The following is a 69,492-nucleotide window of genomic DNA, read 5'->3' on the forward strand; positions in this document are numbered from 1 at the left end:
TCGAAGAAAACCAGAATGCTTTTGTTTCCTTCAAGCTCTGCAGGCCGGTCCTCGCGTCCTGGCCAGAGCTGGCGTGAGCCCTGACCTGCTCCCCCAGCCCAGTGCTGCTCCTCGGGCATGGGGACTTTTCAGATCCCGACAGCCTCCAGATAGAGAGATGACGTTTCTAAAATACTAAACTTCTTATATTGCTTAAATATCTTAGTGTATGTCTGGCCAGAGAGGCCGGAGTCTCGGCGGAGCAAGCGGGGAGGCAGGGAGCGGGCAGGGCTGGCGTGCTTTGGGCGATCCCCCAGCCCGGGCAGAGCAGCGCAAGGGAAAGTCGTTTCGTGCCAGAAAGGTTTCAGCAATTTATTTTCCCACGGTGGGGGAGCAGGACTAGCCTTAGCCTTCGAAAGATGTTCTTCCTCCAGTCTTCGCTGAATGTAAGGCACGTGAAATTTAGGGTTAGTGAAGTTTACGGTGTTAAGAAATCGATGCTGGACAAATACCAAGCCGCTGGTATCAGTTTCAGCTATAGCTGCTTTTTCTGTGACGGCGAGAGACAAGCTCACGTACAATGAATCTGGAAGGAATAAAAGCCAAGTTTGGAAGTACTTGTGAGGCTAATTAATTAGTTATAAAGCCATTGCCGATAGAATTAAAGCTGTACAAGCAGCTCTCTCATTCATGCAAATACAGCTTTGAGAATTGGAAATTAATTTTTTTTTGCAACAAATGAGAAGTGATTTTTGAAAATCTTAAGTGAATTGGAAAGCTGATCACACAGTGTTTAGATTCACATGTGTTTCATGTGACACACACCATGAGGTTTCAATCAGCTTTTGAGCAATCTTACACTAAAAAGCAATGCAACCGAACAAAAGGTGGTTTTAAATACAAACCAGTATTGCCTCATTTGTTAACCGTCAAAATGAAATCGCTGAAAACTCGTCAAATGTTTTTGGTCAGCCCAAAGCTGTATTTTGCAAGGGATTTTTGTCTGAAAACTTAGTGTGATCATAGCCAGCGTATTTCTGGGGGCAGAAAAGGGCATCGACATCATCATTATCTTACAGACAGCAGCAGCAAGTCTGAAATTTGCACTCACCCCGCAGGAAAATAACACCCTGGTGCCCGCTGTGACTGCGGGTGAGCACTGAGCCACTTTCAGCTGCTCTGCTGCAAACCCTGCTCGATGCCTGGCATCGCCTTCAGGGCATCCTGCTGCGGGGTGATTTGTGGGTCCAGCTCAGGTGCTTTAATTAGCAGCAGATGAACATCCCTGAACAAATGGCAGCAGCTAATGAGGATGGTGAGTTTCCAGATGAGAATGGGATGGAGGTGTCATCTGAGGGCTGCAGGAGTCAGTGGGAGAGTTTAGTTTGGTGGCTGTTACAGAGGTCTAAGGTGAGGAGGGTGGGGGGCCCCTCAGATTCGGAGCCAGATGAGACGACTTGCATCTTTGGGCCACGTCTCTTGCAGAGCAGCTTGGATCCGGCCCAGCTGAAGCCCCCGACCTCTCAAGGCGCTGTGCTGTATTTTCAACCGGACCCGCATTTTCTGTCCTTTCCTTTCTGCGCTCACCGATAACCAGCGCAGTGCCTGAGCCCCATCCCCGGCGCCGGAGCTGCCCCGTTCGTGACGGGTGGCTGAGGATCAGGTTTGCTGGGTTTCCCTCCTGCCGGCACAGAGCCATGCCGGACGGCAGCAGCCGACGCCGTGGTGGCTGTTCCAGCTCCCCGTGCACAAACCGCCAGTTCCCAGGCTTGCCTCAGACCCCGGGTTTACTACCACAGCTCTGCTGCTCATCTTTGCTTTTATCTTTCTTTTACTGAAGCAAATATAGCACTCGATGGACAGGCCCACTAAGCCCATTTGGTTGCTGGGCCCAGATGAAGGTCACCAAGCAAAACACGCGTAATTCCAGTTCAGCGCTATAAATATGCACCTGATTCATTGTCCCCTGTCCCTTCCATTGCGGGGGACGGGAGAGGCATGCTGGCAGCCCCCCCATGCCTCCCTGCGGAGCTGTGACTCACTCTCACGGCTCTGACGCTTCATCAGAGCAGTATTATTCGGTAATAATTGTAATTTATGCTCCGAAAGTATCGGGGGAGTTCAGGGCTCCCCGGGATGTGGTGGCCGAGGGTCGGGCAGGGGTGAAGTAGGGGCGTTTGCTCGGAGTGGGGGGGTCTGGCTCCCCTGGGAGCCCCTGGAGAAGACGCTCCTGGGTGATTAGAACCTCCCCCGAGCATCGGTGGCTCCGTGCCCGGGGTGGGACCGCGCGTCCCCCGCACCCAGGACCACCGGCACACGCGGCTGCCCCCAGAACCCTGCCGCAGGGGGCGTGGCCCTGCCGGCGGAGGCGGGGTTGGGGCGTGGCCCTGCCGGCGGAGGCGGGGTTAGGGCGTGGCCCTGCCGGCGGAGGCGGGGTTGGGGCGTGGCCCTGCCGGCGGAGGCGGGGTTGGGGCGGGGCTCTGGCGGCGGAGGCGGGGCCCGTCCTGACGCGGTGACGGCGGCGGCGGCGGGACGCAGGAGGGCGCCGCCATGGCGAGCCAGTCGCAGGGCATCCAGCAGCTGCTGCAGGCCGAGAAGCGCGCCGCCGAGAAGGTGGCCGAGGCCCGCAAGCGTGAGTACGGCCCGGCCCGGCCCGGCCCGGCCGCCTCCGGCCTCTCGGGCCCAGCCGCCGCGGGGAGCGCGGAGGTGCCGCCGGGGCGCGGGTAGGCCGGGAGAAGGCCGCTGGCCCGCCTGGGAGGGGAGCGAGAGCGGCGCGGGCCCAGCCGTTGCGAGCGGGGCCTGGGGCCTGCGGGGAGCCGGCGGCTACGCTGAGGCGGGGCGGGGGGACCCGGGCTCCCGCAGAGGCCTGCGCGGCTCTCGGAGGAGCTCGGCGGCTCCCGGGCTGCCGTCGGGGCCCGGGCCTTCCCCGCAGCGGGGGCTGCTCTGCCTCTGGCCTCCCGCTAACTCTTCTTTTCTCGTGGATGAGAAGGGTGCGCTTCCACGCTGGTGATCGGGCTCTCACCGAGCTGAGGGTGCTGCTCCTTGGGCAGCCAGGTTCGCTTTTCCAGTCAAGCAGGAGAAATTCTGGTTAGAAAGATCCCCACCTTTACAAATCTTTCCTGCTTTAAGCATGTGTATATATATAAAAATATATATATATTTAGTTTTTTTAGTGAAGTTGCCCTGTCTTGTGGTTCTGCCCCCTGACAGTGCTGTAGCTCGCTCTGGCGCTGGCAGCCTTGGCGAGGAGGGCGTGCTGGAAAGCCCAAGAGGGGAAGCTGATGCAGCAGCCAATTTTTCTGTCGATTGCACAACTTTCCTGAGACAAAACTGAGAATGTTCTTTCTGCTGTGCTCTTTGGGATCATTTGAGGATGTTGCACGCTCACGTGAGCAAGGCTGGACCTGCCGGTTGGCTAATGCATCCCCTGGCTCGGAGAACATCTCCATCTCTTGCTGGTGGAAGCTCACTGTGAGCTTGGCGGTGGTTCGGCGGCACGTGAGGTGACCTCATGCTCCCGAGGCCAGCTGACAGCGCAGAGCTGGAGGGGCTGCGAGGGTGTGCGGTGCCCTGCTGATGCCTCCTGCGGATCGTCGTGCGTCGGGTCGCTGGAGAGGTGTGGGGAGATATGCTCGCAATATTTCCACTTCTTCATTTCGTTTGGTGTGTCCTTTGAAAACAGGGAAGAATCGGAGGCTGAAGCAGGCGAAGGAAGAAGCCCAGGCGGAGATTGAGCAGTACCGCCTGCAGAGGGAGAAGGAGTTCAAAGCCAAGGAAGCAGCGGTTTGTGTTCTAGACCACTCACTGTTACCTACCCAGCCCCTCAGCCTGGCCTTTGGGGTTACTTGCCCTGAGAGCAGCCCTCGGGGTGGAATGTCTTGCTGGAGGAGCGTTTCCCTGACTGCTTTCCTCTGATGCACAGCCACGTGTCACGGAAAAACTAGTGGAAGTGAATCAGAACATGGTGTATTGCGTCTCAACAGGCAGAACCGTTGGCTGGCAGTGAAGTGGCTTATTAAGCTCATGTCCTGGCTGGTGCCCTGATGGGTGGCAGCCTCCCAAAACGGCGCGTATGTAACGGCATCAAAAAAAGAGCTGGTTTCTGAGGTGCTAACGTGGTAGAAACCGCTTGCCTCGTAGATGCTGCTCTCTTGCTGAAGGAGTTGTAAGGCTTGTGTTCTGCTTAGCAGTCTTGCCTGCTGTGTGCCAAGGGGTGTGTTTTCCTTTCCCTCCGATCAAGAGGAGGTATTCCCAAAAGGCGCAGCTGAGGGCTGTAGCACAGTCAGGATGTTTCCACTGTTGGTGTGCCCCTGTCAGCTCTGAAATCTTCAGAAAATGACCTGGCAACGCTCCCCTCTACCCATCTTCTGGTTAGCATGGTACCACCTCCTCTGTTCTTCTGCACAACAGCCTCCATGTCAGTAGGTCAAGATTAATTTTTTACAATCACTTGTTAGCTGTGTTCACTGGGCATATGATACCAGCCAGTTCCAGACTAATAAACTGGACTTCACTGCCTGTCAGTTGGTTCTGGTTTCTTTATCCCTCTCCAGAGAGAGAAGCTCTTTGGATTTGAGTCCCAGTCTCCTTCAGCGTAGTTTTCCTGTGCCTTTTCCCCCCACTTGCAGTGGCAGTTTGCGCTCTCTGCCCTTGCTTATGGGGCAAGAAGGACCCTGCAAGCTGTGAGAGACTCCTCGCTGTGCCTGTTGCGGTGCCCACAGTCCTGTTAGGAGGCAGAGCTTTTTATAAAGATTCTCCAAGAACAGAAGCAATGATGTGAAGACTATGCTTAAACTAAATCATGAGTACTACTTTTCTAACAGTATCTTGTACAGTAGTGCCCAGGGCGTCCTGGTTCCAGTCACCAGTAGAGCAGGACCTTTATTTCAGGCATTCTTTAGAAGCCCATGCTCTAAACTGATAGGTAATGAATGAAGAGAGGATAAAAGGCATGGGCAAGTTTATATAAATATTTTTAAATATAAACTGAGCAAGTTTAGTGGGAAATCTCAGCAGAGAATCCCAACAGGACTTTTTTTTGCTGCAGTTCTTCCCTCAGCCAAGATTAACAGCTGAGATGCAGTGAGGCAGCCTGGAATAACACAATCCAGAGCTAGGCATAGCGTTTTCTGTGTCAGACTACTTGCATCTGAGCTTTCTCCTTTGCTATTTGTAGGCACTTGGATCTCATGGCAGCTGCACCACTGAAGTTGAGAAAGAGACCCAGGAAAAGATGAGCGTGATCCAGCAGAACTTCCATAAGAACCGTGATGTGGTCCTCTCCCAGCTGTTGTCACTAGTGTGTGACATCAAACCTGAAATCCATGTGAATTACCGCATCAATGGGTAGTAGAGGAAGAAGGAAGAAGCATACTGGAAATGCTGGTAGTAACGTCTGAGCTTCAGGTGGAATGTACAGCCCTTAGCCATAGCTTCACTGTTCTCCCTGTATATGTGTTAAATTATTTCAGTGAGTTGCAAGTCGGCGATACCTTGTTGCAGTTCTGTTACTTTCTCTCTTGATACGGGTTCAGAGCTTATTCAAACTTTAAATGGCGATGTCTCCAATCTGTGCTAAGTTATTAAATATGTATTCAAGTAGGCACGTGAATGCTCCCTTTTTATCTGGATAGTGTTCAGTGAGACGCTGTCCTCTGAAGCAGAGAGAGAGATGCTGGCCAGGTTTAAGCGGAGAGCCTGTGTCAGTAATTTAGACCTGTGTAACTGTATTCTGGTTGACCAAAATGCATTTTTCAGTGTGTTGTTATCCTTTATACAGGGGTTAAACCTTGTAAGAAGAATTCTCTGACTGTATAGTGTTGGCTGATAATTTTCAGGTGCTTGAGTTTCTCTGTATTGAATATCCTCTGTATATTCTGCTGTTAGCTTGAGTTACAAGTCTGGCATTATGACACTTGAAAGTAAAACCACTTATTTAACTCCAGAGTCTCTAGTCAGTCTTGTTGTTCCTGCTAACTTGTTCCGAGAGCACTGGCAGGTCCCGCTCTGTTGCATGGTTGTCTGGACTCTGAAGAGTGAGTATCAAGTATTGAGAAAAGCAAGAGTAAGAGATACAGCAAATGTCTGAAGGTCGCAGCAGGTGAGGTAAGGTAAGAACCCATTACAGAGCTCCTCCTCTTGGCTCCAGTCTGATGCTTTACCTGCCAGATCATTCTGAAAACCTCTCGGGAACAAATGTTCTTGTGACCATTAGGGGAAAGAAAATGTTGCCAGTTCACCAGGATAGTTTGATAGCCAGGTGCTGTGCAGTAATTACCCTTCCTTTAGTCAAGTACTGGTCGCTGCTTGTTTGTACCAAGGTCGTACGGTATCCTGCAGCATCCTGCTGTACCTGGGAACAGTGTGAAATACGTGCATGGGGATTGTCTGTGCATCGCTTTCTAGCTCTTTAATGAAGAGTACACACAAGTACATCAAGAGGCTTCATGTTTCAGCGGTTTCTTCCTTTCCCTCTCTCACCAGCAGAATATTAAATGTAGCTTTCCTTTTTTTGTTGAGTTCAGTTTAAGGCTTTTTGCAGATAAGACCTCAATGAGCACGTACCTGATCAGACCCAAGAGTCATACAGTTGGGGATCTAAGAAAGAAACATTATTGACGCTGTTCCTCAGGCAGAACATCCTAGATTCCCACACACCCTCAGCATGGCATTGAAAAGCCTCTCGGACCTCTAGAGTTTAACTGTGGTTGGGAGGGAGGAAAGCAGGATGGATGAAAGTCGTAACAAAGGAACGAATGGCTGCCTGCAGTCCCACGGGGCAAGAAGAGAGCAGACTGCTGTGGTGTCTCCTGGTGTAATATTTTACGGAAGCGTACTGTAGTTCTGAAAGGGTATCTTCAGGAATTCAAGCTGTTAAAAGGGCTGTAAAATTGAAACAAAAGCTGCCTGCAAAGTCAGAAGTGGCAGGCTGGGGAAGAAGCCAGGTCGGTACAAGGAGAACAGGATCAAAGCAGTTTTAATCAGTCTGGTCTAATGACGGAGAGGTGCTATGGCCTCGTAAAAGGTTGTGGCCATGCTAATTGTGGTCTGTCCTTTGGAGAAGGAATGTTTCTTCCCCTTGAGAACAGGTGCTCAGACTCCAGCGTGATACTTCTCATAAAAGTCCTGCTAGCCCCAGGCTGTAATTAGTAGTTTCATCCCGCTTGTTTATCAGTAAATACTGCTGCGCTGCCCAGAAAAAAATACAGCCTGCGCCCCACTTTCGCATATTGGTTCATAAGTTTCCCTTTGTTAATGAGGACTTTCTATCCTTACTCTCTAGCACAGTAAGAGGCAGGAGAAAAGGAAAAAACCCTTTCCTGGTTATTTCTGCTTGGCAAAAGGTGAAGACTCTCTCTTTAGAGCAACGTGCTGCAAGAACATACATTTTTCTGTAATATTTCCCTGAAACAGAACTGTTGAGAGTTACCTGGCTCCATAACTTTGCACAGAAGAAAGTCTTTCCAATTACTGCTCTCCAGGAAGGATGGCTTTGTTTGGAGTGTGGATAATTTGTTTTGAATTGAGATTCTCTCATCTTCCACTGTGAGGCCCCGAGAATGGGAGACCTGCTGCTGTCTTCGTGCCTAAGCCAGAAAAATACTCTGCAGGGAACAGTCTTCTACTGACAGAGGTATGGAGTTTGGGCACACAGCTGCTTGCCTCTGAAATCTGATTTTTCTAGATTTTTCTGCTGCAGGTTTGCTTGATCAGAGTAAAACCTGCACCAGCTGCTAGTACAAATTGGTGTCTGAAGTCTCCCTGCTGCTGGTCTGCCTCCATCCCTCGGAGATGTGGCCCCGTGCACAGGAGCCATAGCTTGCCCTTGTACCGCAGGAAGGGCCAGAAGCTGCTTTGGGCATGCACACTGCTGTTTGTTTCCCTTAATTTGAGCTCTCACCCCTGGAAATACTGGCCGACTGCCGGGACGGTCAGGGTCCTGGTGCTGTGGGGAGGTAAGAAGTGGTCAGAGCTCGTGTCTTGTTCGGTTCGTGCCATGCCAAGGGAGTGGCTACTGCTGTTCATTGCTCCTAGTCAAAACTGTTTGCAAATAAGCACTTTCCTGGGATCAGTGCAGGCACATTAGGATTTACACAGCGCTGCTTCGCTCCAGTCACGTCCATGTTCATCCACAATGGTTTGTGCTTGATTTTTGTAGAATTACTTTTCAGACATTATCTACGTGTTTATGGAGTTGATACATTTCACTGGTAAAACGCCACTGAGCAGGCGTGTCACCTGTACCAGCACCAGATGGACAAACGGCTTATGAACACCAGAGCACGAGTGTCACCTGGGCGGCTTGACGTGCAGTACGAGCTACAATTGGGACGCGCATTTGTGCTGCTTGAAGCCAGAGTTCAGTTTTTCAGACACGTCTGTGTTGGCAGAGCTTGCTCCCTGCTTAGCTCGTGCTGTTCGCTCTGAAGGTCGACATCTCCTCGCTGCTGCCTGTTGAAGGGCAGTTGGAGAGCTCAGCACCCCTCGGGGAGGGGAGGCAGAGGGGAAATCAAAGCCCGTGATCCTGCCCAGGTCTGCCAGCTCTGCCTAATGATGCTTGATATTTTTTTTGGTCAGTTCAGAGCTAGTATGGGTTTGATGCCCTGCACATTTTTGGCAGCTAAATCCCAAAACATGCAAGAAGGGTCTAGCACCGGGCAGGAGGGATGAAGCGTGGTGTGTACAGGGAGGGAAGGGAGGTCCCTCCCTGATCATCCACAGCCTGGGTGATCCCACATGGGCTGCAGAAAGCAGGCGAAGGGCAAGGCAGTGAGCGCCGCTGGAGGATTTGTTCGGTGTGGAATGGCAGGGGAGCCTGCTGCTTTCTGCCTCTGGTTCGTGGGGCTTCCTGTGACACAAGAACAATATCATTGAATTATTTTTATGGGAGCATTTTGTGTGATATTTAACTTGTAATTTTTTTTCTTTGTTGCAGAGAAAGTAATTTTCCCCTCTAGAGATCCCCCTGCCCTTTTCCCTTCCTCCCTTTCTAGGGTCTGAACAGAGAAATAAAGGAGGGCAATCCCCCCCAACCCTGTATCTGGAGTCCACGAGTTTGAGAGAACTTTCATTCAGAGGGGAGCAATTTTGGCTGCCAGTGCTTTGTCAGAAGCTCCCCAGGCAGCCTAATCAGGGCAGCTTCAGAACCACAAGAGAGGACCCAAAACTCTCCCAGTGCCATGGGTACTGCTGGAGGTCGGTGAGCCATTCCTCGTTCTGCTTTGCGGTGACAGGCTGGCTGCTGGATGGTCCCATCAGTATGCCTTGTACGAATTGTTCGAGGCATTCCAGTGCGTAAGTCCAAACTTGACCACCTTAAATTGCTCATTTTTCTGTGTGAGGTGCCTACACAAGTCCTGATGATCTTTAATAAAGCTGGGGCTTTTTTAATGCTAGCTATAAGCCCACCAAGCTGCTGGCAGTCCCTCTCCCCTCCCTTCCATCCGCAGCGTTGGGCTCTGCTCTGTTCCCCATCCGACCCCAGAATGAGTGGGGTTAGCTGGCTGTAAGTAACCCTACAGAAAACCAGCAGTTTCTGGCCTGCGAGGCAGCTCGTGGGAGATGGGGGTGGTGTGGTGGTGTGTCCCAGCAATAGCTGCTGCAGAGCAGCTGGGCTCAGTCTTATGAAATCACGCCCGAATTTTGGCTGACCTGAATACTCCCGTGCTCTCTTGCCGTTCTGGGGTGCTGTCGCGCAGTCCCTTCTGTGGGTTACAGACAGCTGTGGGAAAGGCGTGCTGTTCTGCTTCCTGCTCTCTGTAGGAAGCCTGCTCCTGTCTCCATTTTATCTGTTTTCCTCATCTGGAGTCTCTTTCCCTTTTGCCTGATATCAGTAGTTCTTGCATTAATGCAGAATAAGAAAGACAAGCCTAGAACCCACTGATGCCAGCTGAGGTTTTGGATTCAGAATATTAAAAGAAAAGACCATCAAGAACCCTCAAGATCGATGTTTTGTTGAAAAAGTTCCCCAAAATAATCCAGGAGCACAGTGTTATCTTTCTTTGAGGTTGAAAGGAGAAAGTACTAATTCTATGCAGAAAAGATTGTATCTTGGACTGGCATAGGAACAGAAAATAAATAGGTATTAAATTGCATTTGGCTCCCTCAAAATAATCTAATAAAGTATCTGCTGGATCAATAGCAGAATTGTTATCCAAGGCACATAGCAAGCTTTCCCTTTTGTAATTTGAGATGCAAGAAAGGTTTTTGCATTACCATAATAAAAGGAATAATCCTTTAAGTCTTCACAGGAAAAAGACAGAAGTAGGGGAGAAAACAAGAACCACACTTTATGCCTTAAGCAAGTGTCATTTTTCATTTGAAACATGCAATTTAGGAATATTGTGAAATAAATTTTTTGTATTTAATGACTGTCAATCTGTCAGCTTTGCTGAGCTGTTTGACAAAAAAAAAATCCCAACCCACAGTCCGTGAAGAAAGCTCTGTGTGTGGGAAGAGAGGCAGGGCAAGACAAGGCTTTCAACAACTTCGTTCTCCTAATTAAGGCTTACTGGAAAAAAAAAAAGATGGAACAGTTATCCACTGAAAATGTGGTTTCACCAAGAGAAAATGAGATCTGCCCGTGCTGGCGGCTGCTCACTGCCGTGGCGTGCACAGCCATGAACAAGCCTGATGTAGGGAGAGACTGCAATTGCATGCGGACCGCTGCAAGTAAGGCGGGAAGCACAGTGATGTGCTGTGAGCCTTTCAAGTAGTGCAAAAAACGTGTATCAAATCACATAATAAATATACAGAGGAAAATCTGGTCTTGGGAGTCAGACTAGAAAAAAGCAGACTAACGAGTATGTGTCTCAGTATTTAAAGCAGTGGGACTTGAAGTAGTGGAGAGTGATCTGAGGAATGGTATTGAGAAAGTGATAGAGGATGGGGTTGTCCCAGAGGACAGGAGGTATCGGTGGTTACTGTGGGTCTGGGAAGGCACTTCAAGTGCAGATTTTCTTTTTTTACTGGAATCAGGTTCCCTGTAATACATTCATTAATGCACCATGATGGAATAGGGAGTACAGTTATAGTATATGTCCAGGGCACCAAGCTGGGAAGCGATACAAACTGTACAGAGGACTGCATTACAGTTCAAAATGATCTTGATGAATGGGAGAAATGATCTGAAACCAATAGCACGAGAATCCCTGAAGAGAAGCTTAACGCTGAACGAAGAAAGGTGAAATCAAATACGCAAACCCCAAGCAGTCCCTAACCAGCTGTACAGCACTGCCGAAACTGTGAGACTGAGGGTGAGCTCCCCCAGACTCGGCAGATGTTTTGAAATGAAGTCACCACCGTACAGTGTATTGATACGAGTGTCCTCTGTCAGAAGGTGAGAGAGAGTAGTTGTGCTCATGAATGTGGGGAGGTCTCCGTGTCCTGTTCGAACACTGAGCTTTGAAAGAGATGAAAATAAACTGCCCCATCTGCAGTACTGTGTCCAGTTCTGGGCTCCCCACTTCAAGAAAGATGAGGAGCTACTGGAGAGAGTCCAGCAGAGGGCTACGAGGATGAGGAGGGGACTCCTCTCCTACGAGGAAAGGCTGAGGGAGCTGGGCTTGTTCAGCCTGGAGAAGAGAAGGCTGAGAGGGGACCTTAGAAATGCCCATAAATATCTGCAGGGTGGGTGGCAGGAGGATGGGGCCAGACTCTGTTCAGTGGTGCCCAGCAACAGGACAAGGGGCACCGGGCACAAACTGAAGCAGAGGAAGCTCCAGCTGAACGCGAGGAAGAACTTCTTCCCTCTGAGGGTGATGGAGCCCTGGCCCAGGCTGCCCAGGGAGGCTGTGGAGTCTCCTTCTCTGGAGATATTCAAGACCTGCCTGGACGCGGTGCTGTGCAGCCTGCTCTGGGTGACCCTGCTTCGGCAGGGGGGGTTGGACTGGGTGACCCACAGAGGTCCCTTCCAACCCCTACCATGCTGGGATTCTGTGAAATTGCTCTTTGAGTAGAGCATGGAAGGGCCCAGGGAGGTTTGGCCAATGCGGCTCAGAGCGACAATGATGGGGAGGTAAGGGATTATTTAGTCTAAAGTCTCCATCACAGAACGAAGAAGACTTGAAATAAATTAGAGGTTGTTTCAAAGAGGACAGATGTTTAATTTTCACCGGGTTCACTGAGGCTAGAAGAAATAATCAGCTTCATATGAAATGGGATAGATTTAGTTTTTAACTGCCCTTCACCTGGGAGGTTGAGGGGCAGCGGAGGCTCCGGCATCACCACCGCCGGAGTTCTGCAGAGAAATCTGCATCTGCATTCACTTCCAATTCATTCCTTCTCATTTCAGTTTTTGGAAGACTCTTTTTAAACGTGGCTGGTTTCAGAGGGTGTCAGCTGGGCTCCGCGAAACAGAAGCACCTCCAGTCTGCCTAGGGATCCTGCCAGCGTCCGCTTTCTGTTTCACAGTCAAATAGTTCCCTCTTTCATGTGAGCCTTTGTCTCTCTCCAAATGTCTTTTGAGTTTACTGATTGGCTTTGTGTTTGCTGTTAATTACAGTTCTCCCTGTTTTCTTTAAGAGGGTTAAATTTCTAATTGCACAGGTTTTGGTAGGGCCATTAATAGGTGGGGTAGGAATGTTATGGATGCATCTTTGCATTTCAGAAGCCCAGATATAAAGGCATGTGTGCAAATACAATAGCAACTTCTTGTCCAGATAGAATCTCAAATGTGTTGTTTATTGGAATATATTAATCATTTAATATTTTGTAGACTCTTCTGTTGGAACTATGACTACAAATACCTACTTGGATTGAGAAGATACCTGGTAGGATCTCGCCTGCCTGACAGAATCATCAAAATTATGCCCAAATAAGGTGATCAGAAAACTAACACCTGCCAAAGGTTTCTGAGCATGTGGTTTGATGACCGTTTTTGAAGTTGGGGTGGGAGACCTTGACTCCTTACAGCCTGACCTGCAGATCTGTCATCTCCTTTGGGCCAGAGCTGCAGGTTCAGGGAGGTGGCTGGGTGTAAAACTATCTCGGAAAAACAACTAGATAACCTTGCCTTTGATTTTGGTCGCTTTAGGCCGCTGTGGAGTTTCCTCCTTGGTTCCATAGATAGGCATGAAACAGATGCGTTGAAAACTTTCAGAGGGGGAGCCTGCCAGTCTTAAGTCCTAAAAACTTAATGGTGTGTGGCCTTTTTGCTGTTTCAGAGCAGCAAAACTGGAATTGCTTTGAACCTAAACTTTTCTTTTTTCCTTTGGGGTTGTGGTGGGTTTTTTTCTTCTTTTTGTCTTGCAACATCCCTCCCAAACAAGCAGGATTTTTCTGCTTGTGCTGATGGGATGAGGCGAGGATGCCAAAATCAGCTCATACACACACATCTTGCTAAACAAGACCTTTACGGTGTCTGCGCTGCAGGTAATTACGAGTGCTGCTTTCAAGTTTATTGCCCCCACAGAGTTTTGCCTCAGGCATTTTTTTGCAGTGAGCTGACAGGGCTCTTTCTAAGCACTCTGGTTGTCGTATTCTCCCTCTGTCAGGATCCTTGTGTGGGCGAGCAGAGGAGGAAACAAAGCCAAAGCTTTTGATGAGGAGAGTTTGCAAAAGAACCTAAAGCTTTGCATGGCGCTGTCTTGGGTGGGGATTCGAGCTCAGCCTTGAGCTAGTGACAACAGCAAGAAGGTTTATCTGATTTTTCTCAGTACCTGGACGAGGTTACTATGTGAGTTGCCAGTTTCCAGTGTAACAAGATCCCATGTGGGTAAGCGGTTTTGAAGTCAGTTCTGTTCCCCATGCAGCCACGTGATGTAATGAACACATTGCTCAGCAATGTCTGGAGCAAGCAGGGTTGCATAAATTCATCCCTCCGAGAGAAGAACAGCATTTTCTCCAGGAAGCGTACACGGGCACTGCAATGAAGCTTTTTGTTTTTTTAAACTGTTCACTAACAGTCGTTCAGATACTTGATTCACTCTGCTCCTAGCCTCCATTGATCCTCCAGCTTTCCATGAGCCGTGAAACTGTGATTCCTAGGCTAAGGAGTCTTCTCTCCTGTGGCATCGCTCAGCATTATCTCTTTGCATGAAAGCAAATGAAGCGGTTCTGGGGGTCTGTCTGATCTTGTGTCTGAGCCTACTGCTTTTCTTCCAAGTCCAGCAGCTGGAGAGGAAGCTCACACCCGCCCTCCGTACCAGCGCAGCCTCCAGTTTTGAGGAGGGCTACGATTCCCACCCTGCGTGTTATCCCTGTTGCTCTGTGCTGTAACATGACCTTTTGCTAAATATGCAGTGACCCGTTCTCGGCCTTCCGATCTTCGTTCACCTCTTCTGATTTCTCCAGCCTGGTCATCGTTGCTTGGCTTTGACTAATATATTCACGGCAACTAATCTGACGCAACTTTGGGATTTGTACTTCCTGAGTCCTGCCCGGCTGATCGAGGAGGAGGAGGGCAGCCTTCTGCCTGTGCCGTTCTTCAGCTCATCACAGCCTAGGGTCCAGCTCTGGACCCCCACCCTGCAAAAGGTGAGGATAACTCCTGCAGCAAGATCTCATCCCATGCCTGTGCCTTCTGTGGGGGAGCGCTTTTGAGGAACTCGAGAGGGTTAAAACCACATTTCTGAAACCAGCCTAGGGGAAAAGTCACATGCACAAGGGAGATTTTGCAAGTTGGTGCTTGCAGCTCAGAGTAATGAGAAGGAGCGTGGGGGTGAAGGCTTCTTGCCTTGGGTTTGCTCTGCCTGGTTAGTCTGTGGTCCCCAGGAGACGCAGGGAAGATTGGGAACTTCTCTGGCACAGGCTGGAGACCTCCCTGCTCGGCGGTGGGACAGCGCGGCGCCTGGGCAGTGCAGAGTGGGACGATGGCAGATAAAGGACAGGGAGGAGGGAGCTGAGCTGGCTCTCCAGGGGCAGGACGTGAGCTGGACCAGGTAAGCCTCTGCCAGCCGCTCTGGAAATGAAGCGGAAGGGCTTGCCAACTCTTCCTCTGCTGTTTAGCTAAGGCGACCTATAACAAAGGTCCATAGCCTGAAGTAGGCAGTCACCAGAGAGACGTTGGCACTGCAGAGAGAAGAAGAAGAGATGTAGAGGGACACAGAGCCCTGGGAGTGCAGGAGATGAGAGGACGCCACTTGCATTAGCACAGGAGGAGGCAGAGGAAGGTAAGGGGTGATGGATCTCTGAAAGCGGGCAGTCATTTTGCAGTAAAAGGCAAAGAGCCAAACAAGTCTATGCTGCACAAAGAGGTAAAAGCAAAGCTGCTTTTGCTGACGGCCTTGTCCCGGTTAGGGAAGGCTGAGCTGCCCCGACCCTGCTGCACCCTTCGCTGTCGTCTCCTGGGGACTGTCCTCCAAAGACTCAAAATTCGTGACGTTTAAGCCAGAGAGCCTTGATTCATCTCTAACTTCACATGACAGCAGCAATGACAGGGTGGTAGGTTTTAATTGCATTTTCCTTTTGTTTCCTCTGGTTTTTCATTCTCTGTTTTGCTGCTGTTCTGTGCAGGCTTTTCTGTCTTGTTTTTCATATTCCTTCCTGTTCTAAGCTAACCTGAAGGGATTGAAGGCAAAAGGGGGAAAGCAGTGAGCAAATTCACTGTCTGAATCCACCTTTTGGTGCTGGGAGATGTGCTCTGTAACACGTGGCTGCCCATGCTCAGCAAGAAAATTGCACTGGAGAGCCGCAGTCGATGTACAGCAGAAGTTTCCTCACCTGGACTGGTGAAGAGTGCGTGCTGTGCCCATCCCATGTACGCACACACACACTGCGCACCTCTTGTACGCTGTGTACCATGGGTTCATTCCTTTGTGTTTATCAGTGATCTGGATGAGGGGATTGAGTGCTCCCTCAGTAAGTTTGCAGATGACACCAAATTGGGTGGGAGTGTCAATCTGCTTGAGGGTAGGAAGGCTCTGCAGAGGGATCTGGACAGGCAGGATTGATGGGCAGAGGCCAACAGTATGAGGTTCAACAAGGCAAAATGCTGTGTCCTGCACTTCGGTCACAACAACCCCATGCAACGCTACAGGCTTGGGGGAGAGTGGCTGGAGAGCTGTCTGGCGGAAAAGGATCCTGGGGTGTTGGTTGACAGCTGGCTGAACATGAGCCAGCAGTGTGCCCAGGTGACCAAGAAGGTCATCAGCATCCTGGCTTGGATCAAGAATGGTGTGGCCAGCAGGAGTAAGGAGGTGATCGTGCCCCCGTACTCGGCATTGGTGAGGCCGCACCTCAAATGCTGCGGTCAGTTTTGGGCCCCTCACTACAGGAAGGACATTGAAGGGGCTGGAGCATGTCCAGAGAAGGGCAATGAGGCTGGTGAGGGGTCTGGAGATCAAGTCTTATGAGGAGCGACTGAGGGAGCCTGGGTTGTTTAGTCTGGAGAAGAGGAGGCTGAGGGGGGACTTTACCACTCTCCACAACTGCCTGTTGGTCTCTTCTCCCAAGTTACTAGCGATAGGATGAGAGGCAATGGCCTCAAGTTGTGTCAGGGGAGGTGTAGATTGGATATTAGGAAAAATTTCTTTACTGAAAGAGTGGTCAGGCATTGGAACAGGCTGCCCAGGGAGGTGGTTGAGTCACCATCCCTGGAGACATTCAAAAAACGCGTAGATGTGGCACTTTGGGATATGGTTTAGTAGGCATGGTGGTGTTGGGTGGATGGTTGGACTTGATGATCTTAGAGGTCTTTTCCAGCCTATGATTCCATGATTCCAGCCCTCCACAGTTTCTTTTTCTGCAGTTAGAAGAAGCTTTCATGTTGTTTCTCTTGCCTCAATTTGCTTTCTGAAAGTCCTACAACCAGTGACTGTCCTGGCTTTTTGCAAGGAGATAATTGCAGCAACAACCATTGGTCAAAAATAAAACAATATTTTCTTTGTAAAGAGAGTGGATGAGCTCTGTGAGGGACTCTTACACTAAGAGACAGTGACATGCTCCTGGTGAAAAAGTAAGACAGTTCAGAGGCTAAAAAGTGAAAAAAAGTTTAGGAGAGCCAGCTCGGATGCAGCTGAGCCACGTGAGTGGAAGATAATTGAAAAGTAAATGTCAGACTCTTCCAAGCATTTGCTTTAATAACCACCCACAGGTCCTGGCAGTAGATTAGAGACCTATGTCAGCAGCATTCGCCTGGAAAACCCGTGGGCACGGTGCCTGCTGCAGAAACATGCCCCGTCGGCTTCTGGCACTGCCCACGGCAGAGAGGAGAGTGCAAAGGAAAGCAGAGACCCTCAAAGGCTTTGCTGCTGCTGGGTGAGAGCTCTGCTTGCCTCTGCCTTTGGTGGGTGCATTTTTCTGCTTTATCTGCACTGCTTCCTTCGTATTGTGGAGAATTACCCACTGCGTCAGGGAGCAGGGAGTGGCATTTGCACCAGCTCTGCTTCCCTACAAACTGAAGCAGAGGAAGTTCCAGCAGAACACGAGGAAGAACTTCTTCCCTCTGAGGGTGACGGAGCCCTGGCCCAGGCTGCCCAGGGAGGCTGTGGAGTCTCCTTCTCTGGAGATATTCCAGCCCCGCCTGGACGCGGTGCTGTGCAGCCTGCTCTGGGTGACCCTGCTTCAGCAGGGGGTTGGGCTGGGGGATCCACAGAGGGCCCTGCCAACCCCGAACATTCTGTGATTCTGTGATTCCTTCTGAGAGTGCCCGCTGAAAGCAATAGCAAAGGGCCCGCTGGCTTCACAAGGAGAAATCCTGCCTGTTCCTTGACTAGTTGTTTACAGGATATGAGTATTTAAGGCTGTCGAGATAACGTGAAAAATATTTAAGGGTAACTTTTGCACTTATGAAAAAAAAAAAAAGCGATTGCAGCAAAAGGCGAGCCTATGCGAACTGCGCTCACGGCTGGCTAACACCTACCTGGTGATAACATCTGCAGGGAGTGGGGTCCAAAGAGCAGAGTATACCCAAGCGGTCTGTTCTGTTCCCCTTTATTTGCTGTCTCTGCAAGATCCGAGACTTTCTTTTCCTCTTTTCAGGGCTAGAAAATGCCTCTTGGCTCATGGAAAGCAGCATCTCGAGGAAGGCGTCGGTGGGAGTGTGAATGAGGATTTCACAATCTGCTCCCCAACGAGGAGAGCAAGGCGGCTGCCTCCTGCCTGGAGGCCGAGTCGGTGTTTCTGAGCAGTGTGAGATAAGGCTTGTGAAAGATACAGAGAGTGCTGAATTTCTGACAATACGACAGAGAGGCACCTTCAGCATGGCCCAGAAAAGCCAAGCCAGTGGAAATGAGAAAAACGGGTCGCTTAGCTCCATCCTCTACTGTAAGAGTGATTTACAGGAAGGATCCCTGCAGTGGGTGAAAGGTAAGCGAGCAACTTGTTGATGATAAGGAAAAGGCAGTACTGAGTACAGCACCCTTAAAATAACAGAAGACAGATTTTTCAAAGATGCTCATTAACAGCATCTCACTTGCCAAAGTAACTAAACATTATGGATGTTTCAGCATTTTGGACAGGGAATGGAGACACTCTTTTTTGTAAAGCCTGATATATAGAAAAGAATGGACATCCACCTACTGAAAACCAGGACCCCCAAAGTCCGCTTCTCTTGGCTTTCAAAAGTCAAAAAACCTTTGGGAAACTTGACCTGTGCTTTCCAGGTCAAGCAGCTCTTGTCACTCCAGCAGAGGTCAAGGAGCTGAGCCCCTCTGCACATCTTGGGTATCTCAGCTTGGCACCCAACGCACTAGAATTTGTGCTGAGCAACTTGACCAAAGCCATGGGGAACAGGAGAGTCAAGCCCAAGGCTGAAGCAATTTGTTTTTATTATTGCCTTATACTCGCCCCCTCCACTGCTCTGGGTCAGGAGAAGATAAACCTCAGCAAACGAACAGGACCTTGTTATCCTGGAGGTTTCAGATGCATCTACTCTTCCCTTGTTGACTCGATGCAGTCACACCCTATTGTAATGTAGGTGTCTATTTTCACTTGTCGTCTCCTGTTCCTGAGCAGTGAAGAGATGATGAGGATGGAGGACAGAAGTGGGAGAGCAGGGAAAGGTGAGTGCCCGCTGTGTTTCAGCTAGCACAGCGCTCTGGGAGAGCACTGAGCAGGCAGTGTCAGGAGGAGCAGCCCCAGGGGACATCTGGCTGACTCCGCATCTGCAAAGGGGAAGAAAAGCTGTGTGAAATGTTTCAGTGAAACAGGATCTCATTTGAACAAGCCACTTCCTTAGACCCGGTCTCTTCCTCCTGACGTAGCACAGCTTATGTAAACTCTAGATGAATGCCAGATGGGATGCCTGGAGATCACAGCTCTCCTATGCCACTTCAAGGCTGCTCTGCCTCAGCTCCAACCAGCCTGCTCCTCAAATCTAGGACAGGCTGTCCTCACACTTTCTAGACTCCTGGCTGCAACTTGCGTCTCTAGGTTACATCTCTGGTCCTAGCCCTAGCTGAAACTGGGAACCTGAGAGTCTTGAGCAGAGCCATGCTGCCCAGGAGCACTGCTGGAGTGGAGACTTGGATGCTGGAGGACCAATGGGGCTCATGCTCCAGGGGAGCCCTGCCACATCCCAGACAATGTGATTATTGGAAAGCACTTTATTTTGATTGTTCAAGCTTTTTCTTGTGGTGGGTGGGGTGGGTAGGCACTGGGATATTTCCCTGAGAGGTAGATAGCCTGAGCAACACCGAGCAGCTTGAGCCCATTGTCCTTTCGGTTAGGGAGCAGTGAGGCAAGACATTATCCTGCTGAAGATCAGAGCATCATGTTATCTCTGACTTCTCACTCCTGGAATTTGTTTGGGGTTTCATCCCTTTTTGTAGGTTGCCTCCTTAGAGGGCACATCAGGCTGCTTGCAAAGCTCATTGTGATGTTCTTAGAAATGTCCAAAAGGGGATTTTGGATTGCCCACTTCAGGGGGGTCTGCATTCCTCTGCCTTCCCTTTGCCATATGCTCCTTAGCTGCTGGGAGAAAAACCTGTGCCAGACCTGTGCTCGTGACTCTTTTGGGCTCTTGCAGAACCCCTCAATGGCCAGGTGCTCATGGTGCTCAGCATGGACAACAACTGCTCAGCCACCTCCTTTGACATGGAGCTTTGTGCGGAGAAACTGAAGTCCCTTGGGGTTCAGGTAAGCTCCTCATGTGTTATCTCCCCTGGGGACCCTGGAGGAGTGAATGCTAGCTGGATTAGCACCATTTGCATCCACATCACAGACAGCTTTGCTTTTTTGTGATTTTGAGTCCTTTGGTTTGGTTCAACTTCAGTCTGTTCCCCATGGATTGCAAGTCAACTGTAATGATCTTGGATTAAACCTCCATGAATAAACCCATTCAACGTAGGTTCTAGTGAATTGCTTGAAAGTCACTCTGATGGGATGGAGCATCCCTGGGACAATCTGTCTCGTCTTGTCCTTTGTCATAAAAAGATGGTGTTCTCTTGTGACTTTCCCTGCACTTTCCAGTGAGATATTACTCACTGCAAATGAGGCAAGAACACAAGTTTTTCGTCTGTGACGGGTGTATGGATGAGATTGGAGGTGCGCTCTGCAGGAGGGTGCTCTGGGACACAGATTCCAGTTTCAGTGCCAGCCTGGCCCCATGATGACTGCCCAGGCTAGCTCTGATGGGACTTGGCGGGTGGCTCTCATTTTCTGTTTGCTCCCTGAGCAGGTGGCAGCGGATCAGTGCAGAAGGTTAATCCAGGAGGCTGTGCTGAAGCCTGAAGTGAGACGGTACATGTTCTACAACTCCAGGGTGTTCCAGATAGCCATCGCTGTGGTAAGGACCGTGGGGTCTCTCACAGGCTTGCCATGGACATGTACCCACTGAGATGCATCAAGACCTACACCTGGGGTTCTTGTGCCCAGGGAGGGAGAGAAGTTTGGGCGGGGAGGAGATATGAGTTTTCACACATCCTAGAGGACTGCCTAGGAAATCCCAGTTCACAGAATTTCTGTAGATGGATGGCAAGGCACCTTCTCCAAGCCCTCACTGGTGGTCCCACCACAGAGAGTTGTTTGGGGCTGGATAACCAGCACACGCTGAAGTACCTACATCAGATTTTTTTTTTTAACTTGATTTTAAAAGTCTGTAGATATTCTGGTCCTGATGCTAATTTAGACCAATGTAGCAGTCAACTTTGGTTACTGAGGTCATTGTCTAGTCTTGCTTGTCGTCTTCTGGTGAGAGAAGCTCCTCCAGAGACCCCAACCATTTGCATCTACTGTAAGGCTGATACTTTGCAGTGTGCTGAGGGTGTGATAAAATCTGACCCCTTCATTTTAGTTGCATTTAATTTTTTTTGGATAGCCATTATGCATGTCTTCTCCTCCTTTCACTAATATTGCAGGAATTGGTGCTCAGGACTTTGAGAGTTTTGGTGCCTGTTTAGTGTAAATGAGTTATATTACTGCAAGATGATGCTGTGACACGCTGTGCTGTGCATGTCTCGTTTGCTTCTAGGCAATCTCCTGCCCAAATGCATGCTATCTGAAGTAAAGGCCTAAAGAATTCAGTTTTGGCTGTTTTTATGCAAAGGGCAAGCTTGTCAGTCCTTAACACAGTCCTTGAGCCCAGTGCCAGTGTCCACCATTTGTGCATTATTGTAATTTACTACTCTCTGCACCACCTTGAGTGCTTTGACATAGGAGCTTTCTAAATACAGAGTCTATTAGAATTATTATCAATATGCCTCAGTGAGTGCATTTCTTATCTAAATGGAATAATTCAGTTGAAATCCTTCCTAGGTATGAATCATCATTTATAATTCATTCTCTGTCTTTGATGACTGGTAATTTTTTATAACAAACTAGGGCTCACTCAGTCTTTCTAGTCCTTTCTTTCCCCTATTTATTATTGGAAAGAATTTCTGTCCTTTCTCACCCTTTGAAAATCTGGTGTGACTTAATTTGTGGTAAGGTATTACCCTGGGAGAAGGGACCAGTAGTTTTCTTCTTCCTGTAACTTTTCTCCACTTTCTTAGTTTTATGCCCATCATCAGTCTCTCTGGGTTTTTACAGGTTTTCTACATGTCTCTCTGGACAAACATTTACTCCACAGTCCAGCTGTGTTCCTTCGGACGCTACTGGGAGGCCAGTGTGCTGGTGACCCTGGCTGCCGTAGTGATCACTGTAGTTCTGATACTGGTTATTGATCGTCATCAGAGGAAGGTAAGAGGAGGATGCTTGTGTGCAGGCATGCAGAGCTTGGGGAGCCGGACTCCCTCCCACCAAAGTGCTGCGACCCAGGTCATTTCCTAGATGAGTGTGAAGAAGATAATTACCCAGGGAGGAAGGATTATTTTTACAGCAGACTTGGAGATCAGGTTCAGGCAAGGGATGTCACACCACCAAGTTAGGTGTTGTAATGCCTAAAATGTGGGTGTTGGAGCCCAGCAGGCTGGCTCAAGTTGCCTGCTGTTGCAGGACACAAAGCCACCTTTGCAGAGTGCGGTTGATGCTCCTGTGGGTGGTGGGAAGCCACAGGGCCTCACCAGCAGAGCTGGCTCCTGCCCTGCTTCTGATGACGGTCCTTGCAGTCTCGGCTGTGTGCAGCTGTTAATAGCATCATTTGTTTGTGTTGCTGTGGTGCTCTGGACAGGTCCAGAACAAAATGGCAGCTTCTAACCCTTAGAAGTTGCAATAAAATTACAAAACCGAGATAGACCGAGCAGTAGAAGGAAACAGGGAGACGATATTAGCATGAGAGTCAGCCAGCCTGCAGCATGCACCACTTGGCTGTTGTCAGCTTTTGTTTGTAGGAATCACAGGAGTATGGAAATTTCTAAGGACTGATCTGAAGAATAATATTGGAAAGATTTAATTAAAAATCCAGAGGGGTCTTTTCACTGATTTTTGTGGATTTTGGAGCAATCCTCTAATGACAGCTGTGCAATGATGCTTCCAAAGGGACACATGGCAAACATGTTGGGTGCACAGGGGTTCAGGAAAGGAGTCCTTCACTCAGGGACTGCTGGCAAAGGAAGAGAGAACTTGATACTGGAAGTCAATTCCACTTCAGACATCTTGTCTATAAGAGAAATAATCCTTAGGGAGATTTCTGACTGCGCAGACAGCCGCTGGCGGTGGCTGGGCCAATGCTGCTGGCTGGTGACAGTGCTGCCTGATGCCAGACTGCTCTTGTTGCTACGTTCTGTTCAGAGGTGCGGTATTTGGGATTATCTGGCTGCTGTTTGTAGTCATGGGCTGGCCCAACTTCTGCTGTAGAGAGTGTTAATTTTTCCTGCATTCTTTAATAGATAAATATGAATACAGATGTGAGGCTGGCAGCTGTCAATGAAATTTTTATCAAACATGGTTTAATACTGGGGATTACAGATGCCCTGGATGGTCCACACAACATCCTACAAGTATCCTTTCTGTAGGGAAGCATTTGTACCCCTCCTTGGTAGCTAGTGATGTGGAGGTATTTAATGATGAATGATGTTATGATTCATGAGGATTTCCAGCGGGAGGGATTTCTAGGATTTGTTTTTTCTCCTGCTGGGTGGCATGAGGGATTGAGTATTTTTTCTTCTTCTGTAAGTGGGGATTGAGATATGCCCAAAGGCAATTGGAAATAATGAGTCTAAAAGATTGAAGTGGAATTAGTCTTTTAAGCAGGCAATCATTCCTGAAAGGTTATTATACTTACATGACAGTGATGATTCTTGTTATGAGCAGAGTGACAGCAATGTGCCTATGGCAAAGAAAACAACACAGGGAAAACCGGAGTCCCCGTCCCTGGGAGCTCATGTTCTGCCTTGCAGAGACAAACCAAGCCAACCGCATCCCAGTGCCTCTGCTCTCCGGGTGATTTGTAGCCCGAGGCTCCCTCCTTCAGGCACACTAGAGAACTTGATTTCCCAGGACGCGGGCCTGGCAGCCAGGTCTGTAGCTTCCAAGCACATCTGACCTTCATGGCCTTTAAAAAATGCAGGTTGAAGAAACCAGGTAGTGGGAGGCTGATTCACTTATTTTTAGAGATCCCTTTTCTGGATGACACAAAGATATGAGGGAAAGAAGAGAGTTTTAAGACAGCATCAAAATGTTAAAGGAAGGTGAGAGAGATGGTCTACCACATATGCTGGTGGACCTCACCGCTCCCTGTACATAGAGAGAGGTATGAAATAGAAATGGAGAGGGAACAGAGGCTGAAACAGGGGATCAGAGAAGTGGGCAGGGAATAATGAAGGGGGGCTGGCAGGGGTGAAGTCATGCAGAACGAAGAGGAAACACTTGAGAACTTGAATTACATGTTTGTTCAGACCAGTGTAGTTTTGCACCTCAGTAAGTAAGGACTAATCCAAGGAGACTTCACTTCTACCTATGTGTTCCAGAACTGTCTGAGAGCAGGCAACAACCCAAGGATTTAAAATTTCTCAGACTGCTCCAATGTCAGATCAGCTTTAACCCTTCTAGCTTTTACTCTGTTCCTGAATCCCCTTGATGATGGCACCCTGAGTAGATATATAAGGGCAGACCTTTGGCTGCCTTCTGGGGGGCTGCTGCTCTCAAGGCTGGCAGGACTCACATCCCCAAGACGTTGCTTTTGGTAGACTCTTCGCAGACAGTGCCTTTGTCCTGCAGGCAAGCACCAGGTACAGTACATTTTGTAAAAAATAAACTGAATGAATCCCTAGAAAAAAAGGATAGAAAGCAGGAAGGAGTTTTAGGGAGCTAAGCCAAGATGACCCACCAGTTTATTTAGATGTAAGGCCACCGAGATGAGCGATGGGCAATGGCCCTGGGTTATCCCAGTCCTCACCCTCCCAGGGTGTGGGAGGTGCAAAAGGAGGACTGGCTGCCCTCTGGGGCAATATTCCCTTTCCTGCACCCCTATTTTCTTCCCCAATAGCTTGAGGTTTTGTCTTAGCCTAGATCCTCTTGGCTTAAATTAGCCCTGCAATGTGTTATTTGTCTCCTGGCTGTGTCCTGAGCATCCTGTGGGCAGCACCTGCCCTATGTGAGGTCTGTACCATGATCTGCACAGAGGTGGAGGGCTGTGGAGCAGGAAGCATGGAAAGCCTCCTTCCTTAACCCTGCCCGTCTCAGCTGTGGTTCGTGCACTTCAGCCCGGAGCGCTGCCTCCAGTCCTTGTCAGCCCACATCGCGGACCTGCAAAGGAGACGAGAGGTAAGTGACAGCGGGCACAGCCCAAGGTCCCATGGTGACATGTGCAGGTCCACCCCTAACACCCCAGCTTTGGTGGGATGGAGGTGGGCCAGGAGAACCGAGTGTTTGAGTGTCCTCCTGGACATCCCCTCAATGGCCTCAGGTTGTGCCAGGGGAGGTTTAGATTGGATATTAGGAAAAAGTTCTTTACTGAAAGAGTGGGCAGGCATTGGAACAGGCTACCCCAGGCAATGGTGGAGTCACCATCCCTGGAGGTGTTCAAAAAACGTGTAGATATGGAACTTGGGGAAATGGTTTAGCAGACATTGTAGTGTTTGGTTGACAGTTGGACTTGATGATCTTAGAGGTCTTTTCCAACCTTAATGATTCTATGATTCTATGATCCCCTGTTGTGAGGTGGGAGATGGACGGGCTGGGAGGTGGGTAAAGTGCATCTGCCAGTGCCCAGTTCAGCAGGAATTTGTTTAGGCCCTGTGGTATGTACATGTCTGGATAATTAACCATACAACTTTAATAAAGGAAAGTCATCAAGAATCAAGGGCAAATTTTGAAAGCACGTGTCACAACCTGAAATAGCTAACACCTTGGGCTGTCCTCCTGAAGTAAATGGGATAGCCTGAGGAATAAGTAAACATTGTACTGGGTTAACTGTGTAAAAATTTTGTCCTCTTGGCCCACAGAAAACGTTCTCCTCTATGTGGGTGTATAAATATACAAACACTGTGCTCTCCCACACTGAATTGTCCTTGCTGTTCATAGACATGGAGTGAGAGTTGGGGGATATAACCCTATGAAAATCTCAAGGCTCCTCATCTCCCTGGATGAACCGACAGACACAGACTGGGGGATGGACACACCAATTCACGTATTGGCTGACAGAACTTATATAGATTTTAAAGACAAGATTCTCCGTGCTAGGCTGTGACCACAGTGCTGGGAGCAGTCGCTGACACAAGAAGCAGCTGATGGCAGCGGGGCTGTGGGATGAAGAGGCTCAGCTCCAAGTGCTGAGCATGGCTCTTGGCCAATGCTGATTTTTACTCTTGGGATGATAACTCCTAGGAGTAAAAAATATGCAGGAAGAAATCATGTCCTTTAAAGGCTCTCCTCAGGACAGCACTCCTGCCTGCCTTTGGACACTCCCAAAATCTCTTTCTCTTCCAGTCGAGCTTGCAGCACAGCCTGGACCAGCTCTGTGTGGTTATGGAAGCAGCAGTTCAGCCGGACCCGGGGATGGAGGAGGAGGCTTCACGTGAAGAATCCCCTCTTTTATCCAGTGGGGTGAACCTAAATAAAGAGCCTGTGACATGCAACAAGTTGCTCCGCCTCATTCCTGAGGGCCCACCAGAGGTAATGAGAAATATCGCTTCCTGACAGAGGTGCCAAATCACCTCCTCAGGCACCTCGACTCCAAAAGTCATCTCAGCATCTGCCAGCTGGGGGGGACAACTCCTTTTTCACCAGTGGAAGCATCTGGAAGCCCAGAGGTCCACACACAGCTTCTCTGGGCCTGGCACTGCTGAGCAGTTAATGGTTACCAAGCAGCTAGTGCTTAATCCTAGAGGAATTCATGGATTTGGCTTTTCCTTGCTGGTGGATGGGGGTCCCTGTTTGGAAGACAACCTCTTCCCAGGGTCCGTGCAGGGACCCAGCACTTGTGTCCAGGCTGGGGATGAGGCATGACCATGCCCAGCCTTGTCTCCTCCATGAAGTGTGCCTTCAAAGACTTGTGCCCTGCTGAGCAACAAATGTGTCCTCATTCCCGCTCAGCAAGAAGCTGCTAAAGGGATAACTTTGATTTGTTTTACAGTTTTCTGCTCACTGTCACTAAGTGAATACGGTGCAGGTGACATCCCTGCAGATTGAAGCTCTCTGGCTGTCTGCAGGCAGAAAAGGCACCAAGAGGCAGTGACCGAGCAGGCAGGTCCCCAAGCAGCCTGGCTCCCTGGCCACCCACCAGCGAGCGGTCATTTCATGTCACTCCCCTGTGGGGACAGTGTGCCAGCACTGCTGACCAGAAGGGGATCTGGGACAGTTATATATGCCGTTGGCTCCTGTCCTGTTTCATTCAGAAGAGGACAGTCCTTGAACAAGGGAGCAAATGGTTATTTAGTGTATCATCCACAGTTCCTGCAGGTAGATGCTCCACTTTGACACCTCTTGTGCTCATTCCAGGTGATGGCCCAGCAGCTCCTGGTGATCTTCAGTGGATGCTACGTCCGGCTCCTGGTCACTGGCCGGCTTCCCCGGGCTGTGGAGGGGGGGCACGTGGAGCACAGAGGCGTGCCCTGCCTCTGCCAGTTCATCGAGACCACCGCACTCAACACACACCAGGGCTGGTTCACGGGCACGTGACTGGCAGGGACTGGAAAATGCTCAAATAAAAGCTCTCCATACACAACACTGTGAAGAAGCCGTGGGGCAGAGGAGAGGGCTATAACCACTCATCCGGGACTTAACCAGATGAACAAGTGAAAATATGACTCTAATAAAGCATGCAAGACACTCGCCAGAAAGCTGCTTACCTTTGAGACCCTCTGCCTGCCCAATGGCTTGGTGTGAAGGAGCTGCGCTGGGGGTCAGAAATAATCCAGGAGCTCCCCTGGGAAGTTTCCCACTGCTCCTGCCTGGGGGCCTTGGAGAGCTGCGTGGAATGCCTGCAGGTGCCAGCCTCACCCCTTCGAAATGAATTCTGTGGGGTTTCTTTAGTACAAGGAAGACAGGGAAAAATCTGTGCATAGCAATGTTGTAAATGTGATGTTTGCTCTGGATTATGTTCGTGTCACGTAGCGGTTGGTGATAGTGAGCTTTGTCCAGTAGCAGACATGGACAATGTCTCAGCTGATGACCTGGCAAACTTTCCATTTAAGAACCATCTTGGGATGGTGCTTGGTACCTGCCTCTCCTGGGAGGACAGTGATGTACATCTTGATGATCCGTGGGATAAAGCCTTAAAGAAGGCACTGGGCAGTGCATCCTGGAGCACGGCTCTTTTGACTCCTCTTTCTGCTCCATTTTGAAATGGGCTGATTTCCTTTTTTTCCTTTCCTCCTTTCTCCCCACTGCCTTTGCACACAGCATGTAAGAGGAGCCAGTGGTGAGCAGGAAACTTCAGCATTTATGTGGAGTCCATGAGGGAATGGGAAATGATGTGCTGTAAGCCTAAAAGAGCTTGTGTGCTCAGGTGGTGCCCGTGAATGGAGACCTGCTGTGTGGTCCAGGAACTTCTGGTGTCCTCCTCTGTCACCAGAGCCAGGCCTTTCCATTAAATTCAGGTGACTACATGCACTGATGTTTACCTGACCACCTAACCACATGGTTGGGTGGTGATGGCTGTCCTAGGAAGTGGCAATGGTCAGAATAAAGAGTCCTAAGGTCTGTGTTTTCCAGCCTTGCTGTGGCTGAGCGTGCACGGGAGATTTGGGTCTGTTCTGCACCTCCCAGCCTGCCTGCCCTCCCTTCTTCCCCATCTCCTGCAGACCCCTACATTCCCTCAGGCAGGGCTTGTGCTTCTCCCACCTCAACAAAGCTCAGCATGGGACACCTGCCCTGCACAAAGCTGGGAGGGTTTTAAAATTAAGATCACTCCTTTGTGCGCATCCCTCCACTGTGTACATCCTACCCTTCCACCGAGCATCTTCCCCCTCATACGATATTGTACCAGAAAAGTCTTTGGTACCAAAGGCCAAAACATCACAGGGGGTGGTGGCAAGAGGCTGAGCCCTGGAGACCCAGGAGCTTAGGGTAGCTCTGCCCAGGGGTGCGGGACAACTCTCCCCCCTCCCTTGTTCTTTCCATCACAAGCAATGGTGAGATAAGGTTCATCTCTCCCTACACGAGCAGCAAGTCAGCAAGCCCCCGTGCTGCCAACACACGATCCAAAGCATCAGTCTGTTCAAACCCTGTAATGACAGCAAACCCCTTCCAGGAGAAAAAACCACCACACTCCCAACCAGCCTCTTCTCATCCACCTTTATTTCTGGTTCAGCTTGCGCTGTCACAGGAAGGGGTCGGGCAGATTCCTCCCTGCGCCTGTGGAGTTTGCGATTCTGCTGTCATTGCTCTCTGTGACGGTGCGGGGTTGCTGGAGGGGGGAACCGACTGCGGTCCCTGCAGCCCTCTGCTCTGTGGGTGCTGCCCAGTAAGGACAGTTTCACCAGCTTACTGGGCATGGGGAAAGGGGTTGTAGAAAACATCATGGGATTTCCACAGACCTAAGCTCTAAGACTCCTCACTCCAGCGTGGGAGCTGATTTTGCCTTCATGGATATTGTCTGAATGTATACAAATATCACTGGGAGCACAATTTGGTTTCACAGTATAAAAATCCGATTTGCTGCTAGGATGCAACGGCTCATGCTCTTCCCCTGGTGCTCCACAGCCCAAGAGTGCCAGCAGCATCTGACAAACATTGGCAATGCCTTTTTCTGCCAGCTAGAAAATTCTGGTAATGAGACACCGATCAGGACATATTTCTAATGTTGCGCTTCTGTGTTGAGAGTAGATACAGGAGGGATTTGCTGCTATTTTCCAATCCCTGGGCTGCAGGATTCCCAGAAAACAGATTCCCTGGGGAAACCGGTGGAAAGAAAGCTCGTGGCCTTCAGGGGAGGACCACGAGGGCTTTTACCCTCAGGACCTGCAGAGCTAGTCTTGGATGGGGTTGCTGTTCCTGGGAAGCGAGGCCCTTGCTTAGGGGGGCTGCTGATCCGTCTGCCTTTACATCTGCAAGTGAACAAGCATCGGAGAAAAGAGGGAGATTCGGGATTAGCCAAGGGGAAAGATTACTGCTGAGAGGACAAGACTGGGCTGTGAACTGGCAAGGTGCTTGGAAAACCTCCTGATGGGAACTGTAAGCAACGTTAGGTAGGTGTGAGGGAGTCAGGCCAGATTTACAACACATAGAGCTCTCCAGCCGAGCCCCCCTTGATGCATGGAGGTGATAAAGCTCTGCAGTTTCCAAACTGTGACCTGGACACCTCCAGTGCTTCCAGATCATCCACATGTCCCAGCCAGATCTGTGCCCAGCTGAGCTGTACGCTCCTCACGCCTGTCCTGAGGCAGCTTTCCTTGGGTGCTGAGGAGGGGTGCAGAGCATCGCTGCCCTTCGCGCCGGTGCAGCTCCTGCATCCGCAGCGGCTGAGGGGCCAGTGTGCCCACCCTGCCAGAAGGGCATGGGCCAGACCCTCTGCTAGTGCCAGCTGGGGCAGCTCCCCTGATTGCAATTAAAAACCCAGCAATTAACTGCAGAGAAAGAGCTTAACTTCTTTGCTCAAAGGAGGAGTTTGATTCCTCTCGTTAATACACCCAGGTGCCTGCCCTGATCTTCCCATTTGGGGCCTCTGCAAAGTCCTGACTCCCATTGCAGGCCAGATGACTAATGCCCTGCTTTTCCTTCATATGCACTTAATTAAGGCATTAGTGAAGGGAGGCATCCCCTTTCCCTCACCTTGACCCCCTGTTAAGGAGCCTGCTGTTATTTTAGGGGAAAGGTGATATTCTTGAGACTTTATAGCACTCCCTTGGTGCCCAGGTCCCCTCCCCCTCTCATGCACAGCACATGGGAGCAGCAGAGAGGGAATGGCTCAGCCCCACATCTTCCCTGCGAGTCTCCTGAGACAGCCCTAAGCTCCTGGCAGAGGTAGGAGACCACAGCGCATGACGTGACCGCCGCGGCAGCTGCCCAGGGGTGTGCTGGTGCCTGGGTGCAGCTCTGGGCATGTTTGCACAAGAGCAACCAGGAATCACTCAGCTGAACTGGTGAAACTGGTGTTGGTGGGGCAGCTCTTTCCTATGCTGAGATTCCTCTGTCTGCTGTTTGAAAATGATTTCATTTTGGTGGCGAGGTTTAGCGCCTGAGCAGCACGGCCGGGTGATGCAGGAGCAGCCCCCCAGTGAGCCCTCCTTCGAGCTAAACTGGGGGTGGCCGGGAGGAGCAGCTGCTCTCGGGGTCATCGCATGAGCAATCTGCAAAGTCATAGCGATGTGTGTGGTTTAAATGGGCCAGGAAGGGGCTGGGAAAGACTGGCAGCAAGGGCAGAAATCTCTCCCTGCCAGCTGGCGTGCGTGGTGATGCAGCTTGTTATTTAGCAGGGTGCCTGATATAGCAAAGATCACCCCAGGGAGATGTAGCTCTGGGGGAATGGTGCTTCAGCAGCTGATGTCCACTCTGCCCTCTGATCACCTCCAGGGTGAGTCTGTCCTTCCTTCCAAAGGCTGCCATTTGCCCATCCTCTCTGTCAGGGGCTGGGATGGAGCCATGACATTCAGAGGCAAAACGCAGCAAGAGAAGACAAAGCAGTAAACAAAATAAACTTCAGCAACATTTACCTGTTGTGGTTCTTCCTCAGACAAAGTGCTCAGCTCTGAGGAAGACTATGGTTGCTGGAACATGGGCAGGGAGGATTGGGGACCCAGCACATCTCCCCTGAAGGCAGGGCAGCAGCTTGCCCAAGACAGCAGGCAGCAAAAAGGAGATGCCCCTCAGCCTGCGAGCTCAGGCAAGCCCTGGCCCCTCCATCCCCAGTGTGGTCGGGGCCGAGGCGTGCGGATGTCCCCGTCCCCAGTGAGCTGCAGACTTACTTCGGTGATGGCTGCGGGGGGCTGCCTGCGCCGGGCAGGGTGGTGGCTCCTGGTGCTCCCGGCTGCACAGGGTCCCCATCTTCCTGGCCACATAGCGGCAGGCTGGCGGGAAAGGGGAGACCCGTCTGCTCGCTGCAGCCATGTGAAACACAAAAAACTCTCCCCAGAATGCCCAGAGAAGGATGTCGTGGTGAGCTGGGGATCCTCGCAGAGCAGGATCGGCAGGGGGTTGTGCTGGACCGGTGGCAGTTCATGGCCAAAAGTAACAGAGGAAACGGAGGGGACTGGATTTAAGGGGCTAAAAGGGAATTACTGTTTCTGGCATCCTGGCTGTGTCTCAAACCACTCCAGTGCCAGCCTTTCTCCCCCGATAAGCCGAGGCCATAAAATATGCACAGGGTTTACCATGCAGAAATCCCTCTAAGCTCTCTTGCCTCAAATGAGGTGTTTCCTTACCGTTGATGATTACTCAAACCATTTTCTCCCCGGCTCAGCAAAGCTGTCCTTTCCAGCCAGCGTGTCTCTTCCTCTCTCCCCTCTCACAGTCAGCTCTTCAGTGGTTTTATTTCTTTACAGCCTGGCTTCCTCCTTCCCTCCCTCCCACGGGGATGTTGCTCCAGTAGCACCCGGTCATGCGCGGGGAGGCAGGCTGAGCTCGGCTCGGCCTCCGGGCTGGGCTGCGACATGCCGGGCGTGGGATCCCGTCACCTCCCGGGAAGGAGAAAGCATTCTGAGCATTGGATTTGGGCAGCGGCACTGAGGTTTGAGCCGACCATGCCAGAAAGGCGGCTTGGCCTTGGCTGGAGGAGCTGCTGTTGGGGCTTTGTGGCTGACCGAGGACCTGGGTTTGAGATGCGGGGAGGTAAATGTTGTGCTGCTGTCACTGAGCTGGAGAGGAGCGCTGCAGCGTGCACTTTGCTTGTGTGGATCAGGGGTGAAGAAAGGGACTCTTCCTCTCCTTTCCTGCTCCTGTCTGAACGCTGCAGGGACGTGAATGTCCTTCCCTCCCCCAGCCAGACAAACCCGCTTACACTGCGTCCTGTGGTACGCAGGGGAAGGTCAGGGTGACATCCCTAGCAGACAAGACACAGGCAGTAGCATTGGCCTTGCTTTCTTCAGGTCCTTCCCCCATACCACCTCCAGAGCACCGCTTGATTTTTGTCCTTGGGGGTTCACTGCAGCCAGTTACTAAAGAAGGACAGGTTTTGGGCATCCTCTGCAAAACACTGCTGTTGTTCATGCTCGGTATGTATTCCTCAAAGTCAGGTCAATTCTGAAACCTCCTGCTTTGCACTTTGATCAGGGCAATGTGTTTCCTATCTCCAAACCAAGCGCTCACCGATTCAGGCAGGCTGGACTTTGGTTTTTATGGTCTTGCCTTGGGATTATATAAGGTTGGCCAGAAAGGATGTTGATGGAGCGCGGGTATTGCGTCTCCTGGCACTGCAAGTCAGCAGTCTGGACTGCTGCAGAAGAAAGTGTGAGATCAGTGCATGACACAGTGAGGAAGAGCTAACATCACTCCATCACACCCTCGATCTTGTTCTGGTATTTCACGTTGGGAGATTTGAGTAAGCTCTGATACACTGGGCTGAAAACTAAAGTGCAACATAGAAACATTTAGCTCAGCTGGTGTCCTGACAAGGCAAAGGCTCGAATGGACATGAAGAACAACCTCTGCTCTAAACCATAGAGGACTCCCCATTGCATCATCAGATGTCATTGAAGCATACAGGAGTATGTGATGTGAGACTTGTAGGTGTTTAAAAAAAAATTTTGAGGAAAAACCCCCAGACCCTGAGCATCCTCCTCTATATTTCCTTTCCCAACCTCCAACCCTCTCTGGAGGACCCATTTTTCCATTTCACAGAAGAACTCACCAGGACAAGGAGAATGATTGCACCACAGCCTTCTGCTTGAACAAATAGTGAAGGCAGCTGGAGGAATGGGCTGCTCTTTTGAGGCTTTTCTGTCAATTGTTTGGTTTCCTCCAACTCCAAACCCAACGTGTTTCAGATGGGCGTTACTGCAGAGCAGATGCCTCGGATTTGCAGATGCATCCCTCTAGATGGTGCTAAGCTAAAGAGAAAAGGCGAGTGGTGAGAGACCTTGGAGCAGAGGTTATCCTGCGGTGCACTGCCTCTGCACATCTGGCGCTGCCTGAGGTCTCCTGGGCTAGGAGAACATCTCCGCTCTCTGCTTGGTCCCAAGCAAGGCACCCATGCACACGTACAGGGGTTCTCCTATGGAGCTTGTCATGTCTATTTGCAGCAAATACTTCTCGGCCCTTCTTCCATTTCGTATTTCCCTTCTGATGTGTAAGGGTCCACAAATGCATCATGACTGTAATCAGTGCATCTGCTTCTGTCCACGCAGTGAATCAGACAAGTGGATTGTTAATGGAAAAATTCCATCTTGGCTATTTTTGCCACTTCAGCCAGTTTTACTGAGCAGCACAACGAAGACTACATCAGTTAAGTCCTTCTTCCATCTATCTCATGGATCAGGCAGTGAATCAGACAACTGGATATTTAATGGAAAAAATTAATCTCGGCTATTTTTTCCACTTCAACCAGTTTTACTGAGCAGCACAACGAAGACTACATCAGCTACGTCCCTCTTCTGTCTCGTGCATCATCAGCCAGAATCTTAACCAAATTCAAGCATAGGTAATGTATGATTTATTGATGTGGGTAACTGAGAGAGAATTCAGCCTGGCTGCCAGAGATCGTTGAGGATTAGCTGTGAAGCGGAAGTCTTTTAGATCAACAGCTGAACAGATTTTACCTTGGAGTCACAGATGGGCAGTAAATGAGCTATTGAAAGAGACGTATTGTTAGAAGATACTTTCTAAGAAGAATAGCCACTTTCAGGTCTGTTTTTCTTCCCACTGAGTGCAAATAGGGGAAGAATGACTCTATTGACCTCAGTAGCACTGTATGGATGTAATGCTGCGAGGAGAATCGAGCTCCTCTCCCAGTGCCTTGTTTGCAGCAGTAAAAGATGTTTGCGTGCACTGAAGGCGTCAATGCACAACCTGCTGTTGTTAGTAGGACTGCAGAAGACAGCTCTTTGGCATAAGCAGGCTCAGCTTGGCTGGAGCTGAGGAGCATTCAGCTCCCATCCAGGTGTGTGGCACAGACAGCAACCTGAGAAGGGAGTTTTGGTGTCGGTCCCATTCCTGTGCAATTAGCTCTGGCTGCTGCCCTGACATCACCGCTTCCCTCAGTCATGGAGAGAGGCTGTTACAGGTTTTAATTACTCCCTGATCCAGATTTTTTGGCCTCAGCTTTGAATATGGTTTCTACTGATACAGTGAAGAAAGACCGCTTTTGCCAAGTTTTCCTTCCAAGAATGGCTCGGCTCCATTCGTGATGAGCCCATAAACTGGATTAAGAGCTCAGGGACAGATTTTCAAGTGTTTGAAACCCATAATCTGGGCTGTGCTTTCAGAACAGCCCAGTCCATTTGTAAGTAGCAAATTACGGTCATAAGGGCTCATCACTTTACAGTTTATCTCAGGCTATTCGACGCCATGTTTTCTGTAAAGCAGAGCACTCAGCACACCAGGATCTTGGGAAAAACAGGGCAGTTACCTGAGTGCTGATGTGAGACCTGAGCTTTTCTGAAGCTGAGACTCCTTAGCCTCTTGATTCTCCTTCTCAAGAAGTGCAAGCACCTCTGGTAAAAAATTAGTCCTCAAATTAATCCATGGGTTGCAGGCAACCTGTCTTCCATTAAAACCTCTGATATTGCCCATGACCACGTAACATTAACTTGTAAAGTTAATGACGGACCTCATCTCCAGCCATCAGCTTGGCTCTGTTTCAGACCATGTCTTCTGTAGCCAACTCCATGACCTGTGGGTTCTGCAGATAGACATGAAAATACCTTTAGCGTGAGTGAAACTAGAGCTGTTACAAGGAGCAATGTGGCCACAGCTAAATGCCCACTATTTTCCCAGTTTTGTTGGTGGATTTTACCCTCGGCACTGCTACACCTGCCCTGTTCCCAGTATGTCAGCTCAGCTCCACAATTGCACCTTTCTTTAAACACCTGCTTTCTTAGGAGGAAATGTGCTGGGTGAGATGGGTTTAGGGGTCTGGTCCAGCTCAGAAGAAAGGAAGGGTGATGCTCAGCACCCGGGGGGCTGGCTCATTGCAAACTGGCTGAGCATCGTGCCCGCTGCTCTGGAGCAGCTCAGCGGGCTGTGGGGCAGCAAGGAGGCAAAATGCGCTTCTGTAAACATGGTGCTGCTGCTGTTTACTTAAGTGCTGAAAAACAACGACAGGCAGACTGATGCGCTGTGTTGGGAAACTTCACTGGCGTCAGGAGGAGTCACAAGGCGTACGCAAAATGTCAGCAAGTCCAAACAAGGCTTTCCTCCAGAGGTCCGGCATGTGATGATGGAGAGGTCTTGGTGTGCAGGAGCCAGTGAGACTCTTGCAATGGCAGTTATTCGTGACTAAGGACTATAAGACAGGGAAAAGCCTTTCTGGCACCAAAGTTGGCATCGTGTTTGTCCGGATGCTTTGTTCTTGGCTTCAGTGGTGGGGAATTCCTGTTGAATCAAACGTTCCTCAGGTGGGACTGGCTCTTGTCACCCTGGTGACCTCTTTGCTGTGGTATCGTGCTTATTTCTGCTGGCAGGCCCCTGCCACTGGCCCAGCCCAGCTCTTCCTCTCCATCCTGGATACAGTCATTGGAAAAAACATGTTTCTGAATAACTGATCCTGGCATTTGCAAGCCTGAGGACAGATGGAGGTGACTGCAAGAATTTCATGGCAAAATACCCCCCAAATTATTTACCTGTGCCTTTCCCAGCCCTTGGCAAGGTGACAGCCTTGCTGAGAGGGAAGAGAGACACCAACCCGACTCAGAAATTGAGAACTGTGACATGGGAAGTGCCCAGCCATCGTGGGGAGGGTTTCAGGAGAATGGGGGCCTTGTAAGAGCCCCAGGGACAGACGGCAGGTTGGTTTGTCCCCTGCGGAACAAGGGCAGACGGATGGAAGTGGTGCCAGCCCAGCTTGGCTCTACCCCAGGCACTCTGAGCAAGCACAGGCAGCAGAGCCAACGGAGGAGATCCCTCAGGGTGCATTTTATCTCCTACTGTTTGCCAATCATTTTAATGGCATGGGAGCCATTTTTCACCCAGCCTGGCCTTGCTGCGGTTACCACTCTTGGCTAGGCATTTCTAGCAATTACTGGTAACCTCTGAAGGAACAGTATTTTGAGATCATTTGCCTGCAAAGCACAGGATAAATATCGCTGTCCCCTGCCTTTTCTGTGGACGCGCATAAATGAGTGAACATGGAAGTTGGAGCTGCAAGGGCTTCTTCAGCAGCCTGCTCTCGTGTAGGGCAACCTTAAAAACATATAGAAACAAGGCACACATGTAAAACAATGCTCCAAGCCCTGCTGAAACTGTATATATCTGCTTCCTTCACATCCACACAGACGGATACCTGTCAGAAAGGCTGTTATGTGGCCCAGTTTACTGTTGAGAAGTGCTGTTTGATTGTCTCTTGCCACAGCAGTGTCCTCAGAGGGCTCCAGCAGACTGTCCAGCCTCTTGATGTTGCATCTTCCTGACCACCCACTCTCCATTTTTCTCTGCCTTTCTGCATGACTGGCTTGTCTCTTCCCTTCCTCCAGCCCTCAGGTCACCACCACTTGTCTTCAAGGAGTTCTTGGGATGGCAGTTTGCACTGCAGAGTCTTTCACCCATTAAATACCAGAGTATTCAATACTACCAAATATTTGATGTATTTTTTTAATGTATGCAGCCTTTATTTTGTGCTGTATTCCTGCCTCATTGCTAGGAATCTGGTGAGAATTAAGCTTGGATTTTTTCTCTGAAAAATGAAATAAGAAGGGTATCTAATACTGTAGCTTTCGCTGTGACTCTTGGTGCTTCTTTTGCTTATCCTTTTAATTCTGATTAATGCAGAAACCCCTTTTTCGGTGTCTCTCTTAGCTCTTTCTATCTACCTCTTAGTTTGCATCTCAACATATGAGTTTATCACTAAATACTTGTGCTGCTCTCTTACACAGTATTTACCAATATGTCATTTCTAAATGTTGTTTTGCTCATTCTGATTTTCTGAAAGATTTCTTGTTGTGAATATGCTGCTTCTTCATAATACTTTCTATTTTTCTGCATGGGGAAGGTTTGCTGTTGGGCCTTTATTTTTCTTTCAAGAGCTGCCCACTCTTCTGTTTCTCTTTGATTACTTTCTGGTTTCAGATCCTCAGTCCGTTCACATTACGAACTAAAACTAAAACTCATTGTTCATATGACATGAAACAGTTTAGAAGCGTAAATTTGCCTTCTCTCTAAATGCTGTGGTTGTATTTTTCACTCAGTGTGGGCATCAGTGCAACCACGCCAGTATGCACCAGTCCCTAGGCTGGATCTGGCCGGACGCGGGCGAGCGAGGGAGCCGTCCGTGCGCCTGTCGGCCGGCCGGGTGGGCAGCGCTGGCCGGAGCTCGCCGTGGCAGGGTGTGATGCAGACGGCATCCGGTTGTGGGATTTCACACATCACCAAGAACGAGAGCTCCCGACTTCGAGATGAACTATTTTTGACTGCATCCAAAAGTAATATTGGGATCCTTAAATATTGGAGCAGAAAGTATTTCTCCACAATCCTTGGATATTACCACTATGTTTATAACGGGTTTCATGGGATGCAGTATTTATTAGGAATCGCATCTGTGGTTAAATCATGCTACAGCGCTGTAGGGCAGCCAAATGAGCAAAGGATGTTTGACTCACGACCAAGTATTCTGACTTCTGGGTTTTTTTTGTAACCTCAGATTCACTTCCAGTGATAAACTCTGGCTCATAATTCGCAGCAGAGGTTCCAGTAATAAAAGAAAGACTACAGCAGCAGGATGGAAAGGGAAGTGTCTTGTCTGACGACACTGCATGTTGTTATGTAGTTGGACCACAGGTTTATTTATCTTTTTTTCAGGCTGAAACAGCGAGAAAGCTGCATCAGGAGCCGTCAGTGATAATAGTAATGAATGGCTGCACTCTTCCTGTGAGCATTTGAAGCTCCTGGGTTATTTTTACGCCCAGGGCCATGTGATTTGGTGATTAAGGTGCAGGGCAGGCAAGACAGGAATCAGGATCCTCTGGGCTGCAAATAGGAAATGCCAGAGCAGTCTTGCCAAGGCAAAAAATTCCCTCTGGGTCAGACTGGCATGTTTAAATAGCCAATTATTATTTACATGAAATGGTATTTAATTCCTCCTTCTCATGTGAGTGAAAGCATTGCTTTGGATATTAGTCAGACTTCTGGTGCGTTTAGTGAGGGAATGGGGAAGGTTTAAGCAGTTCAGGGTGAACTGTGCCTTGCTGAGCCCCGCTTCACCCTGCCCTGGCATCTCCGAGCCCACCGGGCTCCCTCCATAGTCACAAAGCACGGAAGGATGGACCAGGGCTGTGCTCAGCTGTTGGCTCAGTTGCTGTTTTTAGCTCAGGAAAAAAAGGCCGTTCTCTTCCTATTAAAAAGCGGCATCATTTGGTGAATATTGCCCAGTGTACATGGTGTGCTGGGCAAAACGCAGGGATCGATGCATTAGCTTCAGGCTGTGTTTTACTTAAAAATCTTTCTCATGGTGGGAGAATACTAGAAAGCCTCAAAAGTCATTTGTTGAAGGGGAAAATAACCCAGAAAAATTAATACAGAGAATTTTCCACTAAGTGAAGTGCAGATGAAAAATTGAGGGAGAAGTCATGGCACTTTGGTCTTTGCTATTTTCTGATCAGATTTTGCCCAGTACCTTGAAAGGTGGTAGTGCAATAACTTGATCCTTAGCCAGGGTGCTAACTATACTCCTGCTAGTGACAGTAGTAAATGTGATTGATTTCAAGGGAAATACATCAGCTTGCAACCACCGATGGTGTGGTCTGTCAGCTGTGGGAGCAAATTAAATAAGAACAGTTTTTACGAACTTTGTCAGGGGTGAGGTTTTTATAGCAGGCCAGGGATTTAATTGTTAACATTAACGGAACACTTATAGAAAAATTTCTCTGGACTGCTTTACAAATCAGCCTGGGGTGGCTGTAGGCCAGGCTGTTGACTGCATAGACCTGATGTGACTTTTATTCATAGTAGTTTTAAGTCTCCAGTGTCAGATCCCTTGACTTTAATATGGTTACCCTGGATTTACAGCACTGTAAGTGGGGCTGAATTCAAGTTTTCTGTGACTATTAGAGGGTGAAATAGATGTCTTCACAAAGAGCGCAGCCAGCCAAAGCTTCTGCAATACTGAAATCATAGAATCATAGACTAGTTTGGGTTGGAAGGGACCTTTGAAGGTCATGGAGTTCCAACCCCCCTGCAATGAGCAGGGACGTCTTCAGCCAGACCAGGTTGCTCAGAGCCCCGTCCAACCTGACCTTGAATGTTTCCAGGATGGGGCATCAACCACCTTTCTGAGTAATCTGTGCCAGGGTTTCACCACCCTCACTGAATTTCTTCCTTATATCGAGTTTAAACCTCCGCTCTTTTAGTTTTAAACTTATTACCCCTTGTCCTGTCGCAACAAGCCCTGCTAAAAATATTTCCCCCATCTTTCTCATAAGCCCCCTTGAAGCCCTGGCAGGCGTAGTCAGGTCTCCCCGCAGCCTTCTCTTCCCCAGGCTGAGCAGCCCCAGCTCTCCCAGCCTTTCCTCCCAGCAGAGGGGCTCCAGCCCTCGGGTCATTGCTGGGGCCTCCTCTGGCCCCGCTCCCACAGCTCCAGCTCTGTCCTGTGCTGAGGGCTCCAGAGCTGGACGCAGGACTCCCGGGGGCTCTCAGAAGAGCAGGGCAGAGGGGCAGATGGGGATGCAGCCCAGGGCATGCTTGGCCTTCTGGGCTGCCAGCGCACATTGTTGACTCGCAACCAGCTTTTCACCCACCGGTACCCCCAGGTCCTTCTCGGCAGGGCTGCTCTCCATCCCCTCATACCCCAGCCTGTATTGACACCAGAGGCTGCCCCGACCCAGCAGCAGGACCTTGCACTTTGCCTTGCTGAACGTCATGAGATTCACAGGGGCAAAACCTGGAGAAAGTGGAGAGTGGGATTTTCAGAACCAGCTAACAAACTTCCAGTGGGACTCATGTTGTGGGCGGTGAGTCTGAAAATACCAAACAAAGATTGGAGTCACCACTCTAAGGCAAGCTGCTTTCAAGCGACACCTCAGTCTTGGCACAGGGAGGTTAAGTCCATTAAACCACTTTCTAAATTAGGTTGGCTAAATCAGCATCCCTTTTTGCACAGGAATGTGGCGGTAGGAGGCGGGTCCATGAGCAAAACCAAGGGGCAGAAGCTGGTCCCACCCAGCTGCACACTCAGCACGTGGCACCACAGGAGTACCCTCAGTCCCGTCATCCCCATTACTGGGGATCCCACAGGGCCTGAAATCAAAAGGCTGACTGCAGGAAAGCTGCTTCTTGTCAGATGTTCTGCCTGACCGGAATTGGGAAGTGCTGAAAATTTGCTAAAAAATTCCCAATTCGAGGGCTTTGAAAAGATTTCAGGTAGGCCTTGGATAAGCAGCAATGATGCTGAGTATGGCCATGGAGATGAGACCCGATGCTTGCCTGCTGCGTGCAGTCGCTCACCTCTTTGCAAATGCTGAGTGCAATGCTGCATGTGAAGGTGACGATGGGTCCTGCAGAAGGGTTGGTCAAAATGATGTGTGGTGCTTGTCTCAGCTGAAGCTTTGTGGTGTGAGATTGACACCAGTGCCTGAGAAAACAGGACCTCTTGTTGCTACCTGAGATAAGTTAGGCTGAGCAAGCGTCATGCTCTGCTTATCTGAGCCACAGCAGGAAATGAGAATGAAGTGAGACCCTAAGCCATGCACTGGTTGTGCTTGGTTGCAAGTTCAGGGAACATGGTGCTGCTGCTCCAGATCACTGAGGAGCAGCTGCTGAGTCAAAGCTGCTGGTGCATGGGTCAGCTTGAGTCTGCTCTTGCTCTCCTTGTTTCGCAGCAGAAAACTTCCTTTGCAGGTCACAGCAGTTGATGGTGCCTGTCCTATCTCCACAGCAGTTTCTGGGCTGGGGTGGTAGAGCCGGGACTTTCTGCCTGATCCTGAGATCGGTCCTCAGTGTCCCTGAGTAAAGCGTTCCTGGGAAAAATGGGTTAATAACTATTGAGGGGTAACGAGCAGAAATCAAGCAGAGATTCCCATGCTGCACAGCAGATGCTGTCTCCATAGGTCCAATCCTGCGAACAGCCTAGTAGACGCAGCTGAAACCTCACCGCTAGACTTCATTGTGGCAAGATGAGTGAAAAGACTGTGATCTGTGTTGTGAGATGTGCCTGTGCTGTCCTGTTTGCGGCTGGGCTGCACTTGGTCCGTCCCAGGTCTCTGCTTCATCATCACGGGATAACTCCTCTTGTTGCCTGCACATTCAGCCTCCCAAGCAACGTAAAAACATCCAGCCTCTTCCTCTCTGCTATCCGATTTCCCTGTCAAAGATAATTTCTCCAGAACCAGTTTCCCTGGACAGGATCCAGGGACTTCAGGGGTAAAAGATCTTCAGGAGTCACCCTTATAAGGGATAGATGATGACTCCTGGGGAAAAGAAATACCAAAAGGCCTCTGCCACCTGGCACGGTCTGGTGATGCACAAGTCAGCGCAGGACCGGTGCCCTGCAGGTAACCCGAGGCTGTCCTGTCAACGTGCTCAGCTCTTCTGCATGGAGCCACGCAGCACCCCCATCGAGTAGACCCTCCTTCCTAATCCTGACTCTTCTCCTTCACCATGAGACAAGCCAGACACGGAGGATGTGACAAATTGTTTGGGAGGTTTCCTAACTGGGCACAACAGTCGTGTGCCCAGGGTAGGGCCGGAGATACCAGCTCCACGCCTGGCTCTGCTCTTACTGCGCTCTTATGCAAGCAGCTTCATTTCTCCATTTTCTTCACATCTGATTAGCTCAGGCATTTTTCTGGGCAGGGACCACACTTTATTTTGTTTGGGAAAAGCAACCCCTGTGAGAGAGGCTGGAGGAAGCTGAAGGCGTAAAAAACGCAGCATGTCACAGCTCTCGCCCAGGGCAGCTCTGCCAGGAGCAGCTCGCTCCCAGGGCATGTGGCCTCACACTGCCCTACGGCAGGGACCCCGCTGTGGGTCTGCACCCCTGCATGTGCAGGATCCCAAGCACCAGGGTCTCAGAGGCCCTGGGGTGCTGCTGCTGGTCCCCGTGCATGCCTGCAGCCCCCTCCCCGGGTGCTGGGTGCTAGCGAGAGGCAATGGGTAGGGCAGGACTCAGGTGGCAGAGGGAAAGAGAGCACAGCTGGGAGTGAAATGGCTGATGTGGCTTGGGTTGTTACAGGTTTTGTCAAAAGAGAGGTCTCAAAAAATTATTAATTGCATTTTTTTTTTAACATACTGGTAAAGATGCATTGATTCCAGGAAAATGCTATTTCCACCTTGGTATAAATCTTCATAAATAGTTCCCTACGTAGGCAATTAATCGTCTCCTTCCAGACTTTGGATTATTAATAATACCTGTTAAGAATTACTGTCTCATCTGCTTTCACTGTATGTTTAAGCCCATTACTATAGTTATTCATAGAAATAGCCCCAGCTATCTCATATTTTCCCTTGTCCACCTTACACTATTATTGTTCTTATTCTTCTCTTGCAAGAACTCAACAAAAAAACTTGAGAAATGGGATAAAAAAAAAGACAAAGTACCAAGGAGATTAAGAGTTGTTCTGATGAATTTTGCCAACACTGTAATTTCCTGGAGAATGCTTTAGAATTCATTTCCTATGATAGGCTGCTAGATAGAGGGGTTTTATAAATTTGCATTCATCCATATTTCTGTTGGTAAAAAGCTCTGTGCGCAATCCATTCCAGCAGCTCTGCTGTATCACATCCATTGGCAGTAGACACACGGTTGCATGAACTCCTAGATAATATTGAAAACCTTTATTACAAATTACTGTGGCAAGAAGCTGCTGCAACATGCTTGAAAGGCAGAGAAAACTCATCAGTGTGGTTTCCCTCTGTAGATCTGAAGCCGCTGATGTCAGGGGGTGCAGAGTCCTGTGGCTACAGGGATTTGGGCAATTTGGGCTCCATCCAGGCTTTGTCACGGGCTTTATCACAGGCTTTCGCTGTGACTGGGAGCCAGTTGCGCTGAAAACCCTCTCCGCGTTTTGGGACTGTGTGGGAACTGGGGGCTTTGGTATCCTGCCCATGGTGATTGCAGGGACATGGCTACAACTTCTTCCTCTCCATTTGCTGTTTATGAAGTGGAAAAGTGTGCTGCTTCCCCCGCTGTATCCCTCCCGCAAAGCATTTAAGGCAGTGACTCTCTTTTTTAACTACTTCTCTGTGCAACCCCTTGCCAAGAGCTAATTGTGGCTGGGTTGGGAGATGCCAGTTCGAAGAAGGAACAGGGAGAGGCTGGTCCTTGGGAAGTGCAAACAATTTGTTCCTGAAGGAGTAAACCCAAACCAGCAATGGATGCTGTGTGCCTTCTGCAGGGAGCAGAGCTGCTTTCATCACCGGACCTCAATCCTGGTGTAGCGGGAGAAGGTGACCCAGGAGCACCCGAGTGCTGTTGATACAAACCCAGCTGAAAGCATGTTCCTGGGGCAGGGTGGGAGCACTGGGGAAGTGCAGGTGAGGGCTTGTGCAGATGTGCTTGGTGGCTGCTGGTGAGATGTGCCCAGAGCGTGCATGATATGGTGCTTTCCCATGACTGCGCTCCAGAAAATAGCATTTTTGGAGGATGCTGCTGAGTGGATGTAGTCCCGTGGAGACATTTGCCTGTTTCCCATCTGGCAGCATCCTTGTTTACTCTAATTTTGGAAAAAGGAAACAAACCCTCTGAATAGCCATGCTTGCTGAAATAGCCTGGTCTTTAGGGAAGCTGATTAAATTTGATGATTCTCTTGTAGCTGTTGGCCCTGCACTCATATAATAGTTTCTTCCCTATGCTTGGCATTAGCTTTTTGATTTTATTTTCTTCCACTGTGCTTTTCTCTGTGTATCCCTGGCCTGGAAGAGTCAGGGAGTTTTAGCACCCAGAGATGCCCAGTCCTCCTCATTGGGATATTGGGAAACCACAGAAGCTTGCAGCAGAAATGGAGCAGGCTTTGGTGTAAGCACGGGCCTTTTCTTCCCAAAGAGAGTGCCAAACATTGGGGGTGGGGGGTGGGGTGTGTGTGAATTAATTTCCAAGCCTATATTTGGTCTAGTTAAGACATTTTTTCCTTTTAAACAGGTGACCTCGTCATAGCCGGTTTGCTTACAGTAAGCAAAACCAAGCGGCAGAGCAGATGGTCACATTACCCGTGACGTTTGGGTCCTTCCTCCCGACTGGCTGCTTGTCCGGGTGCCAAAAGCAAGGGCTGCAGGCAGATAGCTGGAACTAGGCATCTCAAACCAGTTTATTTTTGCAGCCTGTTGGACTCATTTCTATTTATATCCTAGATCCAGCACTGAGTTCCTGGGATAGCATGAAAATTTAGCTGCATTAGGTTAAACAGACTTCAAAATAGCCTGGGCTACCGGATCTGAGCTCACCACTCTGGAACAGCTTATTCAAGAGCTTTACATTTTCAGATAAGCACCTTACAGTTCAAACAGCAGCTTCTACTTGGCTAATCAAAAGAGCAATCTGGGAAATGAAGTTTATTTATTAAGTTGAAAAGCAAACAAGCTGGGTTTCAGATAGCTCTTGTGCTTTAGTGGAAATCCCAGGTTAATGACACAGCCCGGGGTGAGGGCTGAAGGCAAAACAAGTGCTGCAGGAGCAGAGGTCTGTTCCAGATCTGGTCCTGTAAGCAGGCTGCATGCCCTGCACCAGGGACGAGGCGTCCGTCTTTCAGCATGCCAAGGGCAAAGCCAATCTTTTTAACGTTGTTTTTTTTTTATCTCAGGCTTCGGCCCTGAGGGATGATTGGAAAAGAAATGTGCCTCGAGGAAACAGTGATGCTTCACTGGGCATAACACTCAGAGATACGCTCAGCGAGTCATACAGATGCTTTTAAAAAGGTAAAATTTGCTGTGTGGAGTCACTGCTCAAACAGAGCGAGACACGTGTGTGGTAGGTGTGTGGTGGTGGGTGATGCACGTGGGATTTCCAGCAGACGCCGGGTTTATCTGTGTTCCAGGTCCTTATCTGTAGGAAATGGGTGATAAATGCATCCCTGTGTATTCAGCCTGCATTAGCGCACTAAGCATTGCTGACGCATTTGTGTCCGGGTGTGTTTTACAGGTCAGGACTACTGTAAGGCAGTGCTGGGAAGTCTGCACCATCAGGAGGCTGGAGGAAGAGTTAAAAAATAAACCCCTTCCTTGCATAGGTCTATAGCACTTGTGCGGAGGAGCTGTGTATGAAAAAGCAGTCTATTCGGGACAGGATGGGAGGTAGAGGAGATGCAGGGAAATGTGTGTTAGCTCTGGGCAAAGGTGTTACACAAAATATCACTCGTATGGGTGCCAGCGGATCCTATCAAACCTTTGCAAGTCACCTTACAAATGCTGCTGAAAAAGACTTAGCAAAGCAGCCAGATGTGTATCTGCAAGGGTACAGTTAAGAGAGGAGATTTGCCTCTGTCCCAGAGGGTGAGCTTTGAATTTTAGCACAAGGGCTGCCCGGTGGTGCAGGTGATATACATTTCATGACTCAGAGCAGGGGTGAGGAGAGAGACCAGCACTACCAAACAGACTGTTTGACACCTTTAAAACCCAAAAAGAGGATATGCAGTTTCTTCTTTTTGTTAGGTACAGCTGCTGGGATGTACTTCAAGCACAGAAAAGCTTTTTGCCTGGAGGCACTGCCACATCTCCAGGTCTTCTGGGAACACCAGGTGCCCCCGGCCGGGGTCCCAGTCCGGCTGCGCTGGGCACTGCGGGTACCATATATCCCATCAGCTGGTTTGGCGGTGAAGACTGAAGCTAAAACTCAGCCTGCCATCTCCTCAGTGCTGTTCTCACACAGGTTAAATCACCTTCAGTTAGTGGCCCTATGGAATTAACGGGGTCTCTTTTGAGCTGACTGCCTTCCCATTTCCATGGCCCTGAAGTCTTAGCACTACCAGGGAAGTCAAAGGCAGGACCGCAGCCCTCCCGGGGTGCAGGGCAGAGTGAGGGGGGAGTCGGGTCCTCTGCAACCCCATTCACCTGCCGGAGGTGGCCAGAGTCCCTGTGAGCCGGGAGGGAGCACAGGCGACCATGCTCGCTGTTGCAGGCTGAGCTCGGTGAGTCTGTGGTCCCCTGCAGCAAGCAGAGGTCCCTGCCCCAAGAGGATTCGTAATATCTGAATCACCAAAGTGAGAAAAATGTGTCACCTCCTTCTCACAGCTGTGTGTAAAGCGAGATGTACCAAGAGTGTGCGGTTTATGCTCACAGAGGAAATCAGTGATGAAAGCAGGAGTTCAGTCCCGGTCCTCAGAGAGATGTAGTATTTTAGAACAACTCTGCTTTTCAAACAACAGGTTCCCTGGGGGCGAACAAGCGGTGCCTGGGTGTTAATTTGGGTCCCGTGTGATGTGGCAAGATTTGGGGATTGGGAAAAGACCAAAATGGACAAGAAAGGAACGATATTCCTGAAGTTTATCAAAAGTTACAACAGATACAGAACAATAAAGACAAATTGATGAAAAAACATTCCATTTTCTTGGGTGGAATTGCCAGGGAATGACCCCTGATTTATACCAGCTGAAGGTTAAAAATCAGGTTGAAGAACTCTACCGAAGTTCATATCAGGTGAATGGTCTTGCACATCAGCATGTTGAACAAGTCACATTCATACCAATATCTAATTATAACAAACAAGAAAGTTATTTATGAGCATTATTAGCATAATTGATCTGCTGATGAGTAGAGTTGCCACTGTCAGGTAACAAAGCACACAGGCATGATTTATATCTTGCAGCTGAGATTAGTAATTGTTTGTGTATTAGCCTTTCAGGTATCTCATGCGCAAACGTTCAGACACTTCTGGCTCATGCTATAGTAGGTGGTTGATCAGAGGATCTGAGCCAGCACCAACAGCCAAACGAAAAAGTATCTCAGCTTTCTTAGGGTGGTTCCAAATCTCAGCAAAATTAGGAAAATCTTGTGGCTGATTAAGTAAACTGACTAGATCATCCTCACTGGCCCTTTCTACTTGCAAAATGGTATTATTTTGAATGAGGGAAGAGAGCACACAGTTTCTGTGGCTGCTGCTGAACGGGCAGATTTTGTGAAGGTCCCTTCCTGCAGCCTTGGCTATGAGGGACGTTTGAAGAAACTCAAGGTTCAAGGTAGGTTTAAGCTGTCTGGTGAGAGCTGATAGGGTTTTTGTGTGATATTAGTGCCAGGATGATGATAACATGGACTAGGGATGGAGCTCAAATACCTATTAGGAAAGCGGTATTGCCTACCCATGGGGGCCTGATCTCACCTCCGTGTCCAGGTGTGGGGCAGAAGCCTCCCCTAGGCAGCCCTACGTAGGTAGGGGAGTGGGGAGGGCTGGGGGAGAGGGGTCTGCAGAGCTCTTCAGGGGATGCATTCCCCCAGAGATGCTGTTTTGGGAGACAGGACGTCTCTTTTGGGCTCAGCACTGAGATCAGACCATTCCTTTAAGAGCCTGAAAATTAAGTGAGAGGAAAATTGAGGGCCGAAGGACTCTCACTGCAGTGCTGGCTCAAGGAAAGCATTAATTATTTGAGGATTTGTACGTAATTTTGCCAAGAGGTTACCATAGGGCTCCTGTGCAAACACAACTTTTTGGATACATTTTCAAAAATGCTTTTCAACCTTTTTGAAAGCCTTCCAGCAGGAAGCTTGGTCATGACAGAGCGGTGACAGGAAGGAAAACAAGAACCCCCCCCAAAAAAAGGTCAGTTTTGAAGGGAGAAGAATTGTTTGAAAATGAAGCCATCATAGTTAGTTGATTGGAAACTATTGCTCGCCTTCCTGGAACGAAGGTGCTTGCTGGAAGCATCCCTGGGCTAAACGGTGTCCACGTGCAAGAGAGGTGTCAGGAGAAGGGGAAGGGCTCTAGGGAAGGGCCAGCAGAGCGTGGAGTGAGAGCAAGGGATGGCACTGGAGGCTCCCGTGGTGAGGGTGCGCAGTGGCAAGGAGGCTGCTTCTTTGTCCCTGGTACTCAGGAGATGTCCATGCCCTGAAGCTCTGGAGCTCCCAGTGGCATGAGAGCAACACCCATATCAAAATCCAGATGTGCCAAACAGCTGGGAGCTCACTTCAGGCTGCGGCAGGAAAGCCTTCCCACAGTGTCATGATGGGTCCTAGGTGAGATCCATAAAGCGGTTTTGGGTCAATGTCAAGGATGGAATGGGTGGGATGTCCCGTAAAAGGTTTGCTTCTGCTCTTGGTCCCCACTCCCCTGCCATTGAACCCTGGTCTTCCTTTTCTATGTCAGAGAGATTCACGCTTTACAGAGGTGTTGAAAAGACAAATTTATTAGCTATTATTGCAAGGCCTGTGGGTATTTGTCTGATCAGGTGGATTTCTGGGAAAGGGTGAACGGAAAGAGCTGTGAAGGATAGCTGGGAAAATACAGCATCTTTGCTGAAATTCCCAATACGAGCAAACACCGACCGGGATGCACAAAACTGTCCTGCAGAGTCTTGGGCTTAATCCTTTCTGTACGCAAGTGACTAACATGGCCTTTGAGCAGAAAGCAGCACGAAGGTGCTGAAGATACGACAGGGCCTGACCCAGAGGTGCCTTCCAGTGTCATGCTGCAGAGAGAACGAGACAGCAAAGAAACCAGAACGAGCGACAAAGTGAGTAATTTGCCCAGGAGAATGCCGCCTGAGTAAGCAGAGTCAGTCATTTCAGGATTCAGAGCGCTGAAAAGCCCTTTCTCGTGTGGTTATCTTGAAGGTCACAATGGCATGATATGCTGGGAAGCGGTCCCAAGGCTCGGCGATGAACCTGACCTCAGAACAACAATCATGCATTGTTTGTTGAATTTCCCCTCTACCTAGTTTTTTATTTCCTGATGAAGCTTCAGCCCCTATACCTGTTCTCTGTGAACTTGTAACCGAGAGAGCCGAAGAAGGAACGGGGGACTTTCACCGGGACCGCAGAGGTACAAATGACGTTTTAACTCATTGTTGTTTGCTTTTCTTCAGCCAAAAATATGTTTATATATGTATATCTGACTGAATGGAAAGATGGGGTGGAATTTTTTTGTTGCTTAATATTTCCATGCGTTTTCTGAAATGATCTATGGGTGGCTGCTGAAGTCATTTGCAGTAAATGGGTAAGAGGCGTCAGACTCGGAAACAGTCCAAGTATGTGACTCTCCCAAGGTCCCAATGCTATCGTTTCAGATGCGTAAGCTAAGTGTCTTTGCACTGATACCCCTGGCACCACCTATAAAGCCTTGGCCACCGTATGTGCACCGAGGTGTCTGCTGGGAAGTGGGCAGCAGACCAAAGCCAAGAAATTCTGGGCCTGGCCCAAACGCTCTGCTGTTGGTGTCAGCAAGTCTCAAAGCAGCAACGTCACCGCTGCGGAAAGCAGCAGCGCAGCCTCTGCAAGGTGGGAAGGACGGGGACGTCAGCCCTGCTGCCAGCTGGCCGGTGGAGGTGCTTCCCAAAGGGCTGTAAAGTCAACCTGGCAGCAGGATGCTCTCAGTAAAGCATAGGCAGGAGCTTGCCTTGAGCTGCTTTGATTTTGGAAGACTTCCAGACCGTTGTTTCAAATTATTATTTTTTTTTTTTCTTCCACCCCTGGCTCAGAATTGGTTATAAAAATAAGTAAAAGTTGGAGAAATTTCAGCATTAGCATGTCATCCTTACCTTATCCAATATTTTCTCTACTGGTGACCTGCATGTCCTGTCCCAGGGGAACACGCAGCTCTGTATTCACCCTGTCAGAGACACCATAAGATACTGGAGAACGTTTTCTATTCGTGTGAGGTGTGATATGTCATTACTGCTGCTGGACATTGCAAGGGTTTAAAATTATCAATTCTCATGAAGTCTCTGCAGCGGGAGCTGATCCTCACCTCCTTCCAGTGTGCTGACAACACAGTCCACGTAGACTTGTTCCCGTTTATTTGTTAGGAATTTGCTTGTCACTTAATTGACTCGGTTCTCGTTCTCCTGTCACACTGTGCAGAGCAACAGCCTCTCAGCAAAATGTGAGTGAAAGTCTGGTCCTGCTTCGACACCTCTCTCTTGTTTTGTCTAAACTTAGAGCAGAAAATCCACACCCAAAATAGAAACTTGGGCACGCTCAGTCTGGTGGGACTACTCTCATTTCCAAGCTTGACTGTGGCTTTGGGACCAGACAAACCGTTAAACTTCTTGGCTGAAGCTCTGAGCTCCATTACCAAGATATTCGTGGTTTCACCTTATTTTAAAAGCAGAAGGAAGGCAAGTGCCTCTACCAAGCTGGATAAGATTTAGGCTGCAGTTATTTAAGGTTTTCAGCAACAGGTTCCACTGGGTTAGAAACTGTCAGCAGATGATTTCTTTTGCTGGACCAAGTCACATTAGATATTTGCCCATGGCCCTGGGAAAGGCTCAGCACACAGCCTCTGGGAACGCAGTGAGGTCCATATACGATTGCCTGAGCCACCCCATCAGCTGGCCCTGGGCAGATCTGTGCTGGTATGGAGCAGCTGGGAAAGGAAGACCCAAACCCTCTCTATTTGGCTGAACCCATCCTTCACCTGGCAGCAGGTGGAGAGAAATGGGTTCAAAACAGGCTGGAGTGCTACGATGCTGGCAGAGGTTTCTTTCTTCTCTCTCAGAGATTTCTGTGAGTGCGGTGGTGGAGGTGTGCCATTGATGTCAAGTGGTGCTGGAGTGGAGTGGCTTCTTCATGGGAGCACCTTCTACTGCATGCAGCAAGAGCGTGAAGGCTCCGAAAGGTCTCTTTTGAAGTAACTCTGTAAGATTTTGTGTTTGAGTGTAGCTCTCTGACATCCATTAGATGTATGGATACATCCTAGATGGATGGAGAGGCAGCATGGGGGTGGGTAGGAAGGAGTACACAGGATGCTCCAAATGAAGAGCCATATCCTGGCTCAGAGCCATACCCAAGCAGTTTCTCAAAGATACTTAATGCAGTGGTTTCTAAAACCCCCAAGCTCGGACCTGTTCCCTTCTCCCCTTACACCAGTGATGCAGCCAGCTCTCAGCACAACAGCAACTCTCTTAGGAGACACTTAAGGGCCTTCATTGGCTTCTGTAACATACACATCCACCACATGGGACAGCCAGTGTTTCCTTGGGCTGCTCGTGTTTTGTTCCCAGGCAAAGTTAGGGATACCAGAGTTCAAGGTCTCCTTCCTATCGCTGTCTGTGGGACCCGCTGCAGCAAAAAGGCCTGGTCCTCTGCCTTTTCCCCCAAGCTCTGCCGAGGGAGGCTGCTGGGATGGGTGTCCCAGGTGCAAAAAATACCACTGTGGGTGAGCTCATTGGAGAAATACCTGGAAAAAGAGCATCCAGCTAGAAGCCCTGTGTCTCGGCTGCTATCCCATGTTACTAACTCCTTGCACCACACTCATGATGGTCAGGAATACCATGAATAGCATTAGCTCTGTCACACCTACAGCTGCAGCCCTCCTGGGGGCAGAAGCATGTACAATTTATTCGGCATGTTGATCAGCGGTGCTTCTCGCCTTTGCTGAAACAACAGAGTTTCTTCCCCGTTGCAGCACATGCTGCATGGGACTTCCAGGAGAAATGAATCATCCTCAAGCAAACAATACAATATGCCAATTTTGCAGAAGACAAGGAAGGGCAAGGCTGTAGGACAGAGCCCTACACAAACAAGACAGCTTAAACCTCCTTCAGCTCAATCCAGCCCCCACATGAACACAAAGCCAGGACCTTACAGGAGTGGGATTGAACTGGTCTTGCCTCAGGTCTTTCAAACAAGTGTTGCTGACAGCTGTCTTGCAGAGAACTTGGGGTTTGTGCTGAGCAGGAGGAGATGGGGCGAGTCTGGGGGGTGCGGAGACCTGCTGGTGAGGAGCACAGAGGAGTGGTGATTGGGTCCGCCAGCTCACCACTGGTTTCTGTTTCCCTGTTCTGGCTGTGACTGGAAGTTGCGCTGATGAAAAACAACATGGTAAAGGCCCATGCTTGCCCCCATTTAACTCTGCTGAGACGCGTGTGGTTGCAGCAGAAGTGAGCCTGGCACAAGGTTTTATTTTATTTTTAGCCTGACTGGAAGTAGAAAGCTATAGAAATTTTGTAATTGAGCAATTTCCGGACTCGTTCTGCAAACTCTAGAAGATTCTGCTGCTCAGGTAAGCACACAAAGTGCCCAAAACTTTGCACATCTTCATCATTTCCTATCACCTCTGTCTGCCTTTAGCCACAGCAAATAAGGATGAAAGGCTAAGGCAGTCATTTGGGATTTAGGTGGCTGGCATGGAAATAACTAATTTGTCACAGTCTGGGCAAGGGGCCGAATCCAGGCTCCTGTGTCCCTCCATCCCTCGGCTGCATCCCTGATGGAGGATGCAGGGACATCCTCAAACTGGGAAGGTCTCAGGTACTCTGGGAGTGGCAGCTGTGTAAATGCCAGCTGTAAATAACTGTCATGCTTATGGCGTAAACAAGACAAGTTTGAGCCTTTACAGTGAGCATGTGGCTGTGGCTTGACAGTAAAGATGACATATTGAGAAATAACTCTCCCAGTTACATCAGATCCAGGAAACTCTCTCAATTAGAGAAATATCCTTTCCATTACAAGATGCACCCACCATTCACTTGGCTTGGGACTCTCTTAATCTGAGTGGCCACGCTCACCTTCACGAACATCTGCTAAGGAAGGTTTAATTTTGGAGCTGAGATGCCTAGAGGTTGTGGACAGTGAAATGTCACTTGGGATGCTGTTTGTAAGCAGCAACAAGGCTGCTTTGGTCTTCTACTGACTTTGGTAGTTTGCAGCTAGATTTGGTAGTGACTAGCTTGGGCATCTGCTGCTTCAGTGAGCATCCCTGTCAACCACTGCCTCTTTTTCTGTGATGATCCAGGTGGTGTCATGTAGCAGGATGCAAAGAAAAAAGCCCATCCTAGCAAGTCTCAAAACTTTTTATGAAGTTCTTGATTTTTTTTATTGATTTGAGGTCTCCATCATTATTCAGAGCTTGATGGCCTTCTGCTGCCCTTGCGACATGGACCTTCTCCTGGTTTACAGCAATCCCAATAGAAGCAGAATCAAACCTGTAGTTCTCTTGGTTTCTTTCCCCTACCTGCTCTCCCAGCTACAGCTCTGCAAGAGTAACAGCTTCTTCTATCCTCTGTGCTAGGCTGTCCTGGGGACACTCTCCTCCACATGCTGCCTGAGGGCAAGATGCTGCTTTCTTGCTCTACATCTCCGAAGTCACCCCTTACGTTCCTACACTACGTCTGTGGTGGCTATCTGAAAGGGAAATGGGATTGTGCTGGCATAAAGCTTCCAGCCCAATATTCAGCTTCATTACTCTGAACTTTGGCTATACTTTCTCTGACTGTTCCCCTGCTGGCCCACCCCTTCAGCTGTAAAGCCCAATGTTGCTGGTGACAACCAACCAGCCCTACCTGCATTTTTCCCCCCAGATTTTAACCATTTCTGCTTCTTCATCTTCTGTAAGCCCTTCTGTTAGCTGATATCTGCAGTGCCTGGGCAGAAGATGCAAGGCCAGAGCCTCTCCCAGCCTGGAGAGCAAGGCTGAGGTCCTTTGCTGGTGTCACCATCAGTCGCACAGTGATGGGAACCGCCCTGTCCTGGTGACAGATGTGATGCCGGTGCTGCCTTCCCTGCTGGGTTTGGCTTGGCCTCCTGCACTGTCACATCTCACCGTGCCTGTTCCTGGTGAAGCTGGTTTGTTTTTTCCTTTCTTTTTAAAAACAACTTCAAAATCACTCTGAAAGGTACAATTGGTGCTAACCTCTCTGCAGTCCCAGCAAGTGAAAACAAAGCTGCTGGTGTGGCTGCTCTCTGCAGGCAGTTGTCGTGCACACGAAGGGTGGTAGCTTCAAAAAAGCAGGTGTGGGGGCCCCTGACAAAGCTTTCCCTGCCTGTCTCAGAATGCTTCTGGTGATCTTTCATGTGGAGGCTTTCTCATCCTGTAGCTGACCCTCATCTCCAGTCATCACGTGGAAAGCCATCAAAGTTGAACCCAAAGAGATCCAAGTATCTCAGACAGGCAAAGCAGATCTTAGCTATTGAGTGGTAACAGACATCTGGAAATGCAATCTGCAGTGTAAGCAAAGTATGAAAGTACAAAGCCCTACGCTGTCTTGTACAGGTTTCACAAGATTCCCTGTTCTTATTGTTTCCATTTATTGGGATATACCTATATATCTCCAAGGAAAGACAACTCTCTTTTCTTCCACTTACTGGGTGCTCTGTTTCTCTGGAATATACAGAAATATATTTTCCAATTTTCTTCTGATGGAAAGACAACTCCTTCATTTAGTCACACACTTTATAAACCCCAAGCTGTAGAACAGGAGGGTGGAGGGAAGGTTTATTCATGCCTTTCCTCAAAATACACTTTACCGCACAGAATAAGAGAAAGTGAATTCCTTGCGTCCCGCGCCAGTCTCCTTTCCATGCTCAGAAAGCACATGCAGTAATCTTGAACTGCACAAACTCTACCTGTCTTGTCAGAAATGAAAACACCAGTTTGCTGTCATAGGGCATATGGATTGCTGCAGTACAGCTGTGTGCTCTGGCAGATTAGAAATGCTTTACAAATAGCACGAGTAAATATTCTCTCATCTGTTCACTCTAGCTTTCTTACATGGTTTCAATCATTTATTCAGGGCACAGAAACGCTTATTCACAGAGCCAATCACACTACACAAACAGGAGGTCTCCATTGGGAACAGGCTAGCTGAGATCTAGACAGGTTTGGAGGTGACTTATTGATCCCAAAATTAAAATTTGGCCTGATTTCAGTGATTTGCTCATCTGTCATGAATGGTACTGGCAGAAAGTGAATAGAAACCATTCCCACTAGTGGAAGTGGGAAGCTCTGATTTGGTACTATTTCACAGAATCACAGAATGGTAGGGGTTGGAAGGGACCTCTGTGGGTCATCTATTCCAACCCTCCTGCTGAAGCAGGGTCACCTACAACAGGCTGCACAGGACCGCGTCCAGGCGGGTCTTGAATATCTCCAGAGAAGGAGACTCCACAGCCTCCCTGGGCAGCCTGGGCAAGGGCTCTGTCACCCTCAGAGGGAAGAAGTTCCTCCTCGTGTTCAGCTGGAACTTCCTCTGCTTCAGTTTGTGCCCGTTGCCCCTTGTCCTGTCGCTGGGCACCACTGAAAAGAGTCTGGCCCCATCCTCCTGACACCCACCCTTCAGATATTTGTAGGCATTTATAAGGCCCCCTCTCATCCTTCTCTTCTTCAGGCTAAACAATCCCAGCTCCCTCAGCCTTTCTTTGTAGGAGAGATGCTCCTACGAGGAGCTTCACACTTGTTTTGCACAGATGCACTTCTTCCAAAGGGTTTGCGGTGGTGCAAAACCAGCCTCAGCTCCTGACAGTAAAAAGTTTAGCCAGCCCTGCTTCCGCAAAACCCATTAGACAAATGAGAACAGAAATACCGCTGCAGTCTCCTTACAGTTTCCCCTGGTGCTGTGTAGACAGAGTGGACATCTTCAGAACTGGATCTCTTTCTGTAATCAACCCTTCAGCATCTTGCCTTCCTTTCTGAAGACGTTTCTTCAGGGGTTGTCTCCACTTCTCCCTCCAGGCTGGTAAACTAACAGAGGTGTGTTCTCACAGCCCTGATCCTGGAGTGTTCCACCGGCTTCTCACTCAATCAGTGGTGAATGAAGCGACGACTCAGCCGGGCTCAGGAGATCTTTGCACAGTGGTTTCTTGCTCTTTGGTGAGGATGGGTGCGGACGTGGAAAATATTCACACAGCAGCAGGTGCTGGAGCACGAGCTCTGAAGGCCAGTGCATGGTTGGTATGGTTAACTGCTTTGTTTTCCCTTCTTACCCACAAAAACAAGTGTGAGTGCTGATTCTTTCACTTTTAAGCTCGGTGGCTGGGTTTGTCAGTGTGAACAAGAACAAGGTGTGAAGCAGATTTTCTCAGGGTCTCAGATCAGCGTTTCAGACGTTTGGTGTCTGCAAGCTGGAGTCTGCACTCCAAATTCTGGCTGCCTTTTGCATTCTTACTGTTTAACAAAGGCCATGAGCTAGACTGTTTTGATCATCTAAGCAGAGGCAGAAAGGGTTTTCTGCCACCAGGGAACTGGACAGCTGAGCAAATCACAGATTATTTCTTCTAAAAACCGACTTTTTAAGGTGAGCTTGTGTGTCATGCTGGAAAGTTGAGGTTTGCTCTAGAACTGTCAAGACTGGAGAGATACCACTGCTGATAGTAATATGGAAGTTTTAATCACCAAGGACAAGGATTTACTCTCACACAAGCAGGTGACAGTTAGCTGAGGTTATTCTCTTCCTTTATGACATGATATTATGTATTTAGTTTTTATTATCAATAAATACAAAATCGAAAGCTAAGTTCCCCAAAGAGTCATTCAGAGATACATCTTGAAAAAATTAATCTGAGTGTTTTGGGAATGGATAGAAAGGGGCACTGGGTGTTTCCTCCGCCAGAACACGCCTGGCCAAACAGCTGCCCCTGACATGTTTATCGAAAGTAAAACTGATACAAATTCAGGTATATTTCAGCTGAACACATTCCTCATGTCTGCACACATCTTCTCAACAGTCTCAACGTGGATGGGAGGGGTTCATGCATTTGCTGGCATTTGAGGAATGAACTGAAATGTTTCCAAGGCTGCATGTCATTCATTCCTTTCATTCCCAGGCATCCTCACTGCTCTTCCCTGGAAGAAATTTGGACTAGTTCCTTGCCTGTCTGTTCCCAGATGTCCTGCCGATAAGGATCAGTCATTGATCTAAGATCATTCTCTGGGCTGGAGGGCTCCTATTGCTGTTTTGTCTTGAGCAGCTGCAGGAGGGCTTGGCAATGGCTTAGGAGAAACACAGAGGGACTTTTGGGACTGGCACAGGTCTGATCTAAATAACTTCATCTCACATAAGCCAGGAGCAAGCACCAGATACACCAGGGAAAGTACCGTGGGAAGTAATAGCCCCATGTAGCTACCATAGTTTATCTGTGTCCAGATTAATCAGTTTAGAGAGAGGGTGGAAACTGGGGAGCTTCACTGTGGTAAGGAGCATCTCCTTGCCCCTCAGGACCATCCTGTGGTTGTCCTGTGCCTGTCTAGTATGGGATTGCTCTCAGTACTGCCTTCTCATGATGCCCCACTCAGCGTGTCCCTCCTGACCTTGCATTTGTTTTCTTTAGATGAGTTTGTTAACCAGTCCCTGCAGCCACCTTTACAGGTGCTCTGAATGCAGCCACATTTCCAGACATCTGAAATGTCCAGCTGCTTCAATGGAGTCAGTTTCTACTCCTGTTTCAAACTGGTGTGTGGCTTGCTTGGGTTAGATTAATCTAGTTGAGGTTAAATTACATTTGTTTAAACTAAAGCAGCATAAATCTAATTAAAAGGAGCATCCACACTAGCTGTTGTGACTACTCTTCAGCTGACGACCAATGCTGAAGCGAGAGCAGTGCAACCCTTGCTACCTCGGCAAGCCTGGAGGCTTGCTTTCAGCCTGCATCCCGCTCCCATCCCTTCCTGGGTAAAACCGCCTGTGGTACCCACACAGGCACCGACGGCTACAGCATTTTTGGAACCACAGTGCAAAGACCTTGCCTGGGCAGGTAGTCTGAACCTGCAGCAGAGCCAGCTCAGCCTTGTCAGCCGTGTTATGCCCACTCACACTGTCTTCTGTAAGACCTACATGGGAATGCATCTGCGCCTGTAAGCAGTTGGTTCAAATGCTGGGCTTTCCCTTCAAGTTTCTTGTTGTTCATTGGTGGTTTTCTGCTTCCATCAGGGCTTCTAAGGATGTTAAAAAAATCAATACAAGGGAAAGCCTGAGGACTTGTGCCCTTTCTTGCTTCTTTATCAGGTCTGAAAGGGCTTTTGAAAAATTGTGTTCTCCTTATGTGTTGTAACAGCCACCTTTTTTACTCTGGGAATGCATAGACTGATGGAGAGCTAATGAAACTGCAACATCCTGGCAAGGACACTTCTGTCAGACTGTTCAAAGTTGTTTGCATCAGCAGTGATTTCACTTCTGTGTTTTGTTCAAAGCTCAAGACTGCAATTATTTCACCTGACTGATGGTAACACAGTGCTAATTAGAACTGGGTAAGGTTTTTTTATGAATAGCTTTTCCACTGAAATTTCAAATTTAGGTCAAACAAAACAATCTGTCAAATTCTGTATTGATTTTTTTCTTCCTTTGAAACCAAAGTGCTACCTTTCAATACTTTTCAGTTTATAATGTTTCAATGTTTTATTTCAAAGTGAAGCTTCAGTGTTATATTTAGAGACATTTAAATTTTTAAAAAAAGATAAAAACTTTAATTCTCATGAGAACATTTAATCTGACCCCACAAAAATTTACTATTCTCTATTATGGAAAAAAAGGTTTATAACATGTTTGATCTTAATTTTACAATAGGTAGAAAAAATAAATTTCTTAACTAAGTCAAAAATCCTGTTGTTTCCCAAGGACACAAAATATAGTCAGCTGCAAAATGGAAGATTTCTCATGGATTATTGTAATTCTGGTTAAATCTCCATTGCTGGCTCATGGTGGGGCAGGGAAAGGAGGAGATCTATCTTAGTTGCTTCTCAGTAAACAAGCATGTGCAGACAGCCTTCAGTCCAGCTTCAAACAAAATTCTCCTGAATTTCGCTACAGTCTCCTGCTACTTTCAGCAAAAGTTTTGCGCTTTAGTGCTGTGAATTCATTGTGTACTTGCACCATATTTTCAGGAAGCACCATGCACTGGACTTCTCAAAACCTAGTTCATCTAAAAGCCTTAATGCTCATTCCCGTGCCGACAGACCAGAGGAAACTCAACGAGCTCTGCGGGCTAACGCAGCCGAACCAGGAGGAACTTGGAAAGAAGACGAGTGTTCATTAGTGGCTATACAGGAATGATTTAGGGCAGAGACCCAGGGTTGTCTCCAATGTAGGTGATCTTAAAACGCTAACTCACACTTGTCAAGGGCCTTCAGAAAGAAGCCGTCCACCTCCCCATCAGCCCCAGGAATTGAATGCACCATGCAAAGTGCTGCAGAATGTCCATCTGCACTGCCCTTGTCCCTTCTGCTCTTAAAATCATAGAATCATAGAAAGTTTTGGGTTGGAAGGGACCCCTAGAGGTCATCTAGTCCAACCCCCCTGCAGCGAGCAGGGACACCACTAAATAGATCAGGTTGCTCAGAGCCCTTTCCAACCTGGTCTTGAATGTTTCCAGGGATGGGGCCTCCACTACCTCTCTGGGAAACCCGTTCCAGTGTTTCACAGCCCTCACTGTAAAGAATTTCTTCCTTATATCCAGCCTAAACCTACCCTGTTTTAGTTTAAAACCATTACCTCTCGTCCTGTCACTGCCGTCTCTACTAAACAGATTGTCCCCATCTTTCCTATTGGCTCCCTTTAAGTACTGAAAGGCTGCAATCGGGTCTCCCCACAGCCTTCTCTTCTCCAGGCTGAACAAGCCCAACTCTCTCAGCCTGTCCTCCTAGGAGAGGTGCTCCAGCCCTCGGATCATTTTTGTAGCCCTCCTTTGGACCCGCTCCAACAGTTCCACGTCCTTCTTGTGCTGACAGCTCCAGAGCTGAATGCAGTACTCCAGGTGAGGTCTCACCAGAGCAGAGTAGAGGGGCAGAATCACCTCTCTCGACCTGCTGGCCACGCTTCTCTTGATGCAGCCCAGGACACGGTTGGCCCTCTGGGCTGCCAGCACACGTTGCTGGCTCATGTCCAGCCTTTCGTCTGTCAGTACCCCCAAGTCCCTCTCAGCAGGGCTGCTCTTGATCCTTTCGTCCCCCAGCCTGTACTGGTACCGGGGATTACCCCGACCCAGGTGTAGGACCTTGCACTTGGCCTTGTTGAACCTCATGAGGTTCACACAGGCCTACCTCTCTTCTGGTAAGCAGGAGCACAGCTGCTAGACACATCCAGGTGGGTCCTACTGGTACGGTTTTCCTGGAGAAGCCAGTGGTGGGGCATTTATAAGAAAATATTTCCACCTTCCCTGCCATGTCCCTGCTATCTCCAGTCTGGTTTTGGAGTCTGTCAAAGGAGAGGGGAGCTGTGAGAACTCCTTTGCAGGGGAAAGCAAAAAGACTTGCGCTAGAGTAAACCTGGGTGAGGGGACTCTCCTCTGACCCCTTCCTCTGGTGAGGGTAAGAGGCAGGGTAAAGCATGGCTGGACACAGGTGCTCAGAAACAACTCTTAGTGGCCAGAGAATCACAGAAAATGGGGTTGGAAGTGCAGTTATCCCTTCGCCAGGCAGGTTCAATAAACCAATGTATTCTTGCAGGAAGTTTGTAAATCCTGGTCTTCAAGCCTGCCCGGAGGAGACTGCCCAAACAACTGGTACCAGCACGTCCCTGCTCTTTCCACTAGGACATTTTCTAATGTGCAGCTCATATCTCTTTCCTGTTACAGTTTAACCCTGCTACTCTCTGACACGTCTCAGGAAGATATGATGAACAAGGCCTGTGTGCTATGAGACAGGTTTTCACCTGTTATTAATTGGCAAAACTCCCAGGAACAACAGCAAAAAATATCCAGCAAGGAGCCAGACCAGGGGAATCACACCATAAGAGTGATGATCTGACATGCCAGAGGAGTGAGATCTGAAGTGATCTCCCATGCTTGCTCTTGTGAGCTGCATGAAATTAGAAATGAACTGAGATTGCATAGCTTGGCTTTCTTTTCCATCTTTCCCAAAGGGCAGAAATATCTCTGAGTCTGGGCTCCAGCATGGTCCCACACTGCTGCTGGGCTGGGCTGGCAGTTACCTGGCCCTACAGCTCTTAATGAAAGACCTAGACTTTGCATGCCAGTTACTGGTCCCAAAAAGGGCCAGTCTTCAAACTCTGACAGCTGTTCCTTATTAACTCAGTCCCTTTTCAGGTGCCTGATGAGGGGCTGATTGCCAGAGGAGTGCCCTACTAAATGCTACCCTTGAGCACAATTTCCTTCCCTTTCTTTTGGTTTCTTCTACAGACTCATAGAGCTTTTCTTCCAGCCTCTCCATCTCCCATTCTTCCCTACTGCTGAATATGCCTTCCTTTGCAAGAGTCTGGTGGTCTGATTTCCATTGGTATTAATGGCCTTGGGCTTCTTTTTCTCAGGCCTGGAGCTTTTGGTTTACCAACAAAATTTGTCTTCCTCAGAAATATTGACAGATCGGGAGACTCATCCAGGCATCTCTTATAACTGCTTTCTCCTTTTTGCTCAGTGGCAGGCAGTAGGCTCAGCAAAATAGTACTGAGATCAACAGCAAAGCTATATTTTCATTTTTTATAACTAAAATATTATTGCAGCAAATTTATGAGATAAGATGAGCATAGGAGCAGAAGACAGAGTTGCAGCAGCCCCCTGCTTTTCTTTGGCCCCTGAGTTGTTTCAAAGATAAGTGCTGGTATTAAATCAGTGAAGAAATGAAATAAAGTATTACACTAGCTGAGAGGGATGTGCCCCACGCCGAGCTGTGAGGTTGACTAGAACATCACAAATGCCTGTGAAGAGAGGGATATGCAAAAGGCTCCAGGATTTATACAGTCCCAAGTACTTCAGCGTGTCGCTCTCTGTAGTGTTTAACTGGAAACTGTGGACAAGCTCCTGAAGCTGGATGGTGCCTGGACCAAGGGAGGTGAAGGTGATGGCAGTGGATACAGCTGTGGCAGGTAGGGTGATGTGTGTCCTCCTCTGCCTGTGTGAAATATGTGATTGTTCATCAAAATCTGATCTTTCTGAGACTATGAGGAGCCAAAGAAGGGCTGATAGCTTCTTGGGTCACTGTTTCCAGCCTCCCTCAGCCCCCAAAGCTCCATCTCTATGCCAGAGCTGTGTGGTCAATGCTGCTTCAGCTGCTCTGCTTGGCCTCTCGCTCCTCTTCCATTTTGCAGTCCTCTGACCTGTGAGGTTCTCCCTTGCGTGTGCACCTTTGTTCTGGGGGTTGTGCTAGAGAGGGAGAGCTGCTTTTGTTCAATTCCTTTCTGCCATAAAGAAGCTCTGAAGGAAGCTGAAATTAGTTTCAGATATAAGTGACTCAATACAGTATAATTTGATCCCCAAAAAACAACCACAACATTCACTTCTTCTCCTTTCCTTCCCACAGAAGGCATCTGTTTGTCTAGAGAGTCCTACATGGATACATGAGTGAAAACCAAGTTGTTTGTAACATTATCCTGATGCATATTGTTCTTCTGCCTGGATATTATCAGGTGGCTGTCCAAAAACAACAAGGTTTGCATTGTTGGTTCCTATAAAGTTTTCTTTTCTACTTTCTTTTCGTCTAAGCAGAGGGGACTTCTTTAAGACAGCATCTGAGGATGGTCTGCTCTCCCCTTGGGATGTGCAAGAGGGCCTCTGTGTTTGGTCACCTGCCTGCAGGTGTGAAAAATAGGGAGGGCATTGAGCAACACCCTTGCCGTTAACTTTTCAAACATTTCGTAGCTCAGCGGGAAAGCCACTGCCTTAAAATGCCTGACCTGTGGTTTAGCTGTGGGGGTGGTTTTGCTCAGCCTTTTCCTAGTAGTTTCCTCTGGCTTGCAACTCCTCCTGGTTCAGATCAAAAGTGTTGTAACATCCAGCCTGTCCTGCAGGGCTGAGGAAGTAATTTCACATGTAACAATAGGAGTTAATGTAATTTTCCTTAGTTTGCAGAGCATCCAGCTCCATTAGCTTTCTCTTAGTCCAAGAGCTGATGGATGGCTGCGTTGCACCTCCTGCTGTACCTCTCCCTCTGTAGCGACTCCCATCCCTTTGCCGTGGGTAACTGTGAGGGCAGCATGTTTCCCACATTTCAGCCACGTGTTGGACCAGTCCAGTAAAACTCAGATCAGTCCTGGCCAGACTAGCCCACTCCTTGACTGCTGTGTCTTTCAGGCTATGTTATTCTTCCTCATCCAGGCCCCTCGCAGCATGCAGAGACAATTACGGTAAGGACGGCAGCGGCTCAGCTTCACGTCTTCCCCCTCTTAGCAGCCTTGCTGAGTTTGCCAGGTCTGCGCTCTGCAGCCAGGTTCCCCTTTCCGTGACGACTGCCTGGTAGACGCATTCGGGAAGTGAGCAGTTCTGCTTCAGAGGTTTTGCAACTCTGACTCTGAACAGCTGCTCCTTACAGCTGTTTCGGTTACTTCTCATCCTTCCTTCCTGCAGACTGGGACAAGGTACAGCTGCTGTGAGAGCACTGGGCACAAGGGTGGCTGACACCCGTCCTTGCCTGTAAGCTTTTACTCACATTGTAGCTCTTGTCCACAAATCATTCCTGGCCCTGGGCTGCAGGAAATTTCCCTGGCAGGATGTACAAGGGACCACTCCCTTCAGCAAATGGGTTACGTGAAGTTGTAGTCATTGCTAAAAGGTCTCCTCTATTTCCATCCTTATTTTGATACGAACATTTAGCAAAATCAAAATGACGTCTTGAAGCTCTTTGGAGCTGCTGCATTTTCAGTGTAGGGGAACAGGAGCTTTGAGCAAATTCCACCCTGCCTGCTCTGGATCCCAGTGCCAATTAACCAAACTCCAATATTTCTCCTATAATTACCCTAGAGCTGAAGACACAAGGAGCTGTACCTGGGACTCTACAAGCCATGCCATACACTTGTGATAACAGGTACTAATACTTGCCACACTACCCCAGACTGGCGTCCCAGGCGTACTGCTCAGGTCCCAGTACCCTGCCTGGCGTTTCCTCCCAGCCATCAGTTACCAACCACTCCTCATACTTGCTGTTACCACAAGAGTAATGTGGTGTGTCTATGCGACTCATGCCTCAGCACGGTGCGAAATCACCAGCTCAGCTGTACACGGAGCGTGGACCTGCTTGGGAGGACAGCTTGTTCCCCAAGAGTGGTCCTGATGCTGCGAGCTGGCAGTCGATTTGTTAGGAACAGGCTGGTGCAGAAAAGAGCAAGTTGGAAAGAGTGTACTTTGGATTTTCAAGGGTGACAGAAAGGAGTTAAGCATCCAGGTTCCCTAAGACCCTTTAAAATGTTATTTTGAAAACACCCTTTTTTTTTTGCATTCTTTAGTCACCTGCAGCATGTCAGAGTCTTGCCCTTAAAATGCAGGGCTCTTCTTTAGCTTTTTCAGTGGAAGCTCTCTCTTCATCTTCTGCTCTACAAAAGTAGAAAACTTTACATGCTGTTTTTGTTTGGTTTGTTCTGCTCTCCTGGAAGATGGTGCAATTGAGTTCAGCTAAGCAGGGAATATTGTTTCCAGCAGCCATGGCTTAACACTCTTTAGTTTCCTTGAAACTCTGCAGACATATGTGACCAAATGGTGGGAGAACTCAGTGTTTCAAAGGGTTGACAACAGTGGAAATATCAGAGATGACGTTGACTCAGGGAGAACTATGTAAATGTGGCTGAATAGTGCCTCGCGAGGTCCAGACCAAAGTTAACTGATTGAAATTCAGAAGAAGGGAAACAAAGCATCCCCTTGCAAAATCTGAAAGGGGTCTGAGCCCCTCAGCGTGTGTCCTGTCAATGCTGCTGTCAGTGCCTCTCGGAGACGCCTGTGACAAGTTCAGTGCCACTGTCGTGGTGTTGCCCCAGAGCCCGGGTGGTGATGGAGCACGTCCTCGTTGGTGTGCTGCCCTTCTTGCCTGAGCAGGCCTGGGAAATTCACCCCCTTGTAAACCCATGGACCAGGTCCAATATCAGTTATTTTACAAGTCTGGATGTCTGTTAAACATACGCAAGCTTTCCCAGTCCAAGACAACTCGCAAACACAGCTGTGGCTGCCGGGGTTTGCCACATATGCAAAAACAACACCTGGAAACTTCAGGATACTTCTGACTCTTTTTGATCTGACGCTTCCGGGCCAAGGCAAGGTGGTGTGTCCATCCTGTGAATGCATCACACCAAAGGTTGAGGACCTTTCTGGTCTCCTCATGTTTCCATCCCCATAAAGTAGAAGTTGAGAGCTGCCTGCTGCTGGCAAGTCAACCTTGTATCAGGCAGTAGCTTACTCCTCTTACCCCATTCTGTGCTGTCAGCTGGATACCAGCTTAGGAACCTGTGTACGGAGGGAGAATGGACGGTAGCTGGCCCTGCATCTTCTGGCACATCTCTTCCCAGATGGCAGGGCCTTAGCACAAACCCAGAACACACATGGCTGCAGGTAAACTTCATGGTCTGTCTTCTTCCTTCAGCTAGGATTAAAAGTTAACAACCAGATGGGTTGTTTTGTAATCTTGTTACAGTAATGACCCCATTACAAGAATTACCACTTCTATCATACTGTGCTTCTTCCTTTCCTAAGATTCTTCATGGAAACCTCTGTTGTGTCAAGATGCTCTGTCTGGGACATGTGAAAATGCAGCGTTTATTACTCAGAGATGATACAGCAGCTGGATGCCTGTTAAAGTCTTCCTAAGCTCCAAAACAAGCCCATGGCTGCAAGGATTAACAGGAGAGCAGATAAGACCATGCCATGACCTAAATCTGTTTGACAGATTCCCAGCTAGGTCGAGAGAGGTGATTCTGCCCCTCTACTCTGCTCTGGTGAGACCTCATCTGGAGTACTGCATTCAGCTCTGGAGCTGTCAGCACAAGAAGGACATGGACCTGTTGGAGCGGGTCCAAAGGAGGCCTACAAAAATGATCCGAGGGCTGGAGCACCTCTCCTAGGAGGACAGGCTGAGAGAGTTGGGCTTGTTCAGCCTGGAGAAGAGAAGGCTGTGGGGAGACCAGATTGCAGCCTTTCAGTACTTAAAGGGAGCCTATAGGAAAGATGGGGACAATCTGTTTAGTAGAGACAGCAGTGACAGGACGAGGGGTAAAGGTTTTAAACTAAAACAGGGTAGGTTTAGGCTGGATATAAGGAAGAAATTCTTTACAATGAGGGTGGTGAAACACTGGAACGGGTTTCCCAGAGAGGTAGTGGAGGCCCCATCCCTGGAAACATTCAAGACCAGGTTGGACAGGGCTCTGAGCAACCTGATCTATTTAGCGGTGTCCCTGCTTGCTGCGGGGGGGTTGGACTAGATGACCTCTAGGGGTCCCTTCCAACCCAAAACTTTCTATGATTCTATCCAACCTTGCTTTGCTCTGTGGTCAGCATGGACAGATGATCTTCCTGTGTCAGGAGCACAGCTACATGTCCCAGGACTGTGTTTCCCTCAGGACTGGTCATGGGGAACCGGAGCGGTTTCTGACTAACAGCTCACGCATACATTCTTGTGCTAGCAATTGCTAATTCAAAAGGCCAGAGATCATGCACTCCTTTTGAGTGAAGAAGAAAGAAAACTGGTGATTTTTGCTGGGAAGTGCTGATTCATTGAATGTTTACTGGAAGCTCTTTGATGGTGTTCCCTTTGAGGATGACGTGATACTTCATTCGCTGGTCTGATGAACAGCTCAGCATCCTGGGCTTTGCTAGCTGTAGAGAGCACATTGGATGTTTTGGCACACATCCTTGGGAAAGGAGCAGCTCACATCCAGCTGCCTGGGGAGTCCGGAGAGCAGCAGGTGCACGGGCATGGTGCCTACAAACCTCGGCTTCCCAGGCTCTGTGTAGCAGTGGATGTTTGACCATATCGGTGATGGAAGCTATCGTCACATAACCAACATCAGCACAGACATCAGTAGAGGGACAGTGTTTTGAAGGTTAAGGCACTACATAGGTCTGAAAAGTTTGGTCTTGTTGAGAGATCTGCAGAAGTCATCTGGGGTCTCACAGCATCAGAGATGTCCTTGATCTCCCCTGTTCTTTTCCCAGAGTATATTAGTCTTTTGCAACAAAGGTGTGGTGCTTTTCTGTGGAGATGCCCGTGCAATTAGGGCAAAGGGGGCAGGAGAGGCTAGCTGTGGCTGAGGGGTGTCACAGTCGGCCAGGTCTTCCCATCCCACACAGAAATATGGGGTTCTTGGCCCCAAAGGGTGGAAAGAGGTTATTCCAGAGAGAGGGACTGTGGTTCTGACCACACAGTCTCTAATCATTGTGGATAGGAAGGCACTGCTTCTTCATCCTCTCGGTCCTTTTGTATTTGTGCATCACCTTTGATAACAGACCATGATTCCACATGGCAACAAACAGAGGCTGAGACCCTGACAAATACAGTTTCTCCATGGCAGAAGGAACAAAACACACAATTTCTGACTTCTATGACTTCAGAGTATATCACTTCAGTGCATTATGTATCTTGTGATATGTGAAAATAATTTAAATGGCACACTAGAAATCCTCCTCATTGTAATGTATCATTTTCCTTCAGATTTTCCTCTGTTTTTCATTTTGAGACGCTCCAAATTCTTGTCTCTGCATATTCTCTTTATCACTCATTGCTTTGGGCGTGCTTATCCAGGTCCCACCCTACTAAACAAGTCTGCTTTTCTACTTATGGAGAAGAACCTGAAATTTTTCACGAGCTTTCTCCTGCAAACTCAACCCTGGGATTCTAAGTCACTGCTTGATTTGAAAGGACCATGTAAACTACACCTCTGTGTATTGATGTCACTGGGGCAAGGTAAGAGGCAAGGCGGCTTTTTGATTATGACACAGTCAGCTCTCTTGCGGAGGCAGGCTTCTCTGTTCACCCTTTTCATCTCTCTTTCCTCCCTGGACCTGTCTCCCTGCCTCCCCTTCCCACTTATGTCCCTCTGTGGAAAGCGTTTCTGGGAAGGTGGACCTGGCTTCCTATCAGCCCAAAGGCACACGTCCCTCCTTCCTTCCTGTGTCTCCTCTCTGCTGGGGAAGAGCCACGGGGCTTCATCTTATATGGAGATTCCCAGCGCTGCTGATCTCATGTCAGGATTCCTCCCAGAAGCTGTTTACAAAGGGGACCCCAAGGAAGGAGCTGTAAAGCTTTTCATTGACTTCTGATGGCTTATGTAAAGCATTTAGAGAACAACAACTGAGTGGAGCTTGGCTTCCTTTTTACTACAGGACTAAAACAGCTGTCTTAATGACAAAAGAACTGATGCAAGACATGTGCTTGGTTATTCGGTGCTTCTTTTCGTTTAGTTATGGAAAAGTTCCTGAAAGAATGGGAGAAACGTGATTTTCCACCTTAGTGCCAAAGCAGAACTGAGCTCGAGCCCATAACCAGCACAGGGAGGAATAACCACAGGGCAGTGCCCTAGGGAATCGAGTCCATGAGCCAGTGGTCCTTTGCCAGCTCCATCCTGGGGTGGGTGTTAGACTCCTCTTGAGTGAATTTCACTTCTTGCATGCAGAATTTTCCTAGATTCTGTTAAAGAAAGCCCACTAGCTACATGCAAATTTCCACAGAAGAAAAGCAGATTTCTTTGAAATTCTCCAGCAGAATGGAATTAATGGTTGCAAGATTTGAAAGTAACAAAAGTTGAACAAAAAATTTAATTCCAAATCAGCACTTAATCCATTTGATTTTCAAAGTCCAAGAACTTTTAAAGACTGTATAGAATTGTTTAAATTCTTCCATCTTTACCCTTTTAAAAGCACAGTGCAGGTCTTCTGTAATATTGGAACCATTAAGGCTGTAACATACAATGCTGTACATTTTAGTCACTCATTTGTTGTAGTCCACCATTATATCATTGTGGGATATTTTAAAATCTGTGTAATTGTAATAAATAGATTTAGGAAAATAAAATGTGCCACAGAATATCTGATATTTGATCCAAAGGCTTATGTAGGGTAGAAATTCTCTGCTCCCATAAACTGACATGGTTTTTTGGTTATTACATGTGTGAAAACCCCGTTATTGGTGGTATAGTTAACATTAAAGAAACCACAAAGCCTCTCAGCTTGGGACTGTAAAATTGCATGTACCGGTCTGCTGAGACATCCTCACTCTAAAAGGTGGCACACCTCAGCAGTGCTGCA

At 48.9% G+C, this 69,492-nt stretch overlaps 2 protein-coding genes and 1 long non-coding RNA gene across 6 annotated transcripts; 2 read left to right on the plus strand and 1 right to left on the minus strand.

Annotated features, from left to right (window-relative positions):
* Window positions 1-2,461: 2,461 nt before the first annotated feature.
* Window positions 2,462-5,923, plus strand: ATP6V1G1 (ATPase H+ transporting V1 subunit G1). The gene is made up of 3 exons (XM_075439634.1): window positions 2,462-2,611; window positions 3,662-3,762; window positions 5,156-5,923. The coding sequence occupies exons 1-3, from the start codon at window positions 2,530-2,532 to the stop codon at window positions 5,327-5,329; spliced, it is 357 nt and encodes a 118-aa protein (XP_075295749.1). The 5' UTR covers window positions 2,462-2,529; the 3' UTR covers window positions 5,330-5,923.
* A 7,910-nt stretch (window positions 5,924-13,833) lies between these two features.
* TMEM268 (transmembrane protein 268) lies at window positions 13,834-27,507 on the plus strand. 4 transcript variants are annotated; one of them, XM_075439569.1, is made up of 9 exons: window positions 13,834-14,454; window positions 17,899-18,225; window positions 19,886-19,995; window positions 20,537-20,644; window positions 21,886-22,035; window positions 23,124-23,234; window positions 24,919-24,999; window positions 26,164-26,349; window positions 27,175-27,507. In XM_075439569.1, exons 2-9 carry the CDS (start codon window positions 17,964-17,966, stop codon window positions 27,352-27,354), a joined length of 1,188 nt encoding a protein of 395 aa, XP_075295684.1. In that variant the 5' UTR covers window positions 13,834-14,454; window positions 17,899-17,963; the 3' UTR covers window positions 27,355-27,507. The 4 variants fall into 4 exon arrangements, with proteins under 4 accessions (XP_075295684.1, XP_075295685.1, XP_075295686.1 ...); XM_075439570.1 differs by lacking the exon at window positions 13,834-14,454 and adding an exon at window positions 14,691-14,858; XM_075439571.1 differs by lacking the exon at window positions 13,834-14,454 and adding an exon at window positions 14,986-15,089.
* Window positions 27,508-28,962: 1,455 nt separating this feature from the next.
* Window positions 28,963-32,137, minus strand: LOC142363652 (uncharacterized). Its single transcript, XR_012765875.1, has 3 exons — window positions 32,037-32,137; window positions 31,581-31,682; window positions 28,963-29,723 (listed from the first exon to the last, which is right to left on the minus strand). It is a non-coding gene; the product is annotated as an uncharacterized LOC142363652 (long non-coding RNA).
* Window positions 32,138-69,492: the final 37,355 nt, after the last annotated feature.

This window comes from Opisthocomus hoazin, chromosome 19 (assembly GCF_030867145.1).
Source record: "Opisthocomus hoazin isolate bOpiHoa1 chromosome 19, bOpiHoa1.hap1, whole genome shotgun sequence".
NCBI lineage: Eukaryota > Metazoa > Chordata > Aves > Opisthocomiformes > Opisthocomidae > Opisthocomus > Opisthocomus hoazin.

What these genes read in the sequence shown, in the direction of transcription:
- ATP6V1G1 (XM_075439634.1), top strand. Translation starts at nt 2,530, where the DNA reads ATGGCGAGCCAGTCGCAGGGCATCCAGCAGCTGCTGCAGGCCGAGAAG. An exon ending in GGTGGCCGAGGCCCGCAAGC is followed by an intron (nt 2,612 to 3,661) that starts GTGAGTACGGCC and finishes CTTTGAAAACAG; the next exon opens with GGAAGAATCGGAGGCTGAAG. An exon ending in TCAAAGCCAAGGAAGCAGCG is followed by an intron (nt 3,763 to 5,155) that starts GTTTGTGTTCTA and finishes TGCTATTTGTAG; the next exon opens with GCACTTGGATCTCATGGCAG.
- TMEM268 (XM_075439569.1), top strand. Translation starts at nt 17,964, where the DNA reads ATGAGGATTTCACAATCTGCTCCCCAACGAGGAGAGCAAGGCGGCTGC. An exon ending in GTCCACACAACATCCTACAA is followed by an intron (nt 23,235 to 24,918) that starts GTATCCTTTCTG and finishes TGCCCGTCTCAG; the next exon opens with CTGTGGTTCGTGCACTTCAG. An exon ending in ACCTGCAAAGGAGACGAGAG is followed by an intron (nt 25,000 to 26,163) that starts GTAAGTGACAGC and finishes TTTCTCTTCCAG; the next exon opens with TCGAGCTTGCAGCACAGCCT.